This window comes from Vicugna pacos, chromosome 10 (assembly GCF_048564905.1).
Source record: "Vicugna pacos chromosome 10, VicPac4, whole genome shotgun sequence".
NCBI classification, from domain to species: Eukaryota; Metazoa; Chordata; class Mammalia; order Artiodactyla; family Camelidae; genus Vicugna; species Vicugna pacos.
Genome location: NC_132996.1, coordinates 61,945,583 through 62,017,671, shown reverse-complemented (window position 1 = coordinate 62,017,671; position 72,089 = coordinate 61,945,583). Strand labels below are relative to the sequence as shown.

At 37.1% G+C, this 72,089-nt stretch overlaps 5 protein-coding genes across 5 annotated transcripts; 3 read left to right on the top strand and 2 right to left on the bottom strand.

Moving 5' to 3' along the window:
* The first annotated feature begins 10,645 nt into the window (after positions 1-10,645).
* LOC102539934 (olfactory receptor 4C16-like) lies at positions 10,646-11,572 on the top strand. The gene has a single exon (XM_006214121.1). It carries the CDS (start codon positions 10,646-10,648, stop codon positions 11,570-11,572), a length of 927 nt encoding a protein of 308 aa, XP_006214183.1.
* Positions 11,573-22,998: 11,426 nt separating this feature from the next.
* On the top strand, positions 22,999-23,931 carry LOC102538540 (olfactory receptor 4C16-like). Its single transcript, XM_006214026.3, has one exon. The coding sequence runs from the start codon at positions 22,999-23,001 to the stop codon at positions 23,929-23,931; it is 933 nt and encodes a 310-aa protein (XP_006214088.1).
* A 13,227-nt stretch (positions 23,932-37,158) lies between these two features.
* LOC102538285 (olfactory receptor 4S2) lies at positions 37,159-38,100 on the top strand. Its single transcript, XM_006214025.3, has one exon. It carries the CDS (start codon positions 37,165-37,167, stop codon positions 38,098-38,100), a length of 936 nt encoding a protein of 311 aa, XP_006214087.1. The 5' UTR covers positions 37,159-37,164.
* Positions 38,101-42,880: 4,780 nt separating this feature from the next.
* LOC102539694 (olfactory receptor 4P4-like) lies at positions 42,881-43,807 on the bottom strand. Its single transcript, XM_031691080.2, has one exon. It carries the CDS (start codon positions 43,805-43,807, stop codon positions 42,881-42,883), a length of 927 nt encoding a protein of 308 aa, XP_031546940.2.
* Positions 43,808-57,907: 14,100 nt separating this feature from the next.
* On the bottom strand, positions 57,908-58,840 carry LOC102537293 (olfactory receptor 4C16-like). Its single transcript, XM_006219397.3, has one exon. It carries the CDS (start codon positions 58,838-58,840, stop codon positions 57,908-57,910), a length of 933 nt encoding a protein of 310 aa, XP_006219459.1.
* Positions 58,841-72,089: the final 13,249 nt, after the last annotated feature.

The window sequence follows — 72,089 nt, the reverse complement described above, 5'->3', positions numbered from 1 at the left end:
AATGCTATTTTATATATGACATTTTAAAATAATTTTCTTATTGTTTCCTTTGGTTACTAAGATAACTGAGACATTTTATATATATATATAAACATAGTGTTACAAACACCTTGAGATCTTTATAAATTGTGTGACTGATGTGACACAAATTATAGAACGTTAGCCACACTTTATTTATGATCATACATCTGAAAATAAGCAGTAATAGAAGTTTATAACTCAATGAGGCTAAAAAGTAAAATGATTTATGTCATCAAGACTAAAAAACTTAAAAATGTAAGAATGATACAACATATTTTCTGAGACTGAAGTACAGAAAGGTAGAACATGGTATGGAGAAAAAATGTATTGCATTATTTTATTTAAAGTTGGATCACAGCAGTTAAATGTAAGAAAGTACACCAGGCATTCTGGAAATACTCACCGTGCTTGTCCCTAGTTAGTGGACTTAGAAAAGACCCATTTCTGCAGCAAGAAGCTGCTCTCTTTCTCTATTTGTGCTTTCCTCATAAAGACCTAGTATAGATTTGTAAGTTAGAATTGCCATTAGAATTGGTGCCCAGAGTGGGCAGATCAGATTAACACTTGCACCTTGGATTTGCATGTCAGGGGTTATACCATGACATTTTAATGCTGAACTATTTCAGTATATTAAGGTTTACCACATCCTTTGTAACAGTTACCAGATCCCATTTCATTTTCAGTACTGTATCTCATTATTTAATTGGAAAACTTTACCAACATTATCCTCCTGAAAAAAATTATTTTAAAATAAACCTATTAAAATAACACAAGTTTTCAGTGTTCTCCTTTCATTTTGCTTTCTCTATTATTTCAAAAATCAGTGTCTGCATTGGTGTCCCGAAGTTGTCACGTCATTCATGAGGAGTGTCAAATAACACAGAATGGAACTGTCACGTTCCACCATAAACCTACCTAACGGACTCCACAAAAACACCAGCACACATAAACATAAACACACACATACACACACACACACACACATATGCACACACAATATATGTGTTCATGGTGATTTCTATTTCAGATGAATAATTGAAGGTAAGAGGTAGAGGAGAAAAGAAATATCCTAAAATGTAAATGGAAGAAAAATCAAGGCTGTAAGTAGAAGCAGCTACATAGGGGAAAAATTGGAAGGGTTCATGTGGTTAAAAAGTATTTTCAGTCAAATTAAAACTGGGAAAACAGAGTAAATTTTTTTAATTTCTGGAATAAAATATTCATTCAATGTAAAATACTGAAGTGACCATTTACCCTCAAAAGTGATTCATCTAAAGGAGAAACTATGAATCTTGTTATCCTTTCATTTTCAGGAACAAATAGTGCCTGTGTCCAAGGCTTTTTTGTTGTTATCTTTATGTCTCAAAATTAGTACAAAGTTATATATTTCTATTAAAATATACAGATGTGAAATATAAAGGTCAAAAATTAACAAATTCTTTGAGGTTGTTTTGCCAAGAAGTACCAGAAGCAAAGTTTTAATCTAGTTCTATATGTTTCCCAAGACAGTAAAATACCTCTATTCTACATTATTAGTATTTCAAACATCTTTGTGAATGGCCACACAGATGATATTAAGTTGATGCAGTGAACATAGACTGCATTTATTTTAGTTTCAAGGTAGGTAGGAGAACATCATAAACAGGAGAGTGAACTCTGGAGTCAGGCTGCATGAATCCAAATATTGGCTTTATCACTTTTTTTAACAGCTTTATTGAGGTATTTTTGACATACAAAAATTGGATATACTTAATGTGTACAGCTTGATGTTTTGATATATGTGCAATGTGAAAAGATCACCACAATTAAACTAATGGGCATATCCATCAATCCATCCTCTCTACATAGTTACCATTGTGTGTGTGTGTGTGTGTGTGTGCATGCGTGCATGTGTGTGATGGCAAGATTTAATTTAAGATCTACTTTGCACTTTCAAGGACACAATATGGTATTGTTAACTATAGTCATCATGCTATATATTAGACCTCTTGAATTTCTTCTCTATGTAACAGAAACCTGTACCCTTTGACCAACATCTCCATTTCCCACAACCCCAGGCTCCTGATAACCACCATTCAACTCTGCTTCTGTGAACTGGACCATATTATTTGCACATGTAAGTGAGTTCATGCAGTATTTCTCTTCTGTGTCTCGCATATTTAACTTAGCATTATGCCCTCCAGCTCCATCCATGTTGTTGCAAACGGCAGGGTTTTCCACTTTTTTAGGTCTGAATAATGTACCATTGTGTGTATGTGTGTGTGTGTGTGTACACCACATTTTTAATATCCATCATCAGTCATGGACAGTGAGCTTGTACCCATGCCTTGGCTATTGTTAATAATGTTGCAGTGGAGAAAGGAGTGCAGATATCCCTTAATGATCATGATTTCAAATCCTGAGGACATATATGCAGCAACAGGAATGATGAATGGCAATGCTATTTTCAGTTTCTGAGACACCTCCATACTCTTTTCCACGATGACGACTAGTTTACATTTTCACCAGTAGTGCGGGTGGTTCCCTCTGCTTTACATCCTTACCATTCTTACCAAGACTTGTTATCTTGAGTCTTTTTAATAATAGTCATCCTGACAGGTGTGAGATGCTATTTCACTTTTTTCCAGCTTTATTGAGGTATAACTGACATATAACATTGTGAAAATTTAAGGTGTACCACCTGTTGATTTGGTGCACATATATTTTGCAAAACAACTACCAGCATAGGGTTAGCTAACACCTCCATCATGTCACATAATTACCTTTTTTTCATGGTGAAAGCATTTAAGATCTGCTCTCTTAGCAACTTTCAAATATACAATACAGTAATATTACCTGTTTTTCAAGTATATTATTACACTATAATCACCATGCTATAATTAGATCACAGAGCTTGTTTGTCTTAAACCTCAAGTTTGTACCCGTCATCAGAAGCTCCCCCATTTCCCTCACCTCCCAGCCAGTGGGAATCACCATTTCACTGTTTCTGTGAGTTCAGTTATTTTCAATTCCATATATAAGTGACATCATGGACTGTGCACTTTCCTCCTTCTGACTTATTCCACTTGACCATAATGACCTCAAGTTTCATCCATGTTGTCACAAATGGCTGTATTTCATTCCTTCTTATGGTTGAATAATATTTCATTATACAAACATATGAATATGCCATATTTTCTTTACATATTCATCCTTTGACATGATGAGGTTGTTTTCATATCTTGGTCATTTTCTGTGCCAATTTACACCCCTATCAATAAAGCACATGGGTTCCCTTTTCTACACATCCTCGCCAATACTTCTTATCTCTTGTCTTTTTAGTGATAGTCACTCTAACAGGTATAAGGTGGTATCTAATTATGGTTGTGATTTGCATTTCCCTGAGAATTAGTGATGTTGAGCACTTTTTTATATACCTGTTGGTCATATGTATGTCTTCTTTGGAGAAATGTCTATTTCGTTTCTTTGCTGTTCAAGGAAATAATGGCTGAAAACTCCTCAAATAGAGAAATAGACATCCAGATGCAAGAAAACCAGAGAATTTCCACACTGTGACATACTATAATCAAACAGTCAAAGTCAAAATAAATTAACAAAAATAAAAAGAAACTGAAATCAGTAAGAAAAAAGATTTCTCATATAAAAGGGAGCTATGATAAAGCTATGAATTTATTGCTCAGCATAAATTTGCAGGCCAAAACAGGATATATAGATGATTCCCAACTTGAAATTGATTTTGGACACACTCTTAAGACTCTGACCAATATTAATGCAGGACATTTTCTTTTTTCTGAAATATCCATCACAAAACAAAAATTAAGATAGGGCAATTAATGTAATTTATGTATTGAAACTTTATTTTAGGAATGCTTTCTTTGAAATACTAAATATTTTAACATTATCTTTCAAAATTTGAAAGGATTTTCATTTGACATTATTATGTTAATGTTCCCTTCTTTTAATGTTTTCTATTATCAATTATCTGTATCAAATGGAGATTATTTTAAATGTATTTTAAAAATGTGAACTTTTCAAAATAAAAATACTCTTAACTAATTAGAAATAAATTACCTCAATATATTAAAGACCATATATAAAAACATACCGTTAATATCATCTTCAATAGTGAAAAATGGAAAGCTTTTCCTCTAAGATCTGAAACAAGGCAAAAATGCTTGTTCTACCTATTTATTTCAACATGGAATTGGAAACCCATGCCAGAGCAATTAGGCTATAAAAAGAAATAAAAGGCATCCAAATCAGAAAGGAAGATGTAAAATTATTTGCTTGCAGATGACATAATCTTGTATGAAGAAAATCTGAAAACCATAAAAACCTGTAAAAACTAATATATAAATATAGTAAAGCTGCAGATTGTTAAATTGACAAACAAAACTCAGTTATGTTTCTATACACTAACAACAAATTCTTTGAAAATAAAATTAAGAAAACATTGCCATTTAAAATAGCATCCAAAAGAATAAGTTGCAATAAACAACAAAGGAGGTAAAATATCACATCAAACATTACTATAATCATTGACGAAAGACATTAATGAAGACACAATAAATGAAAAGACACCCTGGATTGGAAGAATTAATATTGGGAAAAACTCCACTATTCAAGTGATCTCAGATTTAATGAAATCCCTAAAACACAAGTGGTATTTTTTTATTTCAAAAATTTCTAAAATTCATAGAGATCCACAAAAGTTCTTAAAAAATGAAAGCAGTCTTTAGAAATAAAAATGAGTTGGAGGCATCACACTCCCTGCTTTCAAAAAATAATCAAAGACTATATAGTGAACAAAACAATATGATACGAGCATAAAAACAAGCCAATAGAACAGAGTGGAAAGACCAAACACCATGTACACACTGTAAACAGGTCTTTGATAAGGATGTTAAGAATACCCAACATAGAAAGGAGACTCTTCAACAAATATTTTGGGAAACTGTACATCCAAATCAAAGAATAAAATTGGACTCTCATCTGAACTTCATACACAAAATCAGCTCAGAATGGATTAAAGATTTAAGCCTAAGACCTTGAACCGTAAAACTTCTTGAACAAAACATAGGCGAAAGCTTCATGATGTTTTTAGCCGTCTTCACAAAGCAACTACAAATCTGTTTAGATATTGTGCAGCAAAACAGCAGCTGTCTTCCAGAGACTGAACGCATCCTCTTTATTGATACTACAGTCTGTACTACATCATGAGAATTATGTACTTGGTTATGGGGACAATCTGTCATTTTCCATGTTCCATATGATGATGCCTCCCGGTGTTGTTGATCCTAAATAGTTGATCTAAGTACTTAGAACCTAAGTTGGTCTAGGTCACATCAAAGAAAGATATTCCCAGAGGACGTACCTGTGTTACAAGACCTGAGCTTTATCTGCTGCCCTTCCAAATGAATGGTCTTAAATGTAGTTGAAAAATAATTCATTGCACTTATTTCATTTACCATTGCATAAGTAATTCTGGAAAAGGTAATCCCAAAGCATCATTCAATTTCTGTTTTCAATTTAATTTCATTTGCTTTATTTATTTATTCACTTACTACACAATTGATTAGAAATTATTGGAAACAACCTAAATGTCCATCAACAGATAATTGCATAAAGAAGCTGTGGAATACATATATAAATGGAATACTATTCAGCCATAAAAAATAATAAAACAATGCCATTTGCAGAAACATAGGTGGACCTGGAGATCATCATTCTAAATGAAGCAAGCCAGAAAGAGAAATAAAAATACCATATGATATCACTTATATATGGTATCTAAGAAAAAGACACAAATGAACTTATTAACAAAACAGAAACAGACTCACAGACATAGAAAACAAACTTATGGTTACCAGTGGGGAAAGGGGGTGGGAAGGGATAAATTGGGTGTTTGAGATTTGCAGATACTAAGTACTGTATATAAAATAGATACACAGCATGTTCATACTGTATAGCACAGGGGACTATATTCAACATCTTATAGTAACCTATAATGAGAAAGAATATGAAAAGGAATATATGTATGTAAATCTATGACTGAACTATTACGCTGTACACCAGAAATTGACACAACACTGTAAACTGACTATACTTCAATTAAAAAAAAAAGAAATTGCACACCCTGAGTGACACAGTATATACCACTAACTAATTGGCTCAAACATGCAAGACAATATGAATAAATGACAATTAAAATGTCCAACCCTAATTTTAGTCATTACTGTGTTGCCCCTTTCTCAATGGGGACTTTCACAATGAGTGTGGTTGACTAACTGACCAAACTGGCTGCTTTTAGCACACCCCTTTTAACCCACTTTCTCCCTTTTTTCCCCAGTACTTGTTCTCCACAGCCCTGATACCACTCACAGGAGATGACCTGTTTCTCTGAAAAGATCAGGGTCACCTGATGCAGACTCCCACACTCCATAATATCCCTGTATTGTCAATCTTTCACATCTTTCTGAGCAATAACTTATTATTATTATCAGAATAACTAATAATTTCCTTAGCCATGCTGAGTCCTCTTCCAGGGCCAGTGGCCCAGCTCCTCTCGCCTCATCCCTGTCTCCATCCTCCTCTTAGTCTCTTACATCTCTTTCTCCCTTTCCACCAAATCCTTCCCTCTGCCCGCAGACATATGCACGTATCCTAATCCTTTGGTAAAAGCACCTTTCTTGACACTGATGCCTCTTCAAGCCAACTTCATATCTCTTGGCCTTCCTAAAGAAAAGATAAGGAAAAAAGAGAAGGGAAGGGAAGACAGAAGGGAGGGGAAGGGAAGGGAAGGGAAGGGTAGGAGAGGGGAGGGGAGGGGAGGGGAGGGATGGGGAGGGGAGGGGAGGGGAGGGATGGGGAGGGGAGGGGAGGGGAGGGGAGGAGAGGGGAGGGGAGGGGAGGGGAGGGAAGAGAAAGGAAAGGGAAGGAAAGGAAAAGAAAAAAGAAATTGCATACTATAAATGGTTTTGACTAAAAACTTTGCATGATAAAGATATGATGGAGAACATAATTGTCATGGTCTCTGCCCTCAGTGGCTCTTAGTCTACAGGATTTAAGAGTCTGAAGAATGAAAATAAAATGCCTGGTTTCTAGCTCTTATGCAAAAATTTCCTACTTTAAATTCTTCTACTCTTTGGTCACATCAATCAGGATTTACAGGTGTCTGAGATTTAGCCACTGGTGCTAATGCAGCCTTCTTACACAGAACACTCACTCACCTCCTTTGGGTGCCATATCACCAATTTTCATGATTTTACTTATGACTTTTGAACAAGCTTCTTGGGGCCACTCTGGGATTCTTTATGTTTGTATAATCCTACATATTGTAGTTGGTTCAATTCTCCATTCTCTGTTTTCTTGGGTGATCCCCTCCCCAATCTCCAAATAATTTAAACTAACATTTACAAATCTAATTCTAGAGCATAAATTTCAAACTTTTAAAAGAATCTAGTTATCTATTGAACATTTTCACTCACATTTCCTATGGCTTCCTGAATTTTAACCTGTCCTCATTATCTTCTTATTAATTCTAAGCTCCTCAACCAGAGGTATCTTTACTCAGGCATCAGAAATATCATTTTTTAGCATCAATTCTTAGTACTCCCTGGCTTTCAATTTAGAAAAGTACAAAGTAAAGTACGAAGAGACTAAATCATGAAATGAAATAGTCATTAATACAATTCTCAGTCCTAAATTTCCAAAACATGTAATCCGGCAGGCTTTTTTAATTCTGTGAGTTTCACTTTTCTTTCATATGAAATGTCATTGTTAATTCCTATCTGGTGGAATATTTATGTGAAATAAAATATATAACTTTTATTAAGGTAGCAAACATGCAGCCTATTGTAAAAATGTATTCAATAGGTATATGATAAAACTATTTCAGTAAAATACATTCCTTAGGAAGTGTATATTCACTAACGTAAGTTAGGTAAACAATTAGATTCCAGTTTGAAAAAAAATATGAGATATCAATTCAGTTTGCAAAAATAGCTAAATATTTATGTTAATCAACAAACCATTCTCAATTAGTCTGTAGTTCTGTGGCTGGGGACATGTGTAACCCACAACATAGAAACCACTTCCAGGCACCACATTATACTCCCTGAATTGTACTTGCAGATAAATTACAAGAGCTATAGAAGTCTGTCTCCTAGCGCATGGAAGGGCACTTTAGGGCCCTGGGTAGGAGTGATCTACTTCCTCTTTTACCAATGACATGATTTTTTTCTTCTTCCTATTCTCCACTATCTGCCCTCATCCATTTGTATTTCTTCCTCTATGTCTCTGGTACCTTTGGTCACGAGTTACAAGTCTAAATCCATTTTTCTATCTGATTACTGAGTATCAAGAGGATTAAGTTGCTATATTTATACATTAAACAGCCAAATGAAAAGCTGACTTTATTATATCTGAATAATTTTGGCTAGCAAAGGAAAAAACTTTAGAGAATAATATTCTTCAGGATGCTAATAACTTACATCATGATGTCTTAAAATATTCCCCCTGGAATGCAGAGGAGAACATGTTTTTTTCAGTGTTCTGTGAGAGGGTTGCAATAAAAAAAAATGGATGGGCAGACTTGACACTAATTCAGCCTTCTAATAAGTAAGTGACATATTACTTCAATCTCTAGCTCGGAGAGGTATCATTACAATACAATCTGACATCATTTTCAATATAGTTCCATGCATCTTATATCTATACTTTTCCTCTCAGTATGATAAAGGACCAGGGAAAAATTAACCATCTAACTTTTTTTTTCAAAATTTACCATTAATATAGGAAATTATTGGAATAGAACATAAGCATCAGGGGGGATGATCTGAACTCAACAAATATTGTATGAACACCAGGTACGTGAAAAGTCATCACTGTTGCGTGGGAATAGAATGATTTAGTCCAACAGTTAAGCTTTAGTACATTTTCTTGAGATGGCAGAGTGTAGAAACGTTTACAAGTGCTTTTTACTTAAGGTAGCCTAGCAAAATAAGTTTTGATAAGAACTATGGGTACCAAAATATTAGGAGAGATTATTCCTAGTTCAAACATTAGAGAAAAGATGAATAGATCTAGAGACTTTCACACAGCTTCTATAAAATGCCAGTTTTTCCAGCTCCAAGTTAAAACTTTGAACAGAGTATTGTATGTCACAGTATAGAACTGTTGCACTTTGTATTCTTCCCAGTGTAATTATAAGAATGTAATTTGCAGTTGGTACACTTCAGAGATTTAATTTGATGGATAAATGACTACGTCTCAGAGAAAGTTCAGAGGAAACACGACAGTGAAGAGGCTTACAGCTATAATCAAGGTGAAAAATAACTTCCTTCATATGTGGAAGAGGAGTTCTGGAAAATATTTTGAGTAAGATTCTTCTTTTCATCAATATTTGTCCCTGTCTGATGTTTCTCCATATATGATCTTATCTACACTTCACACAGCTCCTTCTGTCTATTTAGTAAGATTCTGAATGAGGAATAAGTAGACATTAATTTAATAATAGAGGGCAATCAGATACAGTAAGCATAAGTAGTGGGTCTTAAATTTTATGGTGACATTTTGATTCTCAGATCAAGCTGTTTTCTTGGGCATCTCTGGAACAGATAATCAGGAATCATGGGGTTAAGTTACATAGAGCAAGGAGCTCAAGGAGGGTAGATTATATATTTAATTCTGGCTTTTAATGGAGAAAGTATCTTAGGAAAACTTGTTAACTTTTCCATAAAGAATGGTACATTCTGCAAAAAAATAAAGTGAGTGTAGAGTCTCTCCCAAAGACCCACATTTAGTGAGACTGACCTGGGCAGGGGTGCATAGTCAGAGAGAGAATCCTTAAAGAAAGCAGTGCTTCTCCCTGCGCTCTGGTCTGCAGGGCAGTATGGACTTTCAGCACAGAAGGGCCCACTTAATACTCCATGTTCCTCCCTCGACTGTGTTCCATCTTTGTCTGCCTGCTTTTCTATCAGCTCTTCTCTGTTCCTCCAACACCAAAAGTAGTCTGTTAGTTATGTTTGACAATCTTAGCCTTGTTGAAGTTCGCTAATCTTTTTTGAAGAGCTGAGGTTAAGACTGTAGTTATCAGAAGATGTGCCTTGCAGGACATTTGGTTCTGCCCAAAACATCCTTAAAGATATTTAGTCCACACCAAAAAAGTCCTTGACATTTGAACCAAAGGCAGTCAAATGTGTCCTAAATGCAGAGTGATACACCATGCAAAACGTAAGAAGCAGATTTTATTGAATATGAAAAAAATTAAATAAATTACAAAACAGAGATGTAACTTTAAACATGCATTTATAAAATTGACAAAATTATCATAATTATGCCCAAGCTAATAAGAGGTATTATTTGAAGACTGCTGTTGATAAGTGTCACATTTATAAGTTTATTAAGACTCATAATAACCTACAAAGTAGTCATTAGAAATTGAAGAGCAAAGTGGTAAAGAAAATTATTATGAAACCACAGCTAGAATGTCCCTGATAAAGTATAATTTTTTTTCTAAAATATTCCATAGCATTACATATCACACCAAAAATTAATGCCTTTATTTTTTTTTTTTTACAGATAATCTGTTTCACACTCATCCCTCCTCCTCTTTCATGAAATCATGCTGAATAATAACGTGACTGAGTTCATTCTGCTTGGGTTGACCCAAGATCCTGTCAGGAAGAAAACAGTGTTTGTCACTTTCTTGTTTCTCTATTTGGGAACATTACTGGGGAACCTCCTGATTATTGCTACCATCAAGACCAGCCGGGCACTTGGGAGTCCAATGTACTTCCTTTTCCACTTATCTCTATCTGATACCTGCTTCTCTACTTCCATAGCTCCTAGAGTGATTGCAGATGCCCTTTTGAAGAACATCACAATCTCTTTCAGTGAGTGCATAGTCCAGGTTTTCTCTTTCCACTCCTTTGGCTGCCTGGAGATCTTCATCCTTATCCTCATGGCCATTGACCGCTACGTGGCCATCTGTAAGCCTCTGCACTATATGACCATTATGAGTCAACAAGTCTGTGGTGGGTTGGTGGCTGTGGCCTGGGTAGGGTCCTGTGTGCATTCTTCAACTCAGATTTTTCTGACCTTGAGTTTACCTTTCTGTGGTCCCAATGTGATTGATCACTATTTATGTGACTTGCAGCCTCTGTTGAAACTTGCCTGTGCTGATACCTATGTGACCAACCTACTTCTGGTGTCCAACAGTGGGGCCATATGCACAGTGAGCTTTGTTGTGCTGATGGTCTCCTATGTTGTCATCCTGCATCATCTGAGAAACCACAGTGCTGAAGGGAGGAGAAAAGCCCTCTCCACCTGCATCTCTCACATCATCGTGGTCATCCTGTTCTTTGGTCCTTGTATATTTATATACACACGGCCTGCTACCACTTTCCCCATGGATAAGATGATAACTGTGTTTTATACACTTGGAACACCTTTGATCAACCCTCTGGTTTATACGCTGAGGAATGCAGAAGTGAAAAATGCCATGAGGATGTTATGGAGGAAGAATGTGATCTCAGATGACAAAAGATGAATGGCACTTTCCAATTTTTCTGAATAGCCCAGACTGACCTAGTAGTCTCTAGAGATTATAATCTCTTCTTGTGGTGTTAGTATAATCCTGTCATGGGGCATAGTTCCCTTTAGGAAAATAAGCACTGCAAACACAAACACTGTTCAGTGTTCAGTCAACTTTATGTAGAGGAAAGAAGCACCAGGTATAAACAGGTGTGTAAGGTTCACCGACTCAGATGGTTTTCACTGCTGTGTCTCTGCTGGTCTTGCCTGCCTAGTGTCACTGGGGCTTTGACCCAGCAATTTTTTCCGCCCTTTTCTGTGATGACTTCTGGTGTTCTCTGTCTAGAGACTGGTTTATATGCTTATATACAAATGTTGGCAGGCCACCTCTTTCAACTCCTTCCTTTGTTAGACACTTTGTCTCTTCATGTCTGACCATGGGCCTTTAACTGAGTAGAGCTTTCTGGTCAAGAGACAGCATCAGATTCAAATAATTATAGAACCATCGTGTTGTCAGGAGCGATACATAATCTAGGTTATCCTCCTTACTTTCTTGAGCTTTACTCCAAATTCTTACTATGTGTTAACCTAGATTCTTCTAAAACAGTGATAAAACAATGAGAAAATTTGACCTTCTGAGATAGGTCTTTGAACTTAAAAGGTCTGGTGTTTTGGTTTATGGTCATAATAGTATTCTTTTTGTAAAATCTACTTTGTGTTACTAATTAGTTTCCTCCTAATTCGGGGGCTGGTGTTAAACTTTCTTGAATTGTGCCAATTGTCGTTATATATTCATAATACTGGGTTATTATAATTGTAGCATAGATGGGGCAAATTAAGGAATATATATTTATGTGAGCTAGAATGGAGAGGAGACAGTGCATGTTATTATATTTTAAAATATTAATAGTATAAAACAATAAATGAGACAATACAAAGGAGAATTTTTAAATTTTGAAACAGCAATATTTACATGGATTATGAATTTACTCTCTGGAAAAGACAAAACTGGAAACAGTAAAAATAATCAGTGGTCATGAGGGTTTTAAGCAGCTGAGTAACAGAATGCATAGGTTGTGCATGGGGCATTTTTAAGGAGGGAAAACTATTCTGTTTGATACTCTAATGGCAGATACATGACTTACAGGGTATGTCAAAACTGATAATACTGCTTTACAACACAAGGAGCAAACCTACTGTAAACAATGGGCTTTAGTAAAAATTGATTAATATTGGTTTATCAATTGTGGCAAATATATCATATTAATGTAAGATGTCAGTGAACAGTAAAACTGTGAAAGGAACAGAGGGTTTATATGGGAGCTTCCTGTACTTTTTGCATAATTTTTTGTAAACCTAAAACTATTCTAAAAAATAGGCTATCAAAAAGTTATATCCACAAGAGGGAGCTCAATTTCTCATTACCACCTTTAAAAATGTTTCATTCGAATTTTATATAAATTCATGATATAAGGATATATTTTATTAAACCACATATTTATATACTCAAATATTCTACAGTTTACCGTAGTATGTTATACAAATATCATTAATGAATATGCATATTACATTACCTTTGTGCAAATAGTTTTTAAAAAGAAATTTGAATTATTACTATAACATGGTGAAGATTAATTATATTGTTAATTATTAATTAATTTTATATTATGAAAAATTTGCATTAAAAGGTTTTAGCTTTATTCCACATGACAGTCTTCACTACTTTTGTATTTACATATTGAAAAAGTGCGTTTCTCTTATTATTTCCTCTTAACTTCCTCTCTTTTTAAGCATACCATCTTCATGGACCTTTTAATGTTTATAACCACAGAAGAGGATATAATTTTTGTAGTAGGAGTTTAAGTAGTTTAAGTCTTCTAATAATAATAAAAGAAGTTTGGGTTTTACTATTAATATATCTTATACAGATTTACCTCAGGTTCTGAAAGAAAGTAAATGTAAAATATGCACTTTTAAAGCCCCAGGATGGATTTTCTGTGCTAAAAAATGGCTGAGAAAGCTAGTGTCAAAAGTTAAACATACCAGAAAAAAAGTATACAAAACACAGATGAACTGGATAATATTACCCACCCTCTCTTTACTACGCCCCTAATTCTCATAGTTGAAAATATGGTAGTGAAGTACATAAACAGTATCTATGGTCCTATAGAGTTTACAATGTTGTGAAGATGCATAACAAAAGCTGGACAAATGGCGACTATACCAATGGTTTAAAAAATGATGGGAGCTAACATAGAGGAAGACTGTGATGGTGGCAAACCTAAGGGGATAGAAGTGCACTATTTCAAACAGAATGGTCAGGGAAAGCCCATATGACTTTTCAACTAAGACCAAAATTAGTGGTTCTCACCATGGGAAATTTCACACCAGAGGAGACAGTGGCAAAGTCTAGATACACTGCTGGTTGTCGTAGACACGGGGTATAGTGGGCACTGCTTATTAACATCTGGTGGGTAGAGGTCTGGGCTGCTGCGAAACAACTTACAATGCACAAGGCAGGACATCACCAAGAATAACTGTCTACCTGACTCAAAATTTAAGTAGTGCTGAGATAAGGAGTTTTGACCAATATGAAAATATCTTGAATATATTTAGGCAGAAAAACCATTCTAGGTAGATGGACCAGCAAGTGCAAATAGAATATGTTTATTTAGTAGAAAAAAAAATCAAGAAGCCCCGTGTGGTCAAAGGAGGAAATAAGAGTGAGTAATTGAAAATGAGACCTGAAATATCAGAGAATCTCAGTAAAAAGTACTAATGGGATTTTTCTGGGAAAAAATGGGAAAACATTTGAGGTATATCTGACATGATTTGACTTATGGTCTAACAGGATTACTTTGACTGCTTTTTTGAACATCAAGAGTAGAAATGGGGATATTCATTATGAAGATACTATAAAAACCTGAAACAAGATTATGGTAACCTGGACCAGGTGTGCATGGTGAGAAAAATTCTGCTTGTGGATACAGTTTTTACTATTTTTACTGTTGATGGGAATATAAAATGATCCATCCACATGGGATAAATTTCCAACTATTTTAAAATTAAACATATACTTAAGCATACATCCATTCTTAGCTATTTATCCAGAAGCTTGAAATAACCCAAGTGTATATGAATAAAAAGAAGGATAAATTGTGGTTTATAAATGCAATTAAACCTTCCTTATCAATAAAAAGAATGAACTACTAATATATACAACAGCAATGATAATTCCAAAAATATTTTTTTCTGGGTGAAAAAAGCTTTCATAAAAGAATAACTTTTTTTATGGTTTCATATATCTTAAGGTCTGCAATGAGCAAACATAATTAGTGATGGAAAATAAATCAATGCAGTGGTTCATACAGGAGCGAGGTAGTGGGGATTATCTAGGAGTCAGCATGAGAGAGATGTCTAGGGTCATGGAAATTTCTATATCTTGATAGTAAGAGGTTGAACACCTGATTTTTTGTAAATTTTGTTGAATATTTGATAATTTTCATTATAAAATGTGAAAAATAAATTTCTTGAGCATTCTGTGGCACCTATCACCTTTTTTTTTTCAGTTTAGTCTAGTTTTGTTTCGTTTCTGGCAGAAAAAAGTGGCCTTTTTATTGTGTTTTCTTACAGGATTTTTTGTATATTTTCCTGAAAAACAATTTCTATTCTGTTTCTTTTTTAAAATATCAATATACTCATTTTCCAAAATTATTACATACTCTATGGAACATTACTTTAATAGACATATAACATTACACTATACAGATCACAGCAGTATTTTAGCCATTCCTGTACCATTTGAATTTAAAGTTGTGTTTATTTTTCACTTCAGTGAACATCCTTGTGAAAAAGGATTCTGTTCCATGTTTATGATCTTTTGGATGGCAATACTCCAATCAACTGTATTCAGCAGAGCCTGAGGCTCATAGATATTAACAATGATTCTTTTCATAGTCTTTGTTTTAGACTCAATAACTCTCTGATATGTTACACTGAATGGTCAACATATGCCTTGCCCTTTCACCCAGACTGAAACTTGGGATACTAAGATGGCAAGGTTGACCTGTACAGATGTGAAACAATTGGAAAAGTCAAGTTCCAAGTAAGAAGCCAGGTCTGCCCTTACTAATTATGGACTGTCACTAAGGGAACTTGTTGCCTAGGTGCCAAAGGTAACTAGAAAGGTAGAGTTAGACCAAATTGTGAATTTCAAGGGAGAAGAAAGAGAAAAAGAATTAAAGAGAAAGTTTTGTTCAAGAGAGTAAGAAAGCAAATGTGGATTCAAGAGGTAAAAGTCTCAAAAAAAAATCATCAGGTGTTTGAAAATGAACCAGTGGCACAGAAAGTATTGGTAATGATGCTGAGATAGTTTGAACATTCTGTACTTAAGGTTTTGGTTTTTTTTTTTTAGTATTTTCCCATCTCCTTCAAGTTTATTTCTTCAAGTTTCAATTCTGATATCATTACTTACAGCAGCTAGTACATTTTAGTTTCCTTCCTTCTCATTAGACTCAGCACAACAATGTAAATCATACCCAGGGGGGATGTCCCCATCACTGCAATAAAATAACTCAAGCCTAAATTATCCTTAATATCAACAGTTGCATTATATGCAATATTATCCAATATTTACAATAAATGTAACTGTAAATGTAGGCATTCTAAATAAAGATGGATATTGTCAGAATGGATTAAAAACATGATAAACTCTACCTACAAGAAATTCACCTGAAATATAACTGATTATGCTAATATAAAGTAGGAGGATAGAAAATATATCATGGAAACATTAACAAAAAGAAATTAGGAATGGCCTTATTATTAACAGCAATTATCAGGAAAAAAAAAACCAGAAACAGAGAGAAATACTACATAATGACAAGAGTCTGTCCATCCAGAAGACATAGCAATCATAACTGCTTGCACCAAAAAATATACTTCAAAATTTGAAAACCAAAAAATCAGGGAATTGAAAACATAGACAAATCAAAACCCCTTTCTTAAAAAAAAATGGAAAAGACAAAAATCAGCAAGGTTATAGAAGAAATCAACATCAACATCTACCAACTGAGACTTAGAGAACACTCTGTATAATAATAGCAATATACCTTTTTATCAAGTGCCTTCATGTATATGTATGATCAACCATATGGCCAACCACAATATTTGTTGATTGAGTTAAATGAATCAAAATAACACAGAGTGTGTTCTCCAAACACAATGTCATAAAATGATATATAAACAGTGAAACTGAGAGTTGATTCTTTGAAAAGACAGACGAATCAACAGATCCTTAAAGAGATTAACAAATTTAAAAAGAAGAATCAAATCAGATGAAAAATTAAAGGAAGAGGAGACACTACAGCCAATGCTACAGAGATTAAAAAAAAAAGATCATGAGTCTATTGTGAACAACTACTCACCAACAAATAAATAATTTAGAAGAAATGAATAAATCTCTCAACTATGCAACCTACCAAGACTAACTAAAGAAGAAATAAGAAGACTGAACAAAACAGTTAACAAACAGGAAATTGAATTTGTGAATCAACTGAATTTGTGAATTAGTAAATCAAAACCCTTTTAACAGAGAGATGCCGAGGACTAGACAGATTCACAGGTGAATTCTACCAAGCATTTCAAGAAGAATTAATACAAATCCTTCTTTAACTCTTCCAAAAACAGAGTAAACAATTGCAAACTTTTCTTTATGAAGCCAGTATCACCCTGTTTCCAAAAGCAGACAAAAGTATCATAAGAAAGGAAAATTATAGACCAATATCCTTGGTGAAAATAGGTGCAAAATCCTAAACAAGACACTAGCAAGCTGAAAGACACAGCACACTGAGAGTATCATGCACCATGGCCAAGTGGAACTAATCCCTGGAATGTAAGATTGGCTCATCACAGGCAAATTAATTAGTGTGATATAGCACGTTAACAGAATAGAAGTTAAAGACCTCATTATCATCTAAACAGATAACAGCAAAAATAATTGATACAATTCAACATTAATTTTATGATAACAATTCTTAACAAAATAGGAATAGTAAGAACTGAACTTGCTACAGTGAAGGTCATAAATTAAAAGCCCATAGCTCACAACATACTCAATGGTGAAAAACTAAAAGCTTTTTTTCCAAGATCAGGAATAAGGCCAAGGTTCCCATGTTCACTCCTTCCATTCAATATAATACTAGAAGTCCAAACTAGAGCAATCAGGCAAGAAATAAAAGGCTTCCAAACCACCAAAGTAGAAAACATTACACCTGTTTACAGATGGCATGTTCTCATACATAGAAAACCCAAAACACTCTACAAGAAATAATTATTGGAACTAGTAAAGAATACAGCAATTTGTATATTTAAAATCAATATAAAAATTAACTGCTTTGCTATGCACTGACAACAAATTTTCTGAAAATGAGGTTAAGAAAACAATCCCATTACAATAGCGTGGAAATAATACTTAACACATACACCCGTCAAACAAGGTAAAATGTTATTATTACACTGAAAACAGCAAATCATTAATGAAATAAAGAAGACAAAATAAATAGGCACATTGTGTTCATACGTTGGAAGACTCAATATTGTTAAAATGCCTGTACTAACCAAATTCATCTGCAGAGTTAATGCACTTCCTATCAACATTCCAATGACATTATTCATAGAAATAAAAACAACCCTAAAAATCATATGAAACCACAAATGTCCCCAATTGGCCAAAGCTGTATTGAGGAAAAAAATAAAGATGGAGGTATCATGTTTCCTGATTTCAAAACATATTTAAAAGCTACAATAATTAAAGCAGTATGATAGAGACATAAAAACAAGTGTACAAACCAATGGCACAGAATAGGGACCCAGAAAACCCAAGTATACACCATGAACAGCTCTTTGACAAGTAAGCTAAGAATACACAGTGGGGAAAGGAGAATCTCTTTAACAAATACACTGAGAAACTGGATAAGGAAATCATATGAAAGAAATTGTACCCTTATGTTACACCATATACAAAATCAATTCAAAATGGATTAAAGACTCCAATGTAGGAACTGGAACCATAAAACTCCTTGAGGAAAACAGAGGTGAAAACCTTCATGACATGAGGCTTGGCAATAATTTCTGGAAAAGATGCAAAAGCAAAAGCAACTAAGTCAAATTTAGGCAAGTGAGGCATTACTAACCATCGTAAAGAAAACCATAAGCATGGTGGAAAATCAACCTACAGAATGGTAGACACTATAAATCACATACAAAATAACAGATTAAAATTGAAAATATACCCAAAAAATCCTACAATTCAACAGCAAAGAATTAACAAATGCATTAATAAATGAACAGAGAACTTGAATAGACTATTCTCCAAAGAAGACACAAAAAACTGCCAACTGGTATGTGAACACATGGTCAACATAATTAATTGTCAGGGAAATGCAATCCAAACTGCAAAGAAATATCACCTCACTTGGAGTAGCATGGATGTATCAAAAAAACAAAGATCAAGTGTTGACACACATGTCAAAAAACCAGAACCCTTGTCCACTGCTGGTGGCAATGTAAAATAATACAACATTAAGAAAAACAGTATGGTGTTTCCTCAAAAAGTTGAAACATAGTATTAGCATATGATTCAACTTTCCATTTCTGGGTCTATATACACAAATGCATTGATATTAAGAGTGCCAAGAGTTAGCTATACTCTTATCTTTATTGTAGCATTATTCACAATAGTCAGCATATGAAAACAACACAAGGCTTATTTTACGAAAGCTAGTCAATAAATATTTGATGAAAACAATTATTTCAGTAAGTTATTTCCTTTAATATGTCTTTTTACTAACATAAATTAACAAACAAAAATAAATTTGAAAAATATAAGATATATATTCAGTTTACAAAAATAGTTTGATATACATATTAATCATCAGACCAGCTGCTATTCATCTGTGGTTCCTTGGTGGGGAATGTCTCTGGTTTTAGGCACCATAGTGCTATCTCTGGATTGTACCTGCACAAAAAAATTGGAACTAGGAAAAAAAAATAAATAAAGGCTAGAAGAGTTTGTTTCCTAATGCAGGGGTGCGTAACTTAGGGCCCTGGGTGGGAACATAATAGTTTCTTGGCGATCTACTTTCTCCTCTACGGGTGATGTAATTTCTTCTTCTTCCTATTCACCTCTCTCACTTTTTCCTTTTTCCCTGATACTTTTTTTTTTTCAGACAGAGGAAAATAGTAACTACTGTAATAGTAATTACAAACACAATCTTTGTATCTGGTTCCTGAGTATGAGGTGGATTAACTTGCTATTCTTACAGCCTAACTAGACAAACAGAAGTTGAGTTGATTACATCTGGGATGAACCTGACCAAGGAGAAACTTTGGGGAATCAACTCTCTAGGATACTAGTATCTTACATCATTAAGTCTTAAAATATTCCCCTTGGAATGCAAAAAAGGAATGTATTTTTTCCCCAGTGTTCTGTATGAAAGCTGGTAACAAAAAAGGATAGGCAGATTTGATGCTAATTCAGAGAGTCTTCTGACAGTAAGTAATAGATTATTTTCATCTTTATAATTTTTTTATTTTGGCTATATGAAATTGGGGCATTTTTGTCTATTTACCATGCACTATAGATAGGCGATCCCAGTAAATTAATGATACTAATGTGGATTATAGTCAGCATAATGCTAAAACAATGAGGTAAATATTACCTTTTATGGGGTTATAGAAAATATTCAATTTAAAAGATTTTACTGAGCATCTGCACTGTACAAGGCATTGGGTTGGAACTGTGGAGAATAACATCTGAATAGCACATAGTTTTCTGACATACTTATTCCAAAAAAGTAGCTAAAATAAGCATACACATTCTTGTTACAAGCAACAATACAGACAACTATAAGAAAAGTTACAGAGAAAGACTTTAGAAAGCAGAGATGTGAATTTAATTTCTCATAGGCAATCACTGAAAGCCGTCCAGAGGACATTTCTCAGAAGTGTGGTTCTCCATTTCCCGGAAGGTTGAATCAACTAGATATGGAAAGGCATTTCAGGAAGAAAGAAGAGGGCAAGGTAAGTTTGGATACTCTGCACCTATTTATTTTTTTAATTCCTGGCTACTACATTATCTCCACCATGGAGACCCCACCTAATACACCTGCTAATCTTTATCTGCTCACATGGCATCATGAACACACCCTGGTTACACAAAGACTTCGGTATGGTTCACTTGAGAACTACAGTCTTCCTTTTCTAGATTGTGAAGTACTGCACATTACAAAATAGTTTAATAACCCCTCTTTCAAGATACAATGTGCTTGAGGGCACAAAAAATGTTTTTCAAATAAATTACTAAATACATGACTAAAGTAGTCTGAATTGTTTGGAACGTCAATACATAAAAATGGGCTTTATGGCTGCAGATTTGGGTGGAGACATTTAATGTATTTCTGAACCTACTAATTAAATATTTGATAAGGACACACAATTATTAATGAGCCAATATGATCATATGTATTTATAATTCTTAATTTATCTTAAATATGAAAGTCCAAAAGTAAAAAAAAAAAAAGTAAGTTTGTCCTAGAAAATGATAGGAAAATAGACTTGATAGCATACAGACCAAAACTGTATACTCAATGCAGTGGCCAACATCATGAAATACTGAAGTGACACAGACTTTTACATCAAACTGCTTGCAATGCCTAGCATATTTTCAATTGTCAATACTTTATATCACTCTTTTAAATTAATAAATGAAAGGAGCTCATTGTAATGATTAATAATGCTCAGTTTCCTTATAGATTAAGATTATACACAAATCTAGAGATTTTTTTTAACACTCGGAAACCCAAACTGAAAACTTCATTAGATGTTTGCCCAAGAGCTTTTGTTTGTTTGCAGAAATGAAGGATATTTCATCTCTGTTAAAGAGAAGACAATTCACCACAAGAGAAGAAAACATATTTAAGGGAAACCTTGTGCCCATGTGGTCAATCATAATCTGTGCTCTGGCTGCTCACAACTTTCAAGACAATGTATTGAAGACTAGATGGCATTTAGGAGAAATACAATGGAATAAGTAAGTCTTTCAGCTTACATTTAAATGCATTACATTTCAGTTTATATTTTTACTTGTATATAGCACCACTGCCAGCATCATTCTCACAAGAAAGAACTAAAGAAAAAGTTTGCTTGTTGAAATAACCCCACGATAATATTTCTTTCCAAATGTGAGAGGAAAAAAAAAACCTTCATTGAAAGAAATCATCATTATTTCAAGTTGAATAATTATTTGCCAGGACAAAAACAAATTAAATGAAGAAGTCAGTTACTATCTTCTATGACTCTTTTTGAAACCTACATTGCCCTCCCTTTTCTGGCTTTCTGCTCTGTTCTGTGTATGTGGGGTTTTCAAATACTTGAATATTACAAAGTCTCCTGGGAATATAACCACGATCAGGTTCTATAGCAACTGCTGAGTGACATCCTTCCCCCCCCCCCAAAAAACCACCCCAGATCTAACATGCTTAAGTAAAACCTTTAATTTAGAAAACATGAACTATTTATTAATAAATAAGGAAACTTCCTTTCATTTAGAAATGTAACTTAAAGAAATCTGAGTACTCTAAATGTGCTTTTCAGATTGGAGAATGAAAAAATAGTAATCGGCACTTTTGAGACATTAAATAACTTAGAACATTCATTCTGTTCATCACATATGTCAAGGACTAAATATAAACATGCCTGAAGTTTACAATAGATTATTTAAAGACAACATTTTTTTCAAACTGGAGTATCTTGGAGAAAGTTTGTGCTGAACATATGAAAATATATATATATATGAATTTATATGTATTTATAAAAAATACTTTTTATAAATATCTATAACAAATATGAGAAATAGAAATGTATGGGCAAATATGACATTCTTTAAGATGTTAAGTGTGCTGTATGACTTTATATTTATATCATAAACCACCAAGGGCAGTCAAATATATCCTTAATTATGAGTAATAGACAATGCCAAACATGTGAATCAAAACCATATTAAATATGGCCAAAAATTACAAAGGAACTAACAAAACGGAGCCTATATATTAACTATATATTCATAAATTTAGTCAGAATCACATCAACTCTAACAAGGTATTATATTTGAAGAATTTTATAGGAAAGTTTAACATTCACAAGCTTATATGAGACTCATAATGATCCTATGAAGTCATCATTGCAAATTGAAGAACAAAATGTTATTACTAAGAAACCAACATATAATATACATTAGGAAACTCCAGCTGGAATATCCCTGATAAGCAGTACTTATTTTTACTTAAAATATTCCACAATATCAAATAACACACCATATATTAATTTCTTTATTTTTTCAGATAATCCATTTTACACTCATCCCGTCTCCTCATTCATGATATCATGAAGCTGAACAATAATGTGACTGAGTTCATTCTGGTTGGGTTGACCCAGGATCCCATTAAGAAGAAAATAGTATTTGTCACTTTCTTGCTTTTATATCTGGGGACATTGCTGGGTAACTTTCTGATTATTACTACCATCAAGACCAGCCGGGCACTTGGGAGTCCAATGTACTTCTTCCTTTTCCACTTATCTTTATCTGATACCTTCCTCTCTACTTCCATAGCTCCTAGAGTGATTGCAGACGCCCTCTTGAAGAAGACCACTATCTCTTTCAGTGAATGCATGATTCAAGTCTTTTCTTCCCATTTCTTTGGCTGCCTGGAGATCTTCATCCTTATCCTCATGGCTGTTGACCGCTATGTGGCCATCTGTAAGCCCCTGCACTACATGACCATCATGAGCCATCGAGTCTGTGGTGGGCTGATGGCCCTGGCCTGGGTGGGGGCCTGTGTGCATTCTTCAACTCAGATTTTTCTGACCTTGAGTTTACCTTTCTGTGGTCCCAATGTGATTGATCATTATTTTTGTGACCTGCAGCCTTTGTTAAAACTTGCCTGTGCAGATACCTATGTGACCAACCTACTCCTGGTGTCCAACAGTGGGGCCATATGCACAGTGAGCTTTGTTGTGCTGATGGTCTCCTATGTTGTCATCCTGCATCATCTGAGAAACCACAGTGCTGAAGGGAGGAGAAAAGCCCTCTCCACCTGCATCTCCCACATCATCGTGGTCATCCTGTTCTTTGGTCCTTGTATATTTATATACACACGGCCTGCAACCACCTTCCCCATGGATAAGATGATAGCTGTGTTTTATACAATTGGGGCACCTTTTCTTAACCCTCTGATTTATACGCTGAGGAATGCAGAAGTGAAAAATGCCATGAGGATGTTATGGAGAAAGAAGCTGATCTCAGATGACAAAAGATAAGTGGAAATTTCATAGTTTTCTTCATAGTTTAGATTGACCTAGAAGTCCCTAGAGAATATTATCTCTTATTGTGGCATTCATATAATCCTGTCACAGGGCATTAGCATTCGTTTAATTCAGGAAAATAAGCACGGTAAACACACACACTGATTAGTGTTCAGTCAGTGTTATGTACAAGATGAGACAGCACCAGATGTAAACATGTATACAAGGTTCATTGCCACAGATGGTTTTCACTGCTTTGTTTCTGCTTCTGTTGCCTGCCTGATATTACAGTGCTTTTGATCTAATGTTTTCCATGTCCTCCTTCATGCTAACTTCTGGTCTCCTCTGTGTAAAGTTAAACTTTTAAATGCTCATATCCACAGCCTGGCAGGTTGTCCCTCTTTTAACTGGTTTTATTAAATATTTTAGTCACATCTGCCTTATCATAGACCTTCAACTTGGTGGTTCTTCCTGACTAAGCAGAAAGAACTAGATTCAAATAATATAGAATTGTAATGTTGTAAAGAATAGTATAAAATCTAGATAATTTCCCTTCAATTTCTTGGTGTTATACTTTGAATTCCTACCATGTGTTTACTGAGATCCTTCTAACAGCTACAGAATATGGAGATAAAAGTCCACCTTTGAAGAACTTCTTTGACCATAGGAAGGCTTTGACTACTGGGTTTATACTTATAATGATACTCCTTTGCAAAAAGGTATGTTTCTAATTTGAGTCCTTCTGAATTTAGAAGGTATATATTTTCTCTTGAATTATACAAATGTTAGTATTTTGTCTCAATGTTGACTTATTGTAACTATAAAATTGATGGCCCAAATTAAGGGTGATATACTGATATGGTCCAGAAGTAGAGACTGTAAGCAGTTGATGTTGGTGAATATTAACATACTGATAGATTAAAACAAATAATGAAATAGAGGAGGATCTAATGCTTTGAACAGTGATATTTATATGATGACTATGAATTATAAACTCCATTCAGCAGTCACACTTCTTGGTATTTACCAAAAGAAGTTGAAATCTTATGTCCACACAAAAATCTGCACTCACGTTTATAACAGCTTTAATCTTAATTGCTGAAATCTAGAAATAATCAAGATATCCTTTAGTGGGTGAATAGATAAACTGGTATATCCAGATGAGTATTATTCAGTGCTAAAAAGAAATGAGCTATCAAGCCATGAAAAGACATGATGAAAACTTAGATGCATGTTATTAAGTCAAAGAAGCCAATCTGAAAAGGTTACATACTGTATGACTGCAATTATTTAACATTCTGCAAATGACAAAACTATGGAGACAGCAGAAAGTTCAGTGTTTGCCAAGGGTTAAAGTGGAAGGAAGAATCAATAGGTGGAGAACAAAGGACTTCTAGAACTATGAAACTACTCTGTGTGGTACTGCAATGGTGGATGCATGCCATTATACATTTGTCTGTATCTGTATGACATATGGCTCCAAGAGTGAACTCTAATGTAAACTCTGGACTTTCAGTGATAATGATGTGCCGGGGTAGCTTTATCAATTGAACAAATGTACCACTCTTGTGGGACATTAACAATGGAGAAGGCAATGCATGACTGGGACAGGGGTACATGGGATACTTCTATATCTTCTGTTAAATTTTGCTGTGAACCTAAAACTGCTCTAAAATATAAAGTTTTAAAAAATGTCAATAGAGAAGATAAAATTTAATACTGAACAAAAATCATCTACTCAGCTTAAAAGAACACAGGAAAGAAAGAAAATAAGTCACAAAGGGGACAAAGAAATGTAAACTGCAATAAGATGAATTTAAATCCAAAAATTTTAACGATTGCATTAAATGAACATACACTACATTTAAAAGACAGACGTTGTCAGACTAGATATAATAGGAAAATCTTCAGCAAAGAAAAGTAATGGACTAATGATAACACATCAACATGATGAATCTCAGAAACAGATTATACAGATTACTAAGTGCTGTGATTCAATTTATCTGCAGTTCTAGAACAGGCAAACTGAAAGAGTGAGACACATCAGAGATGTGGTTGCATCTGGGGGGACTGATGGAATAGCGGGATGGCAGAACTTTTGGGTTAGTGAAAGTGTTCTAGATCTTGAATTTGTTGATGGTTACATGAATATACACATTTATCAACACTCACCAACCATAAGCTTAAAATCTCTGTATTATATCAAATATAAAATCTCTCTCAGAAAAAGTAATACAAAATACAACTAATATCTCTAAGTCCCAATAAAAATGTTTATCAAATCTAGTGACCATTTCTTTAGAAGAAAGCAGAACATCAACTGTCATTAAGAATTTCATTCCCATGAATAAAAGATGTATAGCTGTGTTACTTTAAATTGGTACATGATAACAACTTTTAATAGGTACATTGGACTTCATCAAAATGAAAAATTTTGTGCTGAAATTTATGCTATCAACAAAGTAAAAAGTCAACCCACAGTTTGGGAGAAAATAACTGCAAATCATATACCTAATAAGGAACTTGTCTCCAGACTACATAAAGAATTCCGACCACTTAATAATAAAAACCTGATCAAAAATTTGGCAAAATATATGAATAAACATATGTCCACAGAATAAATACAAATGGCCAAAATTACATTAAAAGATGTCAACACCTTTACTCATTAGGAAATGTAAATCTGAGCTATAATGAGATAGTACTTCGTATCCACCCACTAGGATGTCTAGAATAAAAAAATATAGACAATAATAAGTGTTGGTGAAGATGTAAAGAAAGTGAAGTTCTTATATATTGCTGGGGGTAATGTAAAATGGTGCAATCACTTTGGAAAACAGTTTGGCAGCTCCTCAAAAGGATAAAAATATAATGATCAATGACCCTGCAAGTCCACTTTTAGATATTTATCCAAGAGACGGGAAAGTATATATTCACAAAAATACCTGCACATCGATGTTCACAGCAACGTTATTCATAATAGCCAAAATGGGGAAACAATCCACACATCAATCAGCCGATGAATGGATAAATGATATATCCATACAATGAAATCTTACTTGTAATAAAAACGAAAGAAATACTGATTCTTAACACAATAGGGATGAAACTTTAGGAACATTAATGCTAAGTGGAAAAAGTAGGTGATTTCTTTTACATGAAACGTCCAGAAAAGAAAATCTATATAGACTGTTTGGTTAGGGTTGCTGGTGATGGTGGTGCAAAGGAATAATGAGTGACTGCTGATGTGTAGGGGCTTTCTTTTGGGGGTGACAATAATGTTGCAAAATTAAATAATGTTGATGTATAGTAAAACATCATTAAATTTTACACTTTAAATGAGTGAATTATATAGTATATAAATTATATACCAATAAAGCTGTTAAAAATAGATAAATGCTAAATGTAGTGATCATTTCTATAAAATAACAGATCATACAGAAGCTACCATAAAAATTTCTGTCCCCCAAATTGATTCTATTAAAATCAATACATAATAGTGACTTTTAATCCCTAATTATCATGATTAAGATTTCAAATAATCAACATTATGTTATATAATTTAATTTATATAATTCATACAGAAAGACTCAGAAATTTTATTATTGGGAAATAAATAGCATGTAGCATGAGAAAAGGCCACCTGTTTCTAATCTGCAAAATAGTGGCCTGTGAGCAACACCATGTACATCCGCTTCAGCAGCCAAGTGCAGAGCACAGTGGTCCTCAAAGGGAACAAAGGTCCTACGTGCTGCTCGAGTCCCATGTGACTGAGGTGCCTCAGGGTGTAAAAACCTGAGATCTTGAACCCTCCACTTCTCTGAACCTTTGGGCTGACAGAGTCATTCCCTTACCCATGCTCCAAAATAATAGCGTCCCTCTGACTGGAGAATACACAAGAAATTCACCTGAAACAGGATCCTCAAAAGATTGATGTTTGCCTTTTGAAATCAGATGACACAACCTTCGTTATCTCCAGACCAATAAATCGACTCAAAGATCAGCATAATGCAAAGGAAGCTCTGAATGTGAAAGGAAATAACCTACACCCCAAAGGTATTTGCAGGACTTCACAAATACAAACTTGTGTGAGCTGGGAGAACACTTCGGAGGAATGGACCTCGAAAGTGTTAGATCTGAGTGCTGGGAAGAACTTAATTCTGGTAAGGATATTCTGAATTTTGAATGGGAACTTAGGGTTCAGCATTTTGGCAACAGCCATTGGCAGCCATATCCTTGGAGTCTGGATAAGCTTATATATTATAGCAAATTCCATGGAGGTATATGAGTTTCCTGGGAGAGAGGAGAGACTGACAAGGAATCAATTTGCCTGAGGAACAATGTGTTGGGAAAAGAGGAATACTCAGACTTCTTGAGAATTATTGGATAAAATACCAGATCCATCACTGTTACAAGAAGACCTAAAATACTATTATAATCTTTCAATTAGAGTAAAGGCTTATAAAGGCCACATTATAAATTAAGTTTTGGTGCAAGCCTGCCTCAGAGAAGGTTTGATGTGTCAGTGACTACATCCTATAATTATTTCTCTATTATTCAAATATATCATTGGAATATGTGCATACTTAGCACCTGGAAAAACCTCATGTCGACTATTTTCCAATAAGTTCCCCTACATCACAGACAAAATAGAAAATCAGAAGCAAATCATATTTTAAAAGGAATTTCAAAGATAAAAGCAATCATAAAGGATATGAAGGACTCAAATTTCCCATAATAATGTTATTTAATTAATTGGTCTGATCCATGCAAAAAAAAAAAAAACAGATGGATTGTAGCATGTAACTATGGACTACTATAATCTCACTTAGGAAGGACCCCCAATGGAAACTTCAATGCAAGATACGTTAACTTTACTATACTAAGTTTCAGAGTCTCTAGCAATGGGTCTGTAGCCCTTCTTCAAGCCCACACTAGCTGTTGCCCTCCAATGTCAACAGGTCGGCACAGGAATCTGGACTAACCACCCATGGAGACTCTCAACTCCAGACCCCACTGGGGGCTAGTAAGGCAAGAAAACCAGGACCCAATCAGTGTGCCATATGTAAACAAGAGGGACACTGAGAGGATGCCCTTGTCGCCCCCAAAAAGGGACAGAAATGGCAGATTTCATCCACTAACCTTGAAGAAAGAAAGTTCAAACAGATAAAAGAACAATAGAGCCAGGGAACTCCTGAATGGCACGCCAGTTGCCCCCTCAGGGGCCCCGGCTGACATTGGACACAAGGGAAAAGCCTGTCAAATTTAATTGACATCAGTGCCACTTAGCCGGTTCTGAGCACCAGATCCGGCAAACTCAGTCACAAGAGTTGTAAAATCATAGGGGTATTAGGGAAGGCCCAGGGCTATTAGGAACAGGCATTCATGGAGCCATTAGAATGTAAGTTGGATGAACACATGCCCACCCACCCATTCCTTCCTGCACGCCCCAGAATGCCCTATACCCCCACTAGGAAGAGATGTCTTATATAAATTGGGGGCTACTATCCACCTAATAAAAACAAACTGGAGACTGGCATCCCCTCAGATGAAGGGCACAAGGTGATAATGTTAATGGTTGAGGAAAAACCTCCCTGGAGTAAATCTCAAGGTTTGGGCCCAGGGATGGGTGGACTGAGCTGTGGGAGCCAGTCCAGTGACAGCCTCCCTAAAACTGGACATACATGGCCCAATAGAAAACAGTACCCTCTCCATTGGGAAGCCTTTGGGGGCATTGTCCCTCTGATACAGGACCTAATCAGCCAGGGCCTCAGTAGACCACAACAATCAGCCTGTGATAGCACCACTGTCCCCATAAAGAAACCCAACAGGGAATACCGACTGGGCCAAGACCTCAGGACAGTCACTGAAGCCACCGAGTATATTCATCCAGTAGTCCCTAATCCCTAAACCCTGCTGGCCACTCTACAGTCCACATGAACCTGTATTCTGTATTAGATTTAAAAGACGCCTCCTTCTGTAGTCCACTAGCCTCAGAGTCACAAGAAATGTTTGCTTTAGAGTGTCAGGACCCAAACATGCACAAAAATAACAGTGCTGGCCAGTTCTACTCCAAGGGTGCAAAAATTCCCCCACAATTTTAGGGGAAACCTGGAAAGAAGAGACACCTTAACCCCCTTGAAATGAGAACAACTCGTTTGCTCTCCAGGCAGGAGAAACCAGAAAAGCCCTCACAGAATATGATGACCCAGTGCTGCGCAAATAACCTGGCCCTGCACCCCCTCCAGCCGGGAGACTGGGGGCACCTGAACAGCTGGAAAACAAGCCTGCAAAATCAGCTCGCTCTTAAGTGGAACAAACTCCACTAGGGCATCCTAGCCACCCATTCTGCCCGAAGCTGCAAGGGGTCACTCCATGAGGACGTCACACTGCAGTGAGGACGGCCCCTGAGCACCAACCTCCAGAGAGACAACCTGGGGCAGTGGACCCCCGTGACTGTGCGTGTGACCCTCTCTCTGACAGGAAGCTTCTCTTCTAAAAAACAGCAGAAGTGTGACCAGGGAGAGTCAGGCCCCAGCAGCGAGCCGCAACGCAGGCACACTCGCCAACAGGCAAAAGGCCTAGACGCTTTCATTTCCCTGCGTATCTGAAAGCGCCTGGTGTCCTTTGCCTCCTGAAGGTCAGACAAACACGGGTCACCCAGTTACAAATGAGCAATTAGGCTCAGGTCTGGTGACAACCAACTGCATTCAGAGACAGCTGTGGGAAGTTCCACTCCACCGCCTGCGGTCATGATGATGCCCCAAACCACCAGGAAGCGGTCACAGGAGATGAACCTGTGCCCCACCCCGACCCTAACACCCCTCAAGAATGAGGAGCAGGACAAGGGAGGGATTTGTCACTGGCAAAGCCCATTAGCGGCCCATTAACGATTCCCGGGAAGCAAAAATAGAATCTGGGTAATAAAATAAAGCCTAACCTTTTTCTTCTCCTTTGTGCCGGTCTGGTTTCACTTGCTCCTGTGGTGCTGCATGCAGAGGCCTCCACCCGGCACCTCAGAGCAGGGCTCCTGGTGTGAAAGTGCTGCCCCGGCTCCCCAGCCCGGCGGGCAGCGCGCGGGAACGCCGAGCATGACGCAGCAATTCAAGATGGCGGCTGCGGGCCGTGTGCAGAGGCGCTGCGCCGGGCACTGCGGTCTGGAGCCCCGAACTGCGCAGCTGCAGAGGCCCTGTGAGGGCTCCGCCCCCTCCCCGCCCCGCCGACGAGAACCCCGCCCTCAGCCTGTCTGTCCTGCGGCGCTTATGCCCTAGAATACAGGCTCACTCCTCTGTTCTTTGAGCAAAGACTAAAGCTTTCCTTTGCTTCTTAACTGAACTCGGTCTCAGTCTATTGCCTTGAACAGCAAGGGCAGGAGGATACTCGGAGCCTGATTTAAAGTTTCGGTAGCAATATCACATATAACCTTTTAACCACGTGAGTAGAATGTGGTAAAAGTGATGTGCAAATCCTGAAGCTTGCCTTGAGAGGCCTGGAAGACTTAGCTTTTGTAAAACAACTACTGCCTGAAAACAACCCTGGGCTGCTGGAGCTCAATACATGCTGCCGGAGAACGAGAGAGAACTCAGGTACCTAAGCCAATTGGCAGGTATGTGAATGAGGCTGTCTTGGAGGCATCTGCTCCATCCAAACTATCAGAGCATGGCCAGGTAAAACCAACAGAACCACCCAGCTGAATCCAACCCAAACTACAGAATCATAATCGAATAAAGAGTTTTTACTTTAAGCCTTTAAGTTTTGGTTTTGTAATTTGAAACTACTAATTTTTGGATTAAATTCTGTGGTTTTAAGCCACTCATGTTTAGGCTTAGTGATGTTTGCCAACACATAGCAATAGATACCTTACATACGCAAGGCAGAAAGTGGAAGATAAACACTAAAGTTTCACGGGACATACATAGAGTTCTGAGGAGACCTGTGGCCTGAGAGATACAGAGTCTTCCCCCATAAAAAAGAAATGTGTTCCATTGTAATTGACTGTTCTTCAATAAATAAAAATTTAATTAAATTTAATTTAAATTTAAATAAATGTATTCTATCCAATCTCTTACCCCTAGGAAAGAGACACAGAATTTCATGGGCATTTAAATTTGAAGATAACAGAGCCTGTATGTGGGGGTGCTACTCTAAATCATGGAGGATTGATGTATGGGAACAGGATACAGTTTTCAGCAGGATCCGCTGGCATGGACCAAGCAAGAGAGAGTTGAGTACTTTTGGATGAAGGAAATTGTCACTTGCAAAGTTAAGAAACAGAGAGCTAATAGCTGAGTGTGAGAGAGATCAAGCTGGAGTGGTTGGAGGGGTACGATGATGACTATCAGTTCCAGCTCTGACAACAGCTGCCGCAGTGGGGGACACGACTTGATTTTCTCAGCCCAAGTAGGTCCCCTGAACAAACTAGAAATGAACACCTTACTTTTTTTGTTTTCTTTTTTTTTAATTGAGTTATAATCGGTTTACAATGCTGTGTCAATTTCTGGTGCACAGCATAATTTTTCAGTCATACATGGATATACATATATTCATTTTCAGATTCTTTTTCCCTGTGAGCTATCGCAAGATCTTGTATATATTTCCCTGTGTTATACAGTATAAACTTGTTCATCTATTCTACATATACCTGTCAGTATCTACTGATCTTGAACTCCCAGTCTTTCTCTTCCCACCTCCCCCCTGGCAACTATGAGTTTGTATTCTATGTCTGTGAGTCTGTTTCTGTTTGACCACTTTCTTGAAGAAGTTTGTCTTGTACTTCTGATCTCTCTCCTTTCATAGAAAAAGGTGATGTATTTTACTCTCCCACAAGATCCTGTATCATTAGAAAATATAAATAGATATACATGGTACAAGGATGAATGCTACTGGACTTCATTTGTGCATCACCCATTTTCCTGGACTTGCCTTGCTTGTAGCCAGAGATGCCCTAGCAGTGGCCTTCACTTCACCAGGACATTGAGAGACCACAGATGAAAAGACCTATGGAAACTATCCTCCATCTTCAGGTCTCTCTTGGGCATGACCTGACAGGACCTGGGCTCACACTCATGTGGACACTTCTGGAGTCCTCCCCAGAGATTCCTTGTTGCTGCTGAGGTGGTAGCTACTGCGTCACATGATCGGAGCTTAAATATGCTCAGTGTTTTCCCATCAAACTCCTTCCTGCTCTGAATGCCCCTGGTGCTGTTTGGACTCTGTCCTTTCCTACAACTGCAGGAAATGTCCAGTGACATGGCCAGAGATTGCAGAGAAATTGCCCCACTGTGAGGTTAACTTTGGCCAGTGGGAAAGGGGAGTCAATGAATATATTGTTCCCTTTCCTAGCTATTTACAAATTGTTTGGAAAATAAACATATGGCCTCTATTAAAAGGTCCAGTGAGATCAAGAAATCAACTGCAGTGGGCAGCTCATAAGTGCCCTTGGAAAGTATGAAACAGTAAGATTATTTTGCTTTTTGGACATTGTACTAAAAAGGAAGAAGGAGGTGGGATGAAAGTAGGAAGGAGAAAGAAAGTAAAGCAAGAATGAGGGGAAAGGAAAGGGTAGAAATAGGAAAGGAGTAAGAGAAAAATATTAATGGTCAAGAGTCGACCTTAATGGTTTGCAATCAAAAAGTGAAAGAATGAAATTCTGCACTGTGATCCATTCCAGGTATAGGCTGAAAGTGAACTTTTTCCCATCAGTTTCTCCAGAAATCTGCAGAGATTCGTTAAAAATAAAAACAGTGAACCCCGACAGTACTGTTGAATCCACTACTTCCCAATCGAAAGGAATTTCAAAAGAGTAGGACAATTCAAAATCAAAAAATACCTTCAAAAATATTTTTAATTTATGTTATATTAAATATCAAGTAAATTATATTAAATACATGTAAATATATATGCACATTATTCCAATAAACAAGAAAAACAATCATAAGACAATTACATATCTCTCTTTGCTGCAATGCTTTGGATTAGTGCTGTGGTTCTAAATGCAAAGATTAATTGGTTTTTAAATATAGCAAGTTAAAGTTTTTTATGTTTTTTTTTTTAACAAGTTGAAAAGACATCTAGAAATTAAAGCTCATTTTTAATTCTCTGAAGTGGCCCTGATTATGGAGGGAGACTTTGGGGGAAAGGCTTTCCCCAGGGTCCTTAACATTTTGTAGCATTCTCTTTAAAATGACCTCATAAGAAGAGAAAACAGTATTTGTTGCCAACGGCACTGTGAAATGGCAGAATTCACTTGGTGAGAGACAGACCAGGAACAAGATACGACTTCTACTAACTTTTGAGTTTTTAGGGGTAATGACTCTCTGAAATTAATTATTTACAAAGAAATTCTTAAGGCATCACCCTTAACTTTATTTTGGACAGTTGCACCCAGATTATCTCAGGAGAGGTAGGAAAAGAAAGCAAAACTAGTGTGGTGGACAATACTGGTGAGTTTTTTTTTCTTCTAAAACTAGTATTAAAGTTTTGTGGAAAAGGGTAATTTAATCAAATTTATATATTTTGAATGCTTGTTATATAATTGCAAGATACTAAGAAATGAGAGAAAAAAATGTTTAAGTTGATGAAGTGCATTCATACAAGACGATGAGATAGGACACTTAGGATTATCTGTAAGAAAATGCCAATAATTTTAAAAGAAAGTGAAATGTTACCATGTTTGAAATGCTCAGGAAATGGAGGAAGGAATTCTTTGAGATAGATCTTAATTCAGGACGAAAGAAGAGTTCCTCTTCAATCTTATGGTATGGACATTGGAGGTGCAATTGCCAGGCTTATGTTTAAATGCTCAGTTTCTCCTGGATGAGAAACTGGTAACATAATTCACAGTTGTCAAAAACTGCTATGTGTTGAGCGCTCTTAAATTGAAGGGCTCTCTCAGTGGAGATTAGTTTTGTGTTTTGTTTTTTGGTTTTGATCCAAAGGCAAAGGAGGATGAGCATGTAAAAGCAAGGAGATGTATTTGAGTGTGAATTTGAATTATTATTATTATTGCCACTGCTATTAGCACCATTATTATTATTATTGTTAGAACAGGCAGATAGCTAGATACCAGCAGAGAAAGGGAAACACAGACCAAAAGGCAGAAATTGGGCAGAAAGAAGGGCCACAAGCCAAATGCAGGAAACCACACATCATGGAAGCACCAGGTGTCCCTGGGCAGAGAAGGAAAAGCAGGAACCTCTGGGCTGATAAGTGATCACACCTTTGAGGGTGATAAGTGGCCCGGAGGCCAATGAAGAGAGATAGGAAAAGGCAGGAATCTTCAGTGTCCGAATGTGACCTTTTGCTCATTATGCCGTCATTTCAATAAAATTGGCCTTGCAGATTAGAAGTATCATCAGGCACCGATGCCATGACACTTCCACTCCAGACTAAATAAGGACAAAACTCCCTCCTTCCTTCAGTAAAGTGGAGTTGGGATGAAAATCAGGGAATGTGACCTCAGGCCCTTTCCTCCCTAATGAAGGGGGCATATTCTGCCCATTCATTTTTACATTCTGTGTAACCAGCTTGCCAAAGAAACTCAGGGCAGCTACTCACCTGAGCCTGCCCGCTCTCCCCTTGAAAAATTCTCTCTTCCCTTAACAAATTCTCACTGTGCTTTTTTTACTACATCTTGTCTCAGAATTCTTTCTTAGGACAAGAACCTGGAACACCGGTTACATCCACCAGCAGCATTATCATTATTTCGCACTGTATAAGAGAAGGCACACCTGTAATGATCACTCCAACAAGTCTAATATGCAGATCTAGTTTCCCAAAAGCTGGAAATGCCAGGCACCACATTGCTGCAAAGGGTGGCTGAGAGCACAGAGCTCATTAGGAACTGTAAGCGCTGAATGTGAGAGATCGCTGGGGGATGTGTCCTCACGTGGGCAAAATTCCCGATGAATACTGAAGACACCGTGTCATCCTATGCAACTCTAGAACTAAAGGAATCATTCACATCTTTGGCTTGATTTGAAGAATGACGTGTGAGCCCCTTTAATCAAAACTATTCCCAGTCCCCTCCCCACACATTCATTTCAGTGACCTCACTAGAGTGTCTGAAATTCCTCTGCTAAAGAGTCACCCATTAAAATTGAGTATGAAGGGGTGGTGAGATTAAGGGCAGAGTCATTTTTTCCTTTGTCTTTTTATTTATTCATTTTTATTAGCTAACAGACAAATATTTAAAACACCAAGACAAAGCAATTCCTGGGGAATCCTCAAACACTGAGTTTGAAGGTGAGATCTCCCTTCCCTTCCTTTCAAATCAAACAGGTTTTGATGTGTCTCCAGCAGTTTCTTCTATCCCTTTATCTTCTTGTGCCTCTGCCTCCTTTTCAGGGTTTCATGGCTATTCCAAGCTGAAAGAGTTGATTTAATTTCATAATAGAAATGACTGTCAATATTACAGATGAGAGTGAAATTAAAACTTTCTCATTTTGCAAATGGGATAACAGAAGCCCCACGAAACTAAATGATTTATCTTAGAGTTACAGCACCAATATCTCAGAATCAGATTTGTATCATCTTGGTTCTCTTTTTACTACTACACACCACTCTTTTTTTTTAACATGTTTTTATTAATAGTCATTTTACAATGTTGTGTCAAATTACAACACACCACTCTTGAATATGAGAGATTGACATTAAATAGGGGGCCAAAAATTCATGTACACAAATATCAGAGTTTAATAAGAAGGAAGACCTGCCAGGTCACCCAGTCTTAATTACCTGAATGCTCGTGGCAGTATTCAGAAGGGAAAATATGAGCACATGTTTTCATTTCTGGGTCAAAAATAAGATGAACATTTTCAAAATATAAATGTTACCATATACCCAGATTCAAAAGGTGTTTCAAATTTAGGTTACTTGCCTTAGACACATTAGAAGAAAGCAATTTGTTAGAAACAGATGAAAGAACCTTCATGGAAGATGAGGGAGGTGAGACCCTTGGTTACATGTGTGACTTAGAGGATTTGTTTTGTTTCTCTGGACTTTGCTTCCTCATCTGAAGTAAATGAATGGACTATCATATTGAAATAAGATGATCAGTATATGTGCACTTCAATTTCTTTAGGTATACATGCCAATTAGTAGTAAGTCCCCATTTCTCTATTTTTAACTCTTCCAATTATTCATTTGTTTTGAGTTAGAAATAAATATTGTTGGTCCTTCTTATGTTTTTTTTTTTCTCCCCAGGTAATTTAAGTGCCTTTTGGGAACTTTGCCTGCCAGACTAATTCCATGGAAAAAACAAACAATGTAACTGAATTTGTTTTCTGGGGTCTTTCTCAGAACCTAGAGGTTGAAGAAGTTTGTTTCGTGGTGTTTTCTTTCTTCTACACAGTCATTCTTCTGGGAAACCTCCTCATCATATTGACAGTTTATGTGGGCCATCTTTTCAAGTCTCCTATGTATTTCTTTCTCAACTACTTGTCTTTTGTGGACATTTGTTATTCTTCGGTCACGGCTCCTAAGATGATCGTTGACCTATTAGCCAAGAGCAAAACAATCTCCTACGTGGGGTGCATGTTGCAGCTCTTTGGGGTACACTTCTTTGGTTGCACTGAGATCTTCATCCTTACTGTGATGGCCTATGATCGTTACGTGGCTATCTGTAAACCCTTACACTATATGACCATCATGGACCGGGACAGATGCAATAAAATGTTGTTGGGGACCTGGGTAGGTGGGTTCGCACACTCCATTATCCAAGTGGCTCTGGTAGTTCAACTGCCCTTTTGTGGACCCAACGAGATTGATCACTATTTTTGTGATGTTCACCCTGTGCTGAAACTTGCCTGCACAGACACATATGTGGTTGGTGTTGTTGTGACAGCCAATAGTGGTACCATCGCTCTGGGGAGCTTTGTTACCTTGTTAATCTCCTATACTGTCATCCTGGTGTCCCTGAGAAAGCAGTCAGCTGAAGGCAGGCGCAAAGCTCTCTCCACCTGTGGCTCCCACATCGCCGTGGTCATCATCTTTTTTGGTCCCTGTACTTTCATGTATATGCGCCCTGATACTACCTTTTCAGAGGATAAGATGGTGGCTGTGTTTTACACCATTATCACCCCCATGTTAAATCCCCTGATTTATACGCTGAGAAATGCAGAAGTAAAAAATGCAATGAAAAAACTGTGGGGCAGGAGGGTTTTATGGGAGGCTAATGGTAAATAGTTAGAAGTAGAAATTCAAGGTGGATGATCTTAAATTTTCCCATCTACACAGTGAAGACAATAACAACCTCGGGGGGGGGGGTTTGAGGAACAAATGAGAGAATAAAACATTCTATAGAAGTAAGTTATGATATATCATTATTATTATAGTTGTTCTAATACTTCATAATCAGATGATTTTCTGAAATATCTAGGACAAAGAAATCTTATTAAACTCAGATTTCAGCAGGATCGTACTCAGCACCACAATTTTGTCCTTGCACTTTTTCCCTTTTGTCATTTTCTTTAAAGAATGAGAGTCTACTGTGAAGTACCTAAGGCTGTTTTATGGTGTTTAGAACTGCGACTAATCAATACAAGTAGTTTGTATGAATGAAAGGATACAGAAACAGTGGCAAAGATCTGAGCTAAGGCATCCTGATGTAAGTTCTCCAAAACACAGTGAAAGCAGCCTCATCTGGATGGAATGGGGAGACGGGGGAGGTATGCGCAGAATCTCAAAGAGATGAAACACAGGCTTAGAAAACAAAAGGTCTATTCTCATCCTCTGGGCTTGGGGAAAAGTTCTTGCTTTTTCTAGGACTCATTTTCTTTACCAAAACAATAAGTAAATTGGAAAAACAAATGCCTCTAAGATCCCCATTTTAACTGTAGCATCCCATTAATATGCTTCTGCTGACTGACTCTCACCTTTAGTTGCCGTCTGTAGCTAGCACTCTTTATTTATGTAAAGCAACTAACAAGAAAAGCTGGAGAAACTCAACAAAAAACAAAGACATCTGTGATGAATACACGATTGTGTCTCAATCAACAGGGTCAATGCAATTTGCTGAAATTTCCTCCGTATTTCCTCCAATGTTTGAACCAAACAGCTTTACTGAAAATAGCCATTTATCACTGCTTGGCTAACATAACCTGATTTCCAGCTGTGGATCCACAGACATTTACTCTGGACAAATAAACACGTTTTTCTTAAGTAAACTTATAACAGAGAAGAACAAACCTGATTTCATATTGAATCTATTCCTTTAGCTCTAACTTTTGTGCTCTGTTGCCTGTGCTTCGTCATGCTGGCTCCACACCTTTTGTAAAAAACTGTTGCCTAGATCCTGAAATATAGAGGATAGCCCATTCTCAAGGCTCTGATCTTTAAAAGTATGATATTTTTGCATTCATATAGAAATAAGTTGCAAGCAGACAATAGCATTTGTCTTATTGGAGGTTCATAGGAAGATTGTGACTGGACCTACCTGGACAGCTGGAAGAACAAAGGATTCCAGCATCAAGAAGTCTGCAACAACAAGCCACACCTACCCCTCCTTTAATACAAAAGAAGCCTGAATTCCAAATTGGATAAGGTGGTTCTTTGGGATATTAGTCCACTATCTTCTTAGTCTGCTGCATTTCCAAATAAAGCCATTATTCCATGATCCAACAACTCATCTCTCAATCTATTGGCTTGCTGTGCACCAAGTAACATGGGTTTGAAGTCAGTAACAAACTGAAACTTGCCCTGATGACACAATCCTCCTTCACTTCACCCAACCTGAGCTTAATTTTTCCACAGCAATAAACACATCACTGACTATCTCTCTGCTATTGTTTCATTCATTGTTTTCACAAGTATGATTATTCAAGTTATTGCCCATACCTGGGTATGTGTTTACAGTTGTGGTGTGTGTGTGTGCACACACAAACATATTATGTCAAGGACAATGCATAGTTAGTGCTTTAAAAAGTAATCTCTGATGTTGGAACATTCACGGAATAAAAGGTAAGAAAGATCAAAAGGCAACAAGACATCTGGACTAGGAGTTATATTTAAGAAACCCTTGCCCTGGACCACAGGGATCCGTGTGTATTGTCCCCACGTCGGACATGTACTCATGGGATCTCTGTGAACTTCCCTTTGCACAATTTAAAGAGGTTATTAGCTTCTCAAACTTATCTGATCATTGAAATCATCATGACAGGTTTTTGAACCAATAACATCATCTATTCGAAGAGTTTCTGATCCAGTTGGCCAGTGTTAAAGGATATAAAAAAAAAAATCAGTATCTTTAGCAAGCTCCTCTGGAAATTTTTAAACAGGCAGTGGTGCATCTAAGATCTTAGATTTGGAAACACTGGGACTAGGTGATCCTTGATGTTCTTCGAGCACAAGGGGTCTATGAACAATGACACCCAAAGAGCCCTAACTTCAGATGTATATTCCCATCTGTTCTGCTATAACTTGAACTAAACGTAAAAAACTGTGGAATAAATAAATGTTACTCATTTGATAAGTTTTGTCCACAATACTCTTTCTTTTATGTCTCTCCATTAAAGCCTTAACTATCAAGGAATAATAGTAATATTGATGGTCTGACATCCCTAGGAAGGTAAAAGGTGACAGATTCAATACTCTCAAAGACCAAGAAACAGACCATATAAAATAGTATTCAAGTTTCTACCAATGACTTTATAAACTTATTCCTGTTCAGAAAACTTCCTCAGAGTCAATTCTAATCAGAAGAGCTCAGAGAGTCTGCTCTTGTTTCATTGCAAAGAGGTGGCCAAGAATCATGGCAACTCAGACTCTCCCCAGTTTCAGTAGGGGTGACTCTTGTCAATGACAAGATCACCAAGATTTGATCCGTGGATAGCATGATCAAGCTGTAGAAGTGGGGGTCCTGATGCACCTTCTTGACAGTTTGGTGAATCCAGCCTCCAGGTCTCAGGTGACCCTAGATGACATCAGAAGTCTCTTCCAATCCATAAGGCTTGAGGATTCTTGTATAAATTAAAGAAACACCTCAATGTACCAAAAATGATTTTAGCTTATGCTTTCCAGTTGGTTATATCTGTGTCTTAGTCTAATCTACCTTATTTCTCCCTAGTATGAGGTCCTGAGACAGATTTGCATAGTATGCATGATGGAAGAAAGCATCAAAATATACTATTAGCATGAGGAACAGTGAGGACTAACAAAAGGCACCCCCAAAACACCCATCTCTTTAGCTGTGTGCCTTCTCAAACTCATGGCCTTTCACAGACTGGGAGATTTTCCAAATTGCACATTTACAAAGACCGTCAGTTTGCTTACTCATGAAGACTTTTATAAAGAGATGATGTATATGGTCATAGAATTACATTTATGGGATTGAAAAAGTGTTCATTATCCTGTATGAAACTTCTAATTACCACCAATAAAGGACTGAGTATTAATTAGAACAACTTCTGGAAGTATAGTGTGAGTAGTAGCTGTTGGGAGACACTTGGTGGGGCCAGTGATGTGGGTTGGTGAGAAGAATTTACCAGAAAGGGAGATGTTTAAGAGCAAAGGAAAGGTTTAATAGTTATGTTCCTATAGGCAGCAGCGGGTCACACAGGCAAGAGGTGCCTGCGTGTCCACCAGGAGGAACGTGCCGGTTCTTTTATTGGGGAAGAGGTTGTGAACACAAAGAAGTAGTGGAGCAGCCTTCTGATTGGCTGTAAGTGAGGTGAGGGACTGTGGTACACGGGAGGATAGTAGATTCACAACTCCAGTAAGATGGAGACACAGGCTGACACATGAAGGTAGTGGAATTTATGATTCTGATAAGGGGGAGACATGAGCTGTGATAGGTCAGCCTGAGCTACGGTGAGGCTAGTCATTTCCCATTTCCCAGCTGTTAGCTGTGCTAAACAGCAGTCAGGAGTTTACCTCCCAAAGAGGATCAGGCCGATGCCTAAGGGCTGGAAGTTGGTGGGGGTGGGGTGGAGTCGCAGGGCCTCAGCTGCACCATTTGGCATCTCAGTCTTATTACTTTCTATTGCGTTATTTTAGAAGAAGAGTGATTTGTTAATGTAAAAAAATTAAAGTATAAAACATTTGTAAAGGTTTTGGCATTTTTTTAAATTATTGCAGTGGAAGCCTCAAAAATATGGAAGTTTTTAGGGCCACTCTGTGAGAGATGTCGCAGTCAGGATATCTCTTTCCTAGAGGAGGTCACAACTGCTAAACCATGCTGTCTTTACAATTTGCCCTGACAAATTGCTCGATGCCCATCTGTCAGGGTTATGAAGGGCAGAATGTTCCAGAATGTCAGTCACAAGTTCCAGAGTGTCAGAGCTGGAAGGGATCTGGAGATCATCAGATCCACCCCCCTTATACACAGTCTCAGAAAAGTAAAGTGACAGAAAGGTATAACCAAGCAGGACCCTGTGGGGCCTTCCTGAGACAGGGCCCTCCCCCATATCTTCTGCTGTAGCTCATCTCTGAAGTACCCAGATAATAGTATCTCCTGTCTATTTCCTGAGTTTTTCGGATGCTAAAAACCACCACCAAAGGGAAGAAATTATCTACTTGATGATCATGAGCACGTGGTTCCAGACCTTCTGGCACCTGGGAATTGATAGTGTTGACTGCCTTGTTCCCTCAGCATCAACCAGAGAATCGTGCATGAGCTGATCATGTACCCTACGACCTCCCTCCCTTACCTGGCCTTTAACTATGCTTTGCTGAAATCTTTAGGTAGTTCAAGTTTCTCTTGGGCATAAGCCACCATCATTCTCATTGCTTGGCCTGCAATAAATCTTTCTCTGCTCGAAACCCCAATGTTTCAGTTTCTTTGGTCTCATGGTGCATCAGGCACATGAACTTACTTGCCTTCGGTAACAATGGGCTGAGGGGCCATCTGTCTGCAAGGCTTGCAGCTTTTGATGACAGTACACCACCTCTCTGTACCTGAAATGTTTGGTGACATTACAGATTGTGTGGTTAGAGCTGGGTCCAGCAAAGGGTGCAAACACCAGAGGCTTCATCTCCCTCGAGAGAGCTTATCCCGGCACCACACTTTCATCATGGCATTCTTCATGTCTGTGTTTCTCAGGGTGTAGATGAGAGGGTTGAACATGGGGGCAATCATGGTGTAAAACAGCGCAAAAATCTTGTCGTTACTGACAGAAGCAGCCATGGGGACATAGGTGAAGATGAGGGGCAAGAAGAACATGAACACGACAGTGATGTGTGAGCCACAGGTGGAGAGGGCTTTGCGGCGGCCCTCAGAGGAGCGGGTCCGCAGGGTGGACAGGATGATGATGTAGGAGATTACCAAGGCAGCGAAGGTCAAAATGGACAGCACCCCTGTGGTGGTGATGACTGCAATTACCAACAGCCTAGTGTCGGTGCAGGCCAGCTTCAGCAAGGGGAATATGTCACAGAAATAGTGGTCTATCTGCCTGGGGCCACAGAAGGGAAGCTGGATAATAATCAATACTTGCATGATGGAGTGGATAAAGGCGCCGACAGCAGACACCATTACGAGGCCATAGCACACCTGTCTGTTCATGATGACCGTGTACTGAAGAGGTCTGCAGATGGCTGCGTAGCGGTCATAGGCCATGGCCACCAAGATGAAGATCTCAGTGGCACCAAAGAAGTGGGCATAAAACATCTGGGCCACACAGCTGTTGTAGGAGATGGTCTTCTGCTGGGCCAGTAAGTCAGTGATCAGCTTGGGGGCCACGGTGGAGGTAAAGCAGACATCCATGAAGGACAAGTAGCTGAGGAAAAAGTACATGGGCTGTTCTCCGAGGCGGCTGCCCCTGATGGTGAGAAGAATGAGCAGATTTCCTGAGAGAATCGCAATATAGCAAAGTGAGAACAGCACAAAGCAGGTGACCTTCGCATTGTCATCACTGAAAAGTCCCAGGAGGATGAATTCTGTGATATTTTCATGTCCCATTGCTTCTGTGGGTGTGAGCATTTAGGAGGGGAAGTTAGTACACCTGAAACATGCAACTTTTTGAAATGATTTATTTTAAAAGTCATTCATTTTTTCAATAAATACATATTGATTGCTTCATATGAAACAATCACTATAATTAGCACTGAGGGTACAACAGTGTACAGAATACACACAAACTCTACCCATAAGTAAAGTTCATTAGAGCAGACATGCAGAGACGGCAACATCACAAATAATTAACTCACTGCAGGTATGATAAATTCCAAAGCCTCACACTCACCAAGAACAGCAGGATGAGTATTTAAAAGATGAAACACTCAAAGTTTTGGGAGTCAATTTGGGGATGCAATTTCAGTATTGTCCCTTAAGAGTGACATTTGAATCTCTGTTATATATGAAACAGCACTGATATGATCTATTCTTCAAGGGCAAGAAGGACCCTATAAGTCTTAGTCCTTCCCAGTGACTACATCTGTGCTAAATCCTGAAAGTTCAGTCATGTCATTAGACTTCAGTGAGGTCATAATTTTAAATACTGAATCTCTGGATGATAATTTCAGATACTGCATTAAGAAACTTTTTCCTGACCATTTAAAAAAATGGAGGGAGAGAAAAAGCAAGAATCACAATTTGAGGGGAAAAGATTGCCGCATTGTGTGGGCTTCTGGTACATTTATGGCTTCCTGACCTCAACCGTATTTCCCAGGTCACTTTCCAGTCTAACCCAGGAGATCTCATCATTCCTGCCCTTCCAGCACACTTTCTGGAACATCCTTTTACTACAGCACCCTTGGAGGGGCAGATTGCATGTGAAGATTCTTTTTCACTCAGTCTCTTTCCATCACCTTGTATCTCTTTGAATTGAGTCACTTTTCTTAACAGGATCATTATACTTCATGGGAACAAATCCTTGGATATTTTAGTTAAAAAGGGAATCTTCTTTGGTGCAGAATATAACAAAAATCCCTTACTTTCTTTCTGCAAACTGATCTAAAATGTATCAAAAAACTAGTAAACTCAAGACTCAGTGTTTTAAAAAAGATAAACCCTACACATTGAGAACATTTGTCAGTCTGTTTATGAAGGGTTATAATATTAATTGAACACTGCACTTTACTCCAACTAACTAAAAAAAAGGTCTATTTTTCCTAAATTAATCAATATATTCAACAATTAAAACAAAAGTTCTAAGAAAAATTTTCATGAAATTTGAGAATCTGATTCCAAAATTCAGAAACAGTTCATATCCAAAGTAGTTAATTTAACTTATTAAAAGAAAGAGCAAAAAGTATCTGCAAATACCGAATTCCCAGTTTATCCCTCCCCATCCACCGTTTCCTCCCTGGCAACCATGAGTTTGTTTCTATTTTGTAAATAAGTTAATTTGTGTCATTTTTTTAGATTCCACATAAAAGTGATATACAGTATTTTCCTTCCTCTTTCTGGCTTACTTCACTTAGGAGTAAACTGAGAGTTCAAGATTGGCAGATACTAACTGCTATATATAAAATCGACAAACAACAAATCCTACTGTACAGCACAGGGGACTATATTCAATATCGTCTAAAAGCCTATAGTGAAAAGAATATGAAAAAGAATATTTATGTATGTATAACTGAGTCACTATGCTGTAAGCCAGAAATTAACACATTATAAATCAACTAGACTTCAATTTAAAAAAAAATGTAGAAAAAATATATAGGAAAAAAAGAACAAAAAGAATATACCTGCCTTTCAAGACCGAAGTATATCATAAAGCTATGGCAATTAAATTGTTGCTGGGAAAGACAGATTGCTAGACTTGAACATGGTCAATAAATTAACACATATCTATATATTGGGATTTATTCTATGATTAATTTGAACTTTTAAATTGATGTGAAATAATGGACTTTTCAGTAACTAATGTTAGGACTTTGAATTTCCCTCTATAGGAAAAAAATATATCACAGGCTCAAAAAATTATATTCCAGATGGCTGAAAGATACAAATGTATCAAATAAAACTAGAAAAAATATTTGAGACATAATTAGAATGATTTATATTTTAAGATAGGGAAAATTTTTAAGCAAAGCCCTAAAGCAAATTCATGAAGAAAAATATAATGCATTTATATGTTCTGTATGACAATATCCCATATGGACAAAGTATTTCAAAAAGTAACAAAATGAGAGCAAATATAAATCCTACAAATCAATAACATAAAGATGAGTAACTCAAGTTTCTAAAACAACAAAACCTTTTTTTCTAGGCAACATAGAGAGAGGAAGCTACCACTCGTCAATAGGATATAGATAAAAGTAGTCAATCTCATAAAAATTGAAGAAATTCATACTAAGCAATGAGATACTATCCTCAATCATCAATTCTGTAAAAATAAAATTAAAAAGCCTCTCCAGATAACATTGTGATAAGTGACCCAGTGCAATCTTCCCACAGAGCACACAGAAGGCTATTTATTGCAGAATTGTTCCAATTTAGAAAATGGAAATAATCTAACTCCCTCCAAATAGAAGGAAAATAAGGTGAGGTATGTTCTTATGAAAAATTAGGCAGAAATTTTAATGTTTGATCCATGTGGCACATCTACTATGACATGAATCACTAAGATATGTTTTTAAATGGAAAACATAATAAAATGCAAAAGATAACCACAGTGTGAGAATTTGCATGTTAAAAAAAATCGGACCCACTGAATACCGTGTAGTGTCTATGAGAACCTCTGTGTTTATAAATTAATAAGAAAACATGTGGACGGAAAGAGTCACTTCTCAGAAATAAAATGATAGCCAAAGGGGATTTTAGTGGTATGCAGTATTTTGATCTCTTTACTAAAGAGAGTGTATTTCAGTTATTACTTCCATAATTAAAGTTAATTTAATTTTCCCTCCCAAAGGGAACTATTTTCAATACTTCATAATAGCCTGTAATGAAGAAGACTATGAAAAGGAATATGTTTATATGTATGAACAACTGAATCATTATGATATAACCCAACACTGTGAATCAACTATACCTCAATAAAAGAGTTAATTTTAAAGCTCATTATTTTCTAACAGGGTTTAGGAATACAATACATAATAAATGGAATTAAAATAATATATAAACCACAATCCTTTACTGGGATTCAGTAAACACATATAATTTGTTTCTCATTAGGTTCATTATTTCCTCAATTACTTTAGTAAATATAGACACAGATGTTTTTCCGCAAGCATTGTATGCCGTCAAGTGTCATTAAAAAATGTAAACAGACTAAAGAATTTCTATCACCCTCACTGTGCTCCACAAGGAGACAGTTGGTATAAAGAAACAGGAAATGCATTTGTATATGCATCTATATTTATACTAATATCTTCATCTCTTTTTACACATATCTGGATTTGGCTTTCGTATCAGCATGATAAAGTCTAGTTATACTTTAATAAGTCTAATAGGATTTAAATAATTTCCAAGATCATTTGTTAAGTCTAATAGCTGTTATTTCTGAAGACTCAAATTTGTAATTTACTCTTTCTCATGGCTCCTTGTTTTGATGAACTAATACTGATTCTTATTACAAGTTTTAATGGAAGGAAACTGTATTTGTAGCAGAAGAATTAGAGTATGCTGCATGAAAGGTATCTGATATGTGATGGGCTCAGTTGAAAAGACATCATAGTTAAAGCTGCTAATTAACTGAAAATATCAGCTCTACAACAAGTTCATTTGCAAAATCTAGGCTGGAGAGCATTCAAAAAGAGACAGTTAAGAGACTAATGTCCATCCTGCATTACTATAATCTCTAAAAAGGAATTTTTAAAAAATGGAAAAAAAAAAACTAAACCTCTGATTTTCAGGGTCTTCTTGGTTTCCTTAGTCTCACAGAAATGTTTCTTAGGAAACAAGACTAACTAATCTTTAATTTCTAAAATAAATTGGCAACTGTCTCCACAAGGGAGACAGGTTATTGTGGTAAGTGAGGGTACCTGAGTTAGACTAAATGAATTCTAATGTATTATGGCTCACTTCTTAACAGTTGAATAGACAAATTGACTATTCTCTGAGTCTTGTTTTGTTTTTTTTGTTTGTTTTTTTTTTAAATGGAAACAGTAATAATACTAGCACCTACCACATGGGATTCTTGTGAGAAACCAATTGCAATATCCATGTAAAATATTTCGATATGGATACATGCATCTAACACATTGCAAGAATTAACTGAATTCTGACTCATTATTCTTTATAAAAGGACTAGTACTCTATAAGTGTTTCACCATTTATGAGACAAGGGGAGCTCAGGGAATAAATTTTCTTCAATGAATTTAACATGCCACTGAACATAGATTTCTAATGAAGTTATAAAGTATTTTGACCACTGGCCACTACTGAAAGTCCCAACTACCAGGACAAGGGTTCGGTAACAGGATTTCCCACTTCACAGATGGAAGAACTGAAATCAAGGTAAAATTTTCTTCATGAAGACCACCAGAATCCTACAAAAGATAATCTGTCTTGTACAATTAGGAAAAATTGAATCAAACACTTTAAGAAGTTAATAATTTTATCCATATGTTTTACTTAGGTCATTTTATAGTTTTCTTAATTTCCTTCAATTTTAGTAATATATGCATGATGTACCTTTGTTAAAGAAATAGCCATTAATTATATAATTTGCACTTCTCCAGCTGTGGCCTCATAAATTTCCCTCTAAACTACCTCTATTCATTTCAAATGTCAGGGATTATTGCAAAATATTACAGAGCTATGACAGAGGAAGTCAGGAAATGGAGTTTCAGGTCCTGATCTGCCACTCCCTGATTGTGTGATTTAGGAAAATGTCCCTCACATTTGATGAGTATCTATTTTCTGTTAAGAAAATGAGGAATCATAATTTTCATGCATTATTTTTCAGCTGCAAAGAGCTATTTTTTTAAAATCAAGTGATTTACTAAATCATTTATCAATTCATTTTCATCCGTTTTATCATCTTTATTTCTTATCTTGTTTAATGTTTTAATAGTTTTCAAATGTATATGGTTTTTTATCATTGAGTTTTGAATCCAAAATAGACTGCAACACATTTCAAAATCCTCTAAACCTCCTGTCCTAGTGTCTAACAGTCCTAAGTTTGATACCAGAATTTCAGGATAGCATTCTTGCCACCTATCTGCTGTTATAGCAAACTTTAAAGTTGTTTTGTGAACTAATGTCAAATTGTGACATGACACAATTTATATGCTTAGAAGCCTATAAGGGTTGTAAAATAAATAGTTACCAAGCAGGTATATATTTTTAGAAATACATATTTATAGAAAAATACTTTCCTAGGAAAAAAAGCAGATAAGGATAGGTAATTCTACAGCTAGTCAAAGAGATGACTCTCTGTAGACGTTCACCTGCAAAAGTAAAAATGGAAGAAAGAAAGAAAAGATGGAAAAAGGAAAAGTAAAAATGAAAACTCACATATATAGTATTAGCCAATTCCAATCAGTATTTGAAGGGAGATCTTTGTCTTCTTGAACTCATGACAACAAATAGAAAAAGGTTTATATATATATATTCTAAATCAAAATAATAGATGGATCTCTTAGGGGAAAAAAAGCAATGTGCTTTGTATCTAGCTTTCAAATTATCTTTAAAATAACAATATTTTTAAAACCACTTTTATGAATATTCAGAATAAGAATGAGGCTTACATCACAAAACTGCAGGGAAAATGTCAAATGCACATGGGCTTTCTCTCTCTTCTTTTTCCCCTTCAGTACAATAACGTGCAGCAAGGTCTGGCTTCCTAAATGCACAGGGTCTGCGGGCTCCTGGAGAATCTGCACTGAAAGAGGCAGGAAGCGTATTTAAAGGTACTGGAGGGACCTGCGAGCAATCCCAATGGCAAGCCCTATGTTAATTCTTGGATACTGAAAACAAAAATAAACCCTGGTGATTTTAATTTGCTACTGCTTTGGCTTTTCAAGTGTCCTTTTAAGAATATATTATGTTAGATTGCTTCAAATGTATACTGTTAAATATCAATTATGGGTTTTTATACTCAGGAACCAAAAAGTTTTAAAATTAGCCGTATTACTTTCTACACAGGGAATAACCCTAATACATTCATTATATTTATTAAGAGTCTTCCTCTGTGTCCATTACCAAAGACTAATTATTTATTAATGTTGAAGTTATTGAGCTTTTTTCTTAACAATTACTGGAATAAAGTAGAAACAGTAGAATTAATAGCTTTATTTTAACAATGGGCCTGGAGCTGTGAGTAGCAACCAGTCAGTCGGGTTAGTTGACCGTTTTAAGGGCAAGCATAAGAATAAGCAATCTGTTAGCCTAAGTGTGGCCATTTATTAATTCTCCTTCACTTACACCACAAGACCTTCTCTCTAAATAAGGTCACATTGTGAGGTACTACGGATTAGCACATTATTTTCTTGGGGGAATCAATTCAGCCCATAATGACATTCAATTTCAAGTCAAGGGTGAGTGCTTTGTGTCAAAAAAACTCCTCACTTGCCAGACTTAATATTTTAAGTGTAAAAGTTTCTTTAAAAAAAAATTAGGTGTAATATTAGGCAACATTGTTTAAAGTTAATTAATTTTTATTTAAGGAATTTCCTATGTTGTGATTTTTTTCACTGCCCATCAAGTTCCTCCACAGTCTGAGTCAAAATTTATCTTCAAGATAACACTTTTAAAAAGAACCTAGACTTTTCTTTTATTTGAATATATTAGACATATAACATTGTGTAAATTTAAGATGTCCAACATCTTAATTTGATCCAGTTAGATGTTGTAATATGATTGCTATTTGAAAAAAATAACTTACAAGCTGTATTGAGAACAATTTATGTCAGTGAATGGAAATTATACTTATTCTGCAACTCATACGGAGAAGGGTTTTCAGAACACCTGTAATAAAGACGTTTCTGAGAACATTAAAGTAAATAAATAAATAACTCACAGTTGTCCTATCAGTCAGCCCACAGTTCTCTTTGCTGGGCTTCTTTTATTGCCCCAAAAACAGATACAACTGATGACATACTTCAAAAGTTTCTCTCACCCTAAAAACACTGAGATGTAATTTCTTCAAGCAATTTACTTTAGGGACCTCTAACTATGAATTAAGTTCAAATCATATTTACGCCTAAGCTATCATAGCTAAGAATAGTACAGATTTTTAAGATATTTTTAAGATATTGACCTATGGTCAAAAAAATAAATCATAATTTAGCACCTCTGTCTTGTAGGTCTTGTAGTTTTTCTCCCACAGATCTAATGCTTAGTTTTGTGAGTGAAGCTAACCACATCGTTACTCTATGAGGCATTTCCCATGATGTGAGTCTATAGGAAAAAAAATACTTTCTTTTTTGGAGTTTTCTCCCACTTAGCCCTGGTTAACTGTTTGGAAGCAATAAAGAATGATGGAGGAAATTTATGCGGAGAATAAATATCATTGCATGACAATTCTTTTTTTTGTTTGTTTGTTTGTTTTTTTAAACATTTTTTATTGATTTATAATCATTTTACAATGTTGTGTCAAATTCTAGTGTTCAGCACAATTTTTCAGTCATTCATGGACATATACACACTCATTGTCACATTTTTTTCTCTGTGATTTATCATAACATTTTGTGTATATTTCCCTGTGCTATACAGTGTAATCTTGTTTATCTATTCTACAATTTTGAAATCCCAGCCTATCCCTTCCCACCCTCTACCCCCCTGGTAACCACAAGCCTGTATTCTCTGTCCATGAGTCTATTTCTGTCCTGTATTTATGCTTTGTTTTTGTTTGTTTTTTAGATTCCACATATGAGTGATCTCATATGGTATTTTTCTTTCTCTTTCTGGCTTACTTCACTTAGAATGACATTCTCTAGGAGCATCCATGTTGCTGCAAATGGCGTTATGTTGTCGGTTTTTATGGCTGAGTAGTATTCCATTGTATAAATATACCACCTCTTCTTTATCCAGTCACCTATTGATGGACATTTAGGCTGTTTCCATGTTTTGGCTATTGTAAATAGTGCTGCTATGAACACTGGAGTGCAGGTGTCATCCTGAAGTAGATTTTCTTCTGGATACAAGCCCAGGAGTGGGATTCCTGGGTCATATGGTAAGTCTATTCCTAGTTTCATGGCATTGTGGTCAGTAAAGATGCTTGAGATAATCTCTATCGTCTTAAAATTGTTGAGATTTCTTTTGTGCCCAAGTACATGATCGATCCTGGAAAATGTTCCGTGTGCACTTGAAAAGAATGTATATTCTATTTTTGGGGGGTATAATGCTCTGAAAATATCCACCAAATCTAGTTTTTCTATTGTAGTATTTAATTTCTCTGTTTATTTTCTGTCTGGAAGATCTGTCTAGTGATGTTAATGCAGTGTTAAAATCTCCAACTATGATTGTATTCCCATCAATATCCCCCTTTATCTCTGTTAGTAATTCTTGTATGTACTTAGGTGCTCCTATATTGGGTGCATATATATTAACGAGTGTAATATCTTCATCTTGTATCACTCCTTTAATCATTATAAAATGTCCTTCTTTATGGCCTTTGTTTTAAAGTCTATTTTGTCTGAAATCAGTACTGCCAACACCTGCTTTTTTGGCTTTTCCATTTGCATGGAATATCCTTTTCCATCCTTTCACTCTCAATCTATGTATCCTTCTCCCTAAAGTGGGTCTCTTGTATGCAGCATATTGAAGGTTCTTGCTTTATTATCCAGTCTGCCACTCTATGTCTTTTGACTGGAGCATTTAGTCCATTAACATTTACAGTAATTAATGATAGATGTGTGTTTATTGCCATTTTGAACTTATCTTTGCAGTTGAATTGGTATATCCTCTTTGTTCCTTTCTTCTGCCTTTTGTGGTTTGGTAATTTTCCTTTGTATTATCATGGATTTTATTTAATTTTTGTGACTCCCTTGTAAATTTTTGACTTGTGGTTACCCTTTTTTGTAAATCTATTAACCCATTACCATAACTGTTTTTATTAAACTGATAGTAACATGATCTCAAACCCATCCTACTGTTAAAAAAAATTTAAAAAAGAAAAAAAGAAAAAAAATTCTGTATTTCCCTGCCTCCTTCTCCCACTCTCAGTGATTTGTATGTTTTCTTTATTTGTAATTCATGAGTTATCACCTTTCCAGTTGTACGTTTCTCATTTCTGTAGCATCCTGCTGCTTTTCTATTTAGAATAGCCCTTTCAATATTTCTTTTAGCATGGGTTTAGTGTTGCTAAACTCCTGCAGCTTTTTTTTTTTGTCTGTGAAACTCTATTTCTCCTTCTATCCTAAAGGATAGCCTTGCTGGATAAAGTATCCTAGGCTGCATCTTTTTTTCATTCAGGGCTTTGAATATATCTTGCCACTCCCTTCTGGCCTGTAGTGTTTGTGTAGAGAAATCAACTGAGAGCCTTATGGGGGTTCCCTTGTAATTTACTCTTTGCTTTTCTCTTGCTGCCTTTAGAATAATTTCTTTCTCCTTGACTCTGATTATGATATGTCTTGGTGTTGGTCTATTTGGATTCTTCCTGTTTGGGACCCTCTGAGCTTCCTGTACTTGGATATCTGATTCTTTCTTTAAGTTTGGGAAGTTTTCAGTTGTGATTTCTTCAAAAACCTTTTCAATCCCCTTTGATCCTTCTTCCCCTTCTGGGACCCCTATTATGTGAAGATTGGGACGCTTCATATTATCCCATAGGTCCCTTATGCTATTTTCATTATTTTTTATTTGCTGATCTTGTAGTTCTTCTGAATGGGTGCTTTCTGTTGCCCTGTCTTCTAGATCACTAATTCGTTCCTCTGCATTAACTAGTCGGCTTTGCACAGCTGTTAGATCATTCCTCATCTCTGTCAATGAGTTTTCCCATTTTGCGTGGCTCTTCTTTATAGCTTCAATTTCATTTTTGACATATTTTATTTCTCTAAGCACTATCTCTTTTAATTACTTCAGCAATTTGATCACTCCTTTTTTGAAATCTTGATCTAGTAGGCTATCGATGTCTATTTCATTGAGCTTTCTTTCAGGGGATTCCTCTTGTTCTTTTAATTGGGAAAGGTTTCTCTGCTTCATCTTGCTCATACCTCTCTGGCACTGTGGTTTATGGAGTATCAGTTGTCTATTTTGGATCTTAAGGATTTTATCTATCTAATGCCTATTTAGGAATAGAACTTAGGAAGAAAAAAGAAAACAAAGAAAAAAAATAAGAGAGAGAGAGAAAGATTTTTAAAAGAAGGGAGAAAGAGGGTTTGAAAACAGTGTATAATGAATAATAGAAGAGCGGGTTGAAGCAGAGTATTAATCAGGTGGAGACGTCATTTTAAAACCTTTTAAAAAAAAGGGGGGGGTGGGGAGATGAATATATGTGTTTGAAGCCTGTGTCTAATCAATAACAGGACATCAAAACCCAAGAGAAATAGAAATGAATTAAGAAGTAAAACTTAAGAGAGTAATTGAAAATAGAACAGGTAAAAACAGATTAAAAAAAAAACAAAAACAAAAAACAAACAAAAACAAACAAACAAAAAAAACAAAAAGGGGGTTGTCGGTGTTCTCCTGGAGTCTGTGTGCTTTTAATGTGAAGTCCTTCTGTCTTCGTCCTGTTTGGGAAGCTCAGCTTGTTTTCAGAGGCCCTCTGTTGGCGCCCTCTTCTGTGCTGCTCCCAGCACCTGTCGGCAAGCATATCGCGCCTCCTCCTAACACGGGGTCAGATGCAGCTCTCCTCTGCTGCGGGCAGGCGGGTCACTGCCCCTCCGGATGCCGCAGTCAGATGTTGCAGACTGGCCAGGCAGGAGGGCGGGTCGTGCCCCCTCCCAGCACCTCGGTCAGGGGTTGTGTTCCTGCCCGACAGGCGGGGGGCCGCTCTCCCCCTGCCTGCGCCGCTGGTAGGTCCGCTGCTCTCTGCGGCTGCGCGCTCTGCGCAGGCGCTCCGCCCTGGCCGGCGCTCCGCCCTGGTCGCGCTCCGCCCCGTTCGGCGCTCCGCCCTGTTCGCTCTCCGCCCAGGTCGCGCTCCGCAGGTGGGCTCGGGGAAGACCGAGGGGCAGCCTCGTCCCTGCTACGAGCCAAGACCCAGCTGCTTGTTTGTCTTTGTGGAGGAAGTTCTCTGGGGGACCAGGATGGAAGGATCCTATCTGCCCCGGGCTGTAGGCCCGTCTCAGTCTGGCCCTTGAGGCTGCTGAGCCCTTCGGTGCGGATGCAGGTTTCGCCCCTGCCCCCGCCTGGGTGCTAAGCGCCGGAGAATATGGCGGCTGTGCCTGGGCCCCGCCTCTCTCCCCCTGAAAAGTTTCCGCGGGTTTTCAGAGATGGGGGTATGCACCCTTCCCCCGAAAGCACATCAACCTTGCTGTTTTATGGAGGGCCCAGGCTGTTCTGTCCCGTACACCCACAGCCACGGTGCCCAGCCCCTTGCAGTCCCCCGCGGCTGCCTCTGTGCAGCCGCCCCCCGTCCTCCGCCCAGCTTGTGCAGCCCAGCCCTGCCCGCCGCTGCCGGCCCGCGTCTCAGGCTGGGTGTCGGGGGGACGCTCTGTGCCCGTTTAACTTAGTTCTGTCAGACAAGGGCTGCTCTGTACAGATCCGAGCCTCGGAGGCTCCCCCTCCGTCCCGCTGGCCTCTCAGGTGGAGAGGGGAGCCCCAGCGAGCGAGCGCCAGTCCTCCTTTGCCGCTCCCTCCCCGCGGGACCCGTCCCGCGCTGCTTTGCCTTTTGTTCTTTCTTTTTTCCTTTTCTCCTACCAGATTTTTGGCGTCTTAATCTTTTGAAGCGGGCGATGTTCTGTCGGAGTTCCGCAGGTGCTCTGGTTGGCTGAGTGGGTCTGTAGATGTGGGTCTTGGTGTATTTGTGGGAGAGGGTGACTTACGAGCGTCCTTCTACTCTGCCATCTTCTGGAAGTCCCCTCCACTTACTGTTCAAACACACCTTATCTTCTTGAAAAGCTTCTTTCAAGCACCAGGCCTGAAGTTTGTCAGCATCTTGAACTGGGCTGAGCCGAGCCGTGCACCGCAGCAGAAAAGCGACAATTCTTTTTAAATGAGGTAATAGCATGGCATCTAGGCTAAGGGAGAATGTTCTTTTCTGTCTTTCAAGAAAGAGGAAGCTACTTACGACAACCAAGACAACGCGAGACAACTTTTGAGTTTATGATTCTCATTCTTCTTCACACAAATGTGCATTTTAGATCTCAGAGTCCCACTCTTTTTCCATCAGAACACTGACTTAAACAAAAAAATCCTGGTGAAGTTGTACACTCAGTCATCTTTGAGCTTCTATAATCTTTATTATAAAATCCTGGATAGGAATTTGATCATAATCTCTGTCTACAAAAGATGTGGTGACAGCGACCATGGGAGCTCTATATTCAAAGCAAGTCCAGAAGGTGTATTAAATAGAGTGTGTCTGGGGAGGTACCTAAATTGGATCCAGTATACACAATTTTCATATTTTCCTTGTCTTTTTAAAAATTATTTATTTGTTGGGACAGGCAATTAGGTTATGTATGTATGTATGTATGTATGTATGTATTAATGGAGGTACTGGGGATTGAACCCAGGACCTTGTGCATGCTAGGTACACACTCTACCACTGAGCTATACCCTCCCCACTTCCTTGTCTTGATAGAAGACTTCAACTAAAACGCCACCAGTGGGAATCTACTACTCTGAAAATCTTGCAAGGGTAGAATCAAAGTGTAGCATCTGTGATCAGTGATAAACTGTTTGAGATTTATTAGCTTTGAAATTTACAGAATCTGAAAAAAACAGATGATGCATATGTGTCCCTAGAATTCATTCCACTCCCACATGGAGAAATAGATAATCTTTTTCTCAAGTGAAAAATTTCTAAAGTTCTTGGTACAATAAAATTAATACAAATTTAGTCATCTTAATAAATTTAATTATTTATAAATAGAAATAGAAGTTACCAATAAGCAAAATATTCAATTTGAATTTTATACATGGATAAAAATACAGTTAAGAAAATAAACTGAATTAAGATTCCTAGGGATCATATAATTAGAGACTTCAGTGTTGATGGATGGTGACAAAAAGTGATATCCATTCCCTTGCATAAATTTTCATCCCAATATCTGTCTTTCTTGACTTATTCTTTTTTTCTGGATTGTATTAAAAGACAATAATTTATATCTGTGATGTAACTATCTTCCAAAGTCTAAAAACCCTCGTCTGAGTTATAACACTCTTTCTTTAATTTATGTTCAAATATCTCACCAACATCTACATGTATTCCTTACTTCTGGCTCACATAAATATATCTACCTTAGTGCAGAACATCTATGCTACAATCATAATAATCTAATACTATAAACAAATTATTATAATGGTGTGATTCAAGAGAAAATTTAATACCTCCTACAAATCTGAAGGGGTTATTTCAAGAGCAAAATCTAGTTTTTACAAAAATAAAATTAATATGAAGTCAACCTCAACAGTCAGAACCTTCCTAAGAAAAAAAGACTCCTACAAAAGGGTGAAATTTCTCATCAAATCCTGTAACTGTTCTAGAAGGATCTAGGTAAACAGGATAAGAATTTGAAGTATAACCCCCACAAAGAAGGGGTATTACCGAGATTATACATGTCGTCCCTTAACACATGAAAATTTTATAATTATTTGAACCTAGTGTTTCCTGCTGAGTTAAGAAAGACAACTAAGTTGAAGGTCCATGATCAGGAATGAGACCACAGTGTCCAATAAATAAGCTGTTAGGGAGGAAAACCTGTCAGGCTGTGGCTATGAGCTTATAGAAGGATAACTCTAAACAGAGAACACCGGAAGTCAATACAAAGAAGCGCAGGGAAAACTGATCAAAACCGCCGTGCTATTAGGCAGGACAGAGAGGCAGAGAACAGAAGTGAATATCGAAGGCAGTGTGTCTTACATGACTGTTTCTGCCCAGTGCTGTGTCTTCTTCTACATTAAACTGACTCAACACTAACCAGCATATGAGTTCACATTGCCTTTTTCCTAAAGAAACTAATTCTCATGCCTCTAGTTAGGGTTAGAGTAACTCTACAATAAGAAGATTTTCTCTATGGCTTTCTTTTAGAGCAATCAAAACTATGAAGAAAAGTTTGAAACTTCTATTCATCTTTTGTCGTCTGAGATCAACTTTTTGCTCCACAATTTCCTCATGGCATTTTTCACTTCTGCATTTCTCAGTGTATATATTAGAGGGTTGATCAAAGGTGTTCCAAGTGTATAAAACACAGCTATCATCTTATCCATGGGGAAAGTGGTAGCAGGCCGTGTGTATATAAATATACAAGGACCAAAGAACAGGATGACCACGATGATGTGAGAGATGCAGGTGGAGAGGGCTTTTTTCCTCCCTTCAGCACTGTGGTTTCTCAGAGAATGCAGGATAACAACATAGGAGACCATCAGCACAACAAAGCTCACTGTGCATATGGCCCCACTGTTGGACACCAGGAGTAGGTTGGTCACATAGGTATCAGCGCAGGCAAGTTTCAACAGAGGCTGCAAGTCACATAAATAGTGATCAATCACATTGGGATGACAGAAAGGTAAACTCAAGGTCAGAAAAATCTGAGCTAAAGAATGCACACAGGACCCCACCCAGGCCACAGCCACCAACACTCCGCAGACCCTGTGGCTCATGATGGTCGTGTAGTGCAGGGGCTTACAGATGGCCACATAGCGGTCAACAGCCATGAGGATAAGGATAAAGATCTCCAGGCAGCCAAAGAAATGGAATGAAAAGACTTGGACTATACACTCATTGAAAGAGATGGTGGTCTTATTCAAAAGGACATCCACAATCACTCTAGGGGCTGTGGAAGTAGAGAGGAAGGTATCAGATAAGGATAAGTGGAAAAGGAAGAAGTACATTGGACTCCCAAGTGCCCGGCTGGTCTTGATGGTAGTAATAATCAGAAAGTTACCCAACAATGTCCCCAGATAGAAAATCAAGAAAATGGCAAACACAATTTTCTTCCTAATGGGATCCTGGGTCAACCCAAGCAGAATGAACTCGGTCACATTATTGTTCAGCAGCATGATTTCATGAGCGAGGAGACAGGATGACTGTGAAATGGATTATCTGCACACACACAAAAAAATAATAATTAATTCATGATGTGATACATAGTTTTACGGAATATTTTAAGGAAAATAAGTATTTCTCATCATGGACAATTAATTGTAGTTTCTTAATAATTCGCTTCAATCCTTTGCTCCTTAATTTGTAATGACCACTTCATAGGATCTTTATGAGTCTCAAGTAAGCATGTGAGTGGTACACTTCCCACAGCACTTTTCAAATACAACTCTTTGTGGCTTTTACATGATTCTGGTTAATGTTGCTAATTCAATGAATATAAAGTTAAGAGATATGGCTCCATTTTATTAACTTCATTAGTTTTCCACATTCAATAAATCTAGGGGCCATATTTGGATGTTGTATCAGTTGGCATTTTGGATCTATGTGGCTGCCTTTGGAAGTTCATAATATAAATGTAAAATCACTGCCCACTCCCATCCCATAAAAATGTCTTCTTTATGTAGATATTTACATCATGTATTTGATATATTTATTTATAGAAACGTGTATTTTTATACATATATATATGTCCCACTTCATTGTACACTCCTTTCCAGATATGACAGCTTAAAAGAGGAAGCACTAAAAATCTTGAAATAAAACACAAGTTACTTTTAAACACCCTTATGATATTTTTTAATATTTGACATACACTTATCTAGGGAAGTGAATGTTTTTCAATAGTTGATAATATCTCAAATATCCCCATTTTTATTTTTCTTTCTCCAATTTCTGAAAAGCATCCTCTAAAAGATGCAAAGTTTTATAGGTTACATATAAATGAAAGGCAGGCATTAGCACTTGAAATTTCATACATTCACAATTCAAGTGTTTAGCTTGAGCATTTTATATCTGAAGTTGTTAGGGCAGATGTCACCAGGCAGTTTGTGTAGGATCAGATCATGGTCATAATGCCCTGCAGAGTTTGTTTTATCCAGGTACCCGAAATCTCCACATACTTGTAACAGAGCAGAGTCAGAAAGGGAGGGAGAGATAGTTTTAGGTAAGAAGGATAGTGGATGGTCAGTAACTGACAATTCAATTTGTTTTCTGTCCTGGCAAAATCAATGACTATGACTATCCAACTTTAAAACTTCATTTCATTGAGTGAAGATTTTTAATTTTTTTTTTTTGAGATTTGGAAAGAGATATTATCATGGCTTCACTTCTAAGAACAAAATATTTCCCCTAGGTATTTCTTGTCAAGATGATGTTGAAAAGAATTCAAATAAAAATATAAATGGAATGTGACCAATTTAAATATAATTTGGAAGACTTACCCCATAGTGTTTCACCTCAATCCCATCCATACCTTCATTGCATTGTCTTGAAAGTTGTGAGTGGTCAAAGCACAGACTATGATAGACCAGATAAACACAAAATATCCCTTATTTTTTTCTCTCCCCTGCTAAGTTTTCTTCCCTTCAGCAAAGTTGAAATATACCTTATGATCCTCCAGATAAGTAATTGCTCCCAGGAAAGTGTCTGAAGATGCTTTTTACTTTGTAACTCCCAATTAAAACAAAAATCTCTTTGGACCCTGTAATCTTTGGTAAAGATCTTAAACTTCGAGGGAACTTAGTATCTTACTCGGTACAATAAGCTCATTCTGTCCTTAGTCATTTGAAAGAGTCATCCATCATGTAGTAATTGTACTTGTGAAAATATGGCCTGCATTTGTGGTCAACCCTTTGTATGGCTTTTGGTTTGTGTGTTATCAATCCCTTTAGACTGTCCATTTCTAGACTAACCCTATTTATAGATTAGGACATATATTTTTAAGATAAATTAAGAATCATAAATACATACAGTTTCACTAACTTGTTAGTAATTGTGAGTTTTCATCAAATATTCAATCAATAGCTTAATTAGTAGTCTCCACTGTTACTGCAATGTTGTTTTATTTCTAGCTACTTTTAACCGTCTCAAGACTTCAGAATCCAACGGCTAAGAAATCTCTTCTGAGAGCCTCCAGTGATTGCTTTGTGATAAAAGCAATTCTCTCTTCTGTTCTTCAATGGCTTCTTTCATAGCATTTCTTGTATTGTTACATACTATGCCTAAATTCAATTGTGTGGGCTTTCCTTGGCTTCTTTCTCAGAAGGAGAGTCTTTGAAAACTATCTAGTCTCAGGATAGTATTCTCTATAGTTCCAAACCTGATGGCTTGTGCAATGTAAGTGCTTTGTGTTTTTAAATTAAGCTTTCTTAATTACTTCTTATAATAATTATCTGCTTGTTTTAGCACTATTCTGAATATAAAACGCATTCACATTATTAAACAACTTTGATCATCCACATATAATGTATGGTGAACAAACATGCCCCCAATTTATAAATCCAGAAAAAAAATTGTGATACATTTTAAATAACTTAGCAAATCAGCTCTACAACCTGGAGTAGAAGATGCTGTACTTTGAATAGCACCACGTAGTGATGAAGATTTGAGACGCCGACACCTGTAAGAATGCTCATCTTGAATATTTAACATTTTTTTTTAACATGAATCCTAGACCCTTGAAGAATACAAGAAGTGCCCCGGCATTTTTTCCCATCCTCTTAATATTTTTGCATGTTTTTGTGCATGCCTCTGTGTACGATCATATATCCATTTTTTTCACTTTTTCCAGAGGTATAGTAACAATTTTCACCAGGTCCTCGAAGGAATCTGACACAAAAAACTGTGTTGCAGTGATCTGGAAATAAAATTGCCCTGGTAAAATAGCACATCTTCTAATAACTACTATACTTATCTCAACTTTTTGAACAAGTGTAGCCAACTTTAGAACAGCTAAGTTTGTCAAGACAATAATGAAGAGATAAGGTGTTGAGTTAGGAGCCAACAGAGAAGAGCTGAAAGAAAACCACACAGAAAAGCTGGTGGGTAGATGAGGGTGGACTACAGACTGTTAGGTGGGTCCCTCTACCCTAAAAATCTGTCTTATTACAAAAGCCACAGTGAGAAGCATTGCTGTCCTTAGGACTCTCTTCAACTATCCAACCCTCCCTGATTGGATCAATCCACATTTGTAAATTTGGAAGAATACCTACACTCATTTTATTTCTATGAAAAAAAAAATGTCCCTTTCTCTGTGGGAAGGTTAACAGTTTGTCCCAAGGTTCTTTATCCCTCAAAAGTCCACATTAAAGAATGATAAAACTCCCCTCCCACGTTCATCACACACCACCTCTCAGCTTCATTATTTGTTTCTTAGCCTCCACATTATCAAGTTTCCTCTGAACTTGCCATCAGGAGTAGCTATTCAGCTTTTCAAACTAAATCCCAGATGTGTGTCAGCTGTAACTCATATTTTAAAATAGCATTTTAGAAACATGCAGTGAGTAACAATTTAAATCTGTGATGTACAGCAGTTTATTTAAAGCTGTCTATTATATATGGAAAAGCTGGCATTCTCCAGAAGTGAAGTCATAGTCTACTTTTTTCTGGGTTTTTTTTTTCCTTAAAGAAAGTAGGAGCAATATAAGCACAACACAAACAAATGTATGTTAAAATGATCTTAGATTATTCTGTAACGACGCCTCTTTCAGTACAAAGCGGTAAGTATTCTGTCACTCACCTGCTAGAACACTCTACATTAGTGTCAAGTCTGTCCCTTTTTGAAAGCAGTTTTCCCATAAAATACTGAAAAAAACCCATCCGGTTCTGCATTCTAAAGGGAATATTTTAAGACAAAATGATGTAAGACATTAGCATGCTAGAGAGTAGTATTCCCTGAAGTTTCCCTACCTTAGCTAATCAGAAACATCCCAGATGTTGAAATACATTTAACTTTTGGTTTGTCCACTCAGCCTGTAGAAAAGCAGGTTAACCATCCTGCATTCAGGAACCAAATGCAGACAATCTTTTGAAGGTGTCAGGTCCCTCAGGCTGACCAAAGATACCACAGAAAAAGAGGAAAATACAAGTGGAAGGCAGAGAGGATGACAGAGAACAGGAAGAAGGTAAAACACTCTCTCTGGGGAAAGGAGATGTGGATCACCAGGAAGCCGCTCTGCTCCCACCTGGTGCCCCCGATGCCCCTCTGTGCTTTATGAGACAAACCTCACCAGCTCTTGTAACTTAACCGGAAGTACGTTCCAGGGGCGGCATCACGGTGCCTGAGACCAGATGTTCTACTCTGTGTGCTATAACCATCCCTCACCAAGAACCCGTAGATCTTTAGTAAGTGGTCTGAGGAGTAAAATGTCTACTGAGCATTGAGTAGCTAGCTCATATTTTTTCTAATTTTTTTCATTTGTTTTGCTAACTAATGTTAGTAAAAATTACCTTTATTAAAGTATACACCTTACTGATGTAATTTTACTCCACTGAGTATTGACTGAATGCCATTTCATATGAAAGAAATCTATAACTCACTACACTAAGTCTACTGATTTAGGACAGCAGATAAAAGCGAGGTCGGGCCTTGGGACATGTCGGAGCCAGCCGACAATCGATCAGGTCCAGAAAACCTGTGCTGCAGGACTGAGAAAGAAAGATAAGACTAAAAGGTGGGGTTGAGAGGGTCTCACTCTAGCCCGCAAGACGCTAGGTCAAGAGTGGACGACGAGTTTATTTCTTGCAGTTAATTTATATGATTTTAACCCATTAGCTCATACATTCCTGCACGCAGGCAAAGGTATTGTTTTAAGGCACATTAACAACGTGTACTAAAATCATTAACTTGTATATTGTTACAGACATCATTATTGTTTACAGTTCTCGTAAAACTAAGATTGAGAGTTCCTGGAACCAAGATGATAAACTAAGGCATTGTTCCTCTAAGCTAACATCGTGACTCATGTACTATTATCTCAGGTGATTGTTCTTCAGGCTAAGATCACTAACTTGCATGCCGATTGTATCTCTCCTTCCAAAGGTCCTTAGTGACTTGATAGCTCAGGATGTTCCTTCAGGCCTTAATGCATCTGGCACATTCCTCAAAGGGGTGGCGGGACAGAGATTGTCCTTGAGAGATCAACCTCAGAGCCTGACGCCCTGCACTGTGGGAGTTTAGGCCCAACCTCTGTGCTCGGCAGTCCTCAGGTCATGAGTGGCCCCCCGCAGGGACACAACACGTACTCCTCCAGGAGTCTCTTCCACTGATGTGCCTCAATAGCACTTAGAATCAACAGAAATAGGACATTGAATCCCACCGAGCATCAGATGGGACTTTGAAAATGTCATGCTGTTCCCATAATAGGGTATGACATGTTTCATGATGTAGTGTGGAATGTAGCATCAATAAGGAAGATGCATTCAATCCTTGGAGGACATTCACTATTTTGCTGAAAAATATCTAAATACTTCTGCAGATATATCCTGCCTGCCTCATAAGAATATTAAAGATGAGTTGTAAAAACTATCTTAGTGGGCTCTGGTTGTTTTTTTGCCTGACAGAAGTCCAGTTTTCCTTCTCTGAGTTACTGAACCCTGATTTCCCTCTGAGAATCCATAAACTCTCCATTTTCAGTGCATACAAATAGGACTAGTGAGTGTTTCTCCCAAGGGAGGGAGAATGACTGCTGTATGGTTGATCAGAAGGTATTTCCCCAGACTGTAATGATGGATCAGGAACATATTAACAAATGAGATGCAAACTAAATACTTTGGACCATTGAGAAAAGTTTTTTTTAATTTCCTAATAATTTCTCAAAGTATAGACTCAGAACTCCTGCCTAATCTTACTACACATGGACAGAACCTGATTGAAAATGGAGTCAACAAAAAAGTAAGTAGAGCCAACACACAGAAGAAACCCATTCTGATGGTAAATTTTCAACTTGAGAATTCAACCATTTCCAGACTATTTTACCATCTTTTATTTTACTCATTTTATATTATTGCTTTTTTACATTTATGTAAATAAAGTGAATCCCAGTAAACTTGCTAACATCTCAAGAATGAAAATATTACTAATAATTAAATCTATTTTAATCCCTTTCCTCTCTACCCCCACCTCACCCTAAAAGTAACTGATATCATGATCTTATCCTAAAAATTTATACATATATATTATATATTATATATATATATTCCCCCCCCCCGGCTTTGAATTTTAAAGAACTTAGCATCTTATATGCGAACTTCTAGGAATGGCTTTTATTTTTTCATTCAACACTACATTACTAAGTTTTTTATTGGTTATTGAATATAGTTGCAGATTCCTTTTAACTGCTATATTATACTCCATTGTGTGATTATTTCAAAATGTGTTTATCTGTTATCCAGCCAGTTAATATTTGACTACTATGAACAGTAAGTATGAGCATTTTTAAACATGTCTTTAATAAGTGTAACTCATAGGTTGCAGGATGTGTTGCAGGTTGCAGTATTAAGCTTTACAAAATAATATCATACATTTCAACAAGGGGCCCAAGAGATACAATTAATTACATGACAAAGAAGAGAACTGGAATATTTGTGAGCAGATCTAATAACCTTCACAGGATTAGCAAAGGATTAAGTGGAAGAATGTTCTAATTTGTTGTCATTTTAATTAAGACCATGGATAAAATTATAATATCCAAAACAACCTGAGTTTATATTTTTTTAATGTCAGTTTAAAAATGTCACTTTAACCTTGTCATATTTGTAACACAAGTTTCTGAATCCTAAAAATAGACCAGTGTCCTGTGTAGGGAAGAGAGTTTCTTTGCTGCAGAATGACTTCCTCTTATTTATTAAATATTACTAAAAATATGTGGTCTGTAAATTTAGATTTGAGGTATATGGTGATGCTTCAGTTAGTGAGGAGCGTATTTACAAAAACATTTCCATCTACTCCTACATACCTACATTGATTAAAGATGACTTGCAGAGTTTTGGGGAGGCATCGCAATGAAAGATCTTAGTGAACTGCATGATATAAATTTCTTTGACCTCTAGAGTGTGGCCGGGACTCAGAAGCCTAGCCAAGTAGAGTAAGATCTTCCATTGGAAGAATGATGATGAGATGTATCGTCTTTACCCTCCCGTTTATTTGTAAAAGAGCTCTATTTAATAGATAAACTTCCAGGACCTTGGGTCCTAAGTGGACCTGGTAACTTCTAATGGAAGGCCCTGTCTACAAGTACTAAAACCTATAAGGAAATCTTAATATTGGTTGAAGAACTCAAAAAGGTGGCCTAATTAAAGATAGGTTTACCTTTATCCTATTTCATAATTTAAAAATGCAGTATGAAGCGACGGTCGGGAGATGGGTAAGTGGAGCATAGAGGATTTTAAGAGCAGTGAAAACACTCCATATGATACTATAATGATGAATGTACATCGTTAACATTTGTCTAAACTCATGGAAGGTATAACATCAAGAGAGAATCCTAAGATAAACTATGGACTTTGGGAAATTATTGTGTGTACATGTAAGTTTATGAATTGGAACAAACGTGCCACTCTGGTGGGGGATGTTGATAATGGGTAAGGCTAAGCACATGTAGGGGCAGGGGGCATTTAGGATATGTCTGTACCTTCCTCTCAATTTTACTGTGAACATAAAGCTTCTCTAAAAAATAAAATATTTAAGAAAAATTAATCCAGTATGATTTATTTGCTGATGCAGAGACTTCTATATGCAAATGCCAAGTGTTTGTCTAGGGTGTAATTTCTTGGGGTCATGAGCTACACTGAGGCAATGACGATATATTCTTTCAATCAATCTTACTTACAGATGCCTTGAAATTCCAGCCCCTGCCTTTGGCTAATAAAGCTGGGAAGGAAAAAGTGCATTCCCTGAGGTATGTGGCAAACTGTGGTCACTCTCTCCTTCCAACCTGGTCTCTTGGTCTCCAAGGCTGATGCAACATTTTAATTATTCAGAATCCTTGGTGCCAAAACCACTTCCACACTAACAGGCTGTTTTGTTTATGAACTCCCCAGTGATAACTTATTTTAGCAACCAGTGGTTTCTTGGCAAGAAGCTTCAGAGATGAACACTACTCTTGAGCTACTGAAAATGGCTCCAACTAGCAAGCCCCAATTCCCCCAACATAATGAAAGATTCTCTAAAGACATTACATCAGCCACCTTGAATGGTGTCTCTGTCTCCCGTGCCCTGACCAGTCAAGAACTGCGACTGAGGACTCTTTCATTTTTCCCATCTGTGAGTTCATGCCAGCTCTCTGCTTTTACACAGAGCATCTTCCTAAAATCACTCTTCACCCTTCTCCTGTCACTCAGAGCATGGGCACAGTACCACCTTCACATCCAAGACTGGGTGCCCCTTTTAACTCTCCATCATTTATATACATAACACATAAGGGTACCTTTTTAATGTGTAGACAATTGTTTTTCAAATTTAAGTATCTTGCAGAAAACTTTTAAGCAGGGATGCTCTGAAGTTCAGCTTCAACCTTGGTCTTCAGCCAACATTATTTATCAGCTTGGACTCCAGCATTTGAAAGGCTGAAATCTAAACGGCTACATCAGAGACGTCTCTGCCCTTCAGGGATGTGACCACATAGATTACTGCCACGTCCAATCTGCATAATGGCACAATCACAGATTACTCACAGCATTCAGATTTATTGTTAATATATAAATATTTACTCTCAAATATTGGTGAACATTCTAGGTGTGATTCGGAGAGAATATCTTATTTGTTTCATTTTTTTCCACTTTGGTTTTCTTTGGATGTGAAACATTAAACAAATTGACATTCTTGTAATACCAGTGATTATAATATTAACCTCATCTCCAAAACATGAACACAGACATGACAGCCACAGCTACAACTGACAGTTCATCACGTGAAAGACAAGCACAAAAAAGATCACAAAGCAAAAATGAAATTGCACAACTTTTTACTTTCTTCATTTTTTTTCAAACCTAACACCTCACTGACAAAGAATGGAATCTTATTATTTTTCTTGCCACAAACTAAGTAATAAAATTATCTGATAAGTCTTCCACAGTTGTGTAAATTTGGTGTGTGTGTGCATGCACACACATACAAAATCCCTTAAAGTATACGAAATTTCTCCTTAAAAAAATTTTTACTTATTGTTCACTTTGAACATTTTTATAGAATGACGACCATTGAAGGGGTCTTGGTGGATTCCTTTCATGAGACATTGAATAGTTAGTAGAATAGGACAGGAAGGGGGAAAAGAAGAAAGAAATAGGATGGTTCAGGTTAAAAATGCACTCTTTAGAGGAAAGGAAAATGAGCTTTTCCATGGAATCACCCAGGGATGCTGGATGCTTTAGCTTCCATTTTAGTGCCCATAAATATTTACAAAATGATCCTCCTGCATTTCAGCAGGAACTGACCTAGAGTTCCCAATGCTGGAATATGAGTGAAGAACTAACAATTGCCAAAATTTCTATTCTTGCTTTGTGGTATCAGAGAAGGCTGCTGGTGCACCGGAGTCGGTAGAGAAGTCACTGTAATATCAGTGGTGCATGGTAAAGGGAACTCATTAGTGGTGTATGGTAAACATGTATAGTAAGCTTAACTCATCATGGGTGATCATCTGGAATCAGTTCTATGGGGAACATTTTATGGGGACCCAGGCCTCTGGGAACATAGGATCAGAGCCTCCTTCAACACCCCATAATTAGATAGTAAGAATCCATAATGAAATGTGTTCTTAGATGGGAGTTGATTTTGATTAGATTTGGAATCTTCATTATTTTGCTCTTGGTTATTTTGCAAACTCTAACCTCAGGGCCCACAGGTTCTTGGAAACAAAGCAAATGCCATTCAATATATATTTGGGCACTTCTGCTCCCAACCCAGTTGTCAAAGGCTGGACAAAAACCATGCCCATAGTTTGCATATTTACTTTCCAATATGAACAAAATGGTCTGGTTAAGAAGTATCTTATTACTTATCTTACTGGGGGACTGGTTAACGTGTAGGTGAACTTGTGGAGAGCTGAGATGGTCGGGATGTTGGGGATCTTCAGGATGTCAGGCAAGATTAGTGATGTGAGAGGAAATAATTCCAGGAACTCACACAGGACCTGGACTAGTTTGGGCTTCCTGCCCATCAGAACAGAAAACTTCACAATTGAAAATACAGCAATAGAAACTATCCAAAATGAAAAACAAAGGAAAAAGAGACTGAAAAACAAGGACAGAAAATATCAGTTAGCTGTGAAAAATTTTCAAACGGCCTAGCATATGAGTAATTGAAATCCTCGAAAAACAGAACAAGAAAAGCAACAGAAAAATATTTTTAAAAATAATAGCCACATTTTTTTCCAAATTTAATAATGTAAGTCCACAGATCCAATAATCCAATAAACCCGAGCACAAAAAATCATGGAGAAAGTTACAAAAAAAAATGTGTTGTAATGCATTGGTCAAAAGCAGTGATAAAGAGAAAATGTTAGTAGCAACCAAAGAGGAAAAAAATAAAAAAGAACTTTATGTACAGTTTATGCCCAGAGGAATAAAGGTAAAACTTACAGTAGACTTCTCACCAGAAATAACATAAACCAGAAGACAGTGGAATAACAGCTTTGAAGTATTCAAGCAAAACTTGTCCACCTAAAATTCAATACTTATCAAAAATATTTTTCAAAACAAAGATACTCAGAAGCCAGGCAGTTCATCAACACCCGACTGCAGTACAGGGAAGGTTAAGGACGTCCTCCAGTCGGAAGATGATACCAAATGGACATCCGGATCTGCTAAAAGGAATGAAACCCCCAAAGTGGTAACCATGTGTGTAAATACAAATAATAAGATTTCTGTGTGAGAAAACGTCAACATTAACTCATTTTTCCTTCCTGTAAAATGTAATTTTTGTCTCAAATAAATTTCTATCTTAATGCTATCCTATCCATGTGCCCGATATTGAAACCCTGTATTTAAATACCCACTCAATACAGCCACGATTACCCTCCTAAATTCCCTGAAAGTTAAGTGTGCTGGTCCCTATAAAACAGCCCCAAACCAGGCTAAAGGTTGAGTGTATTGTAATTTTTAAAGCCTCATAGACTATGAGAAATGAATCCAAAATACCCTCATCTTCAAAGAACGGGGAATTTCTACACTGAAATAATCCCACTTTGTCAGTTATCTATCACTCTATAACTGTCTAGCCCTCTGAGGTTTGAAATGTCGTCAAGAAGCAGAAGCTAAATGAACCAGCCCTGCACTCCAGGAATTGTAACACGCTCCAGGTGGAAAATGAAACTGTGAGAGAAAGTGACTTTAACCATCTACCCCATGAAAACTATTCTGAACCACGTTTGCACTTACAGGTACCACAAAGTAGGAGAAACTGATTATTATAGGAGCAGTTAGCAACAAATATTTGGGATAAAATCAGGAACAGATGATGCTTTGGAGACTGTTTCCAGGGCAGTCAGAGCAGCTTTCTGCCAGATTTAAGATGTCTTGAAATCTGTTTGGAGAAGATGCCAAATACGCCATTTACAGAATTCTTAACTGAAGCACAACACCGTTCAGACCTTTCAGAGAAAAAAAGAGACAAAGACTCTTAATCTGGAGGGAAAAGGAAAAGCTTGTTACTGAAGAGAGTTGACAATATGTTTTTTTTAAGTGGGGAATTTGTCACATCTGTGGACAAACAAGATAAGCTGATGCAATGATAAATGTAAAGTCTTTTATCAAATAAAGATCAGTTCCCAGGAAGAACTTCTAAACAGGCAAGGGAACATGCCACACAACCCTATCCTTGCACAGATTAAGGACAACCCCGTTCATGATAATTTCTGTAGCTCCAACACCTTTGGTTAACTTGACCCTTATGCTACCTTCCCACAAGGTGGCGCCCAAGTCAAATAGTAGACTAAGTCCAGTTCCGTCAAAGTTCACTTAGAAATGTTGTAGATTTGTCTTCAGAAAATGCTAATGGACTGTGTGAATTTTCAACCTAGAATTGTGCTTCATCCTGTGGTCCCATTACTTTGGGGCCACACTAACCAATCCCCCTTAAAATCATAACCTAGATCTCAGGTGAGACTTTGACACTACTAGACCATCACACTCCATTTACACCATCCATTTATTTACTCCCACATTGTTCTAAAGTGAATACACGGCTGTTAGGACTGTTAGTGATACAGGACCATACTTGCTAGAGGAGTACTTCTGTCTTTTTCTCTTTCTTTAAAATCCCAATACTTTATTCTGTTTCCTCCATCCCAAACCAATGACGTCACTGTCTGCTTCAGAGAAACCTTGAAGCAGATAGCCTTTAAATATAGCCCTGTGTGAAAAGCTGGTATTTTTTCCCTGTGAATAGCTGTAGTCTGCATTTTAAACTTGTATTTAGCAGTAAGTACTGGTTCTCTCGAGCTCCATTCCACCTACCTTCACTTTGGAAGGCATTGGAATGCTAAAAGCCATGCTGCCGGCATGCCCTAGAGCTTGGTCTCTGGATGGGAATTAGATTCCTCCCATTGTATGCGCACCTAAGGGATTTGGAAGGTGGTTAACAGCAGAGGCTGTGTTCTTTCAGCTTTTGGCAACAGACCCACGAACGAGACCTGGAGAAAATTAGTAATATACTACGCCCAGCTTTTCACAGCTGCTAAGTAGCAGTTAAAGCATTTCAATTCATATCTTTTAACTTCATTTAGTTTAATGCCCTGTAGACTAAAATAGAGCTTTTTTTTTTTTTGGTGTGTAAATTTCTGTAGGTATTTTGTTAACACAACTTCAGTGATATCTTCCGTATTAAAAATAATCTGACCAAGGAGTTAGAAAATTATGACAAGATTGTAGCACTTCATCATCTGTAACTTTTGGTAATTGTGTTTCTCCACAACAATGCAATATTCTTGGCTTCTTTTCATCATCTGCTAGTCATCTCCTACCTGGGAGAAGGAAATACAACCAAGGGCACATCAAGGCTCAGCAGTGGAGAAGTATTAAAAAACTACCATTTAATCCAGAGCATAAGCAAGTATTTGAATAATATCAAACTGATAAGTGGGAGTCTGATGGAAAACCATCAAGAGCTCAGTGGGGGAGGTATTAAAATAATCATGAATGAGATACCAATGTAAAAAACTGGCAACAGCAAGTCAGGAGGTAATAGGATTCTAGAATGTAACAGAAGTCAGTCTGACTACCTCAGGGTAGAGAATCTTGATAGGTTAGGAATTCTTTCAAGGAACCAAGTCTCCCTTTCTACTTCTGTCATGCAATTGCTCAAGGATACCAATAGCTATCCAATAACTACTGTAGCTTTAGAAAGAACTTTTCCAAAGCTTGAGAAAGCACAAT

What these genes read in the sequence shown, in the direction of transcription:
- LOC102539934 (XM_006214121.1), top strand. Translation starts at nt 10,646, where the DNA reads ATGCTGAATAATAACGTGACTGAGTTCATTCTGCTTGGGTTGACCCAA.
- LOC102538540 (XM_006214026.3), top strand. Translation starts at nt 22,999, where the DNA reads ATGAAGCTGAACAATAATGTGACTGAGTTCATTCTGGTTGGGTTGACC.
- LOC102538285 (XM_006214025.3), top strand. Translation starts at nt 37,165, where the DNA reads ATGGAAAAAACAAACAATGTAACTGAATTTGTTTTCTGGGGTCTTTCT.
- LOC102539694 (XM_031691080.2), bottom strand. Translation starts at nt 43,807, where the DNA reads ATGGGACATGAAAATATCACAGAATTCATCCTCCTGGGACTTTTCAGT.
- LOC102537293 (XM_006219397.3), bottom strand. Translation starts at nt 58,840, where the DNA reads ATGCTGCTGAACAATAATGTGACCGAGTTCATTCTGCTTGGGTTGACC.